Source organism: Schistocerca americana, chromosome 1 (genome assembly GCF_021461395.2).
Source record: "Schistocerca americana isolate TAMUIC-IGC-003095 chromosome 1, iqSchAmer2.1, whole genome shotgun sequence".
NCBI lineage: Eukaryota > Metazoa > Arthropoda > Insecta > Orthoptera > Acrididae > Schistocerca > Schistocerca americana.
This window is the reverse complement of record NC_060119.1, coordinates 951,864,703-951,936,791: the sequence shown is the minus strand read 5'-3', so window position 1 is coordinate 951,936,791 and position 72,089 is coordinate 951,864,703.

Genomic DNA, 72,089 nt, shown 5'->3' with positions numbered 1-72,089 from the left:
TGTGGGGAGCGATCTCCTACACTGGCCGTACACCACTGGTGATCGTCGAGGGGACACTGAATAGTGCACGGTACATCCAAACCGTCATCGAACCCATCGTTCTACCATTCCTAGACCGGCAAGGGAACTTGCTGTTCCAACAGGACAATGCACGTCTGCATGTATCCCGTGCCACCCAACGTGCTCTAGAAGGTGTAAGTCAACTACCCTGGCCAGCAAGATCTCCGGATCTGTCCCCCATTGAGCATGTTTGGGACTGGATGAAGCGTCGTCTCACGCGGTCTGCACGTCCAGCACGAACGCTGGTCCAACTGAGGCGCCAGGTGGAAATGGCATGGCAAGCCGTTCCACAGGACTACATCCAGCATCTCTACGATCGTCTCCATCGGAGAATAGCAGCCTGCATTGCTGCGAAAGGTGGATATACACTGTACTAGTGCCGACATTGTGCATGCTCTGTTGCCTGTGTCTATGTGCCTGTGGTTCTGTCAGTGTGATCATGTGATGTATCTGACCTCAGGAATGTGTCAATAAAGTTTCCCCTTCCTGGGACAATGAATTCACGGTGTTCTTATTTCAATTTCCAGTAGTGTATTTAAGATGTGCTTGTGTGAAAGAAACGACGACCAGACTGTCAATATCACGAAAATCGCTGGATAGGAACGGTAGTAGAAGCTCATCCACATGCTGAAAGGCCTCCATATTGTATTAAAGATATACCGTTTACACCTATGGAGAAGTGCATGTGCACTGTAACTATGTCAAAGACAGTGTTATATTAAGCAGTGCGATAGTGTAAAGTTGAACAACAGCTCTATCAGGGCTACGGACGAAGCAGATGGAACTTTACGATGACGAAATCGTAAATGAAAAACTGAGATATAAAAAGTGTAACACGCCGGTATCACACCATAACAACTAAATGCAAAATTATCTGCATCCCGTACAGGCTGTGTTATCAATCAAAACAATGGGGCACAACTCCACGCCTACAGAAGACAATACTGGACATCGACTTCTGGTCCCCTGCCCCCAAATACTTCAGAATACTCCAGCAGCCGAAGAGAGACGAAACCAGTTGTAGCTTGATTTAGACTGAGTTATTTAACTTTAAATATAATCTGTAAACATCAACACCCGATGATGAAGCAAACGTTCTTGAGACGAGGTGACAAGTGTTAAATGAAAAATAAATAAATATGATATCAAAAGTGAAACTTTCAACCAACGAATGGAAGAATTAATATGGAAACTAATAAACTATATGTTCATGAAAACGGAATAGTGTATCGGCAGTGGAATAGCTGACGCCTTTGAGATACGCATGTCTGTAACATCTACCTCATTCATTAGATTTCCGCCGATTTGTAACGATGCAGTTAAGTTCCGTAGGGTCGACCAAAGCTACTATTTGTTGTGGAAGGAGTGGAACAGCTGCTGTCTGTGTGCTTTCAGTACAGCTGGTGTCTGCAGGATAACATGTGGTTTGGTACATCTAGCGGTGATGTACTCGGATGACGGAGGAAGATATTTATCGATATGAACTATTGCCGATAAAATTTCCACTGGGAAGCTGAAAGAGAGATCGAAATCTGACACCGATGTCATGAACCCCATTTGAAAAATGTCTCTACACAGATATGTCAGTAACTTGGTAAACTTCAGGTCTCAACACCTTTTTACCTTCTTCAACTTTCCTCAATTAAAAGTGATTGAAGCGAAATTGCACATGTTTGACCCATAACAATAAAATTATATTTATGATACATACGTAAAAATGACGAAACTTAATTATTCCTTAAACGGAAAGCAAAGATTCCTTCATCATAGAATGAAGGCTTTCACGGCAGGTGTTGTTATCACTTATAACTTTCTGGCTGAGATGCCGTGGTCCATATCTAAGACTCTACCCTGACGTTTCACCTTCGACTGCGGAAGGCATCCTCCGAGGACAATCGTCGAACTGCATCTCCGCCCGGATGTTTTTAGTAATGAAAGATTCCTTCAGTAATGCTATATCCCAATAAAGTCCATTTTATTTCACTTTGCGAATTCTTCTTGGCGGTTTACTACAGTCACCTCACAAAATTTTAGTAACCACACAATAAATTTTAATATTGCAGTTTTTGTGCCTGTTTCCTAATGTAATTCGTATGAATGAGTGTATGAATGATTTCCTATTGTTGTCTTATTATTGAAATTTAGTGCTGTACGATACTAAATCATTGACCACGCCTTCGTCAATCTTCCAGTTAACCTGTAAATAATATTACTTTCTGTCCTCTAATTTCGATTAGAAAACAATATAGACGAAAGCACTTTTCTTATATGTGTTTACAAAATTTTCTTTTAAACACAGCGTAGGGTGTTCAGTTTGCCTGCAGTCAATACTCTTAGTCAGGAAAGGTATAAGTATTAAGTTCCGATGGCCACGTTACAGACCGGCCGCAGACTAAAACCACTACAGTAAAATATGTATGGTTGAAAAACCTTTTAAAGGAAAATAGAGACTATGGCAGAAGCATATAGACTATCTAGGGACGTCCCTAAGTCATATGAGGGAGGCTGTGCTGTGATAATTCTGTGCATCCAGAATTAAATTATCAGTGGGTTCCATATATCGCTTATGACAAAGAAAGGATGATTTCTCTGAAAAACATATTTCGATAAACTTCTCGTTATTGTCAAATCCCAACTTGTGATCCATGTCACCTACGATTGAAAGTAAATACACTTTTGACAAATACAAACTTTTTCATAGCAAGACTGAGAAAAGAAGGAAAATAAAAAATAAAGAAATTAAAAAAAATCGGAGTAATGTTTTACAATGTGAATGCAGGAGCAAGTACCGAAATTCTCAGGTGTACATAACGAGATCCAATTCTCTGCTTTAAATTTTAAATTGGATATTCACTGGCACACCTGAATATAGCAACACCCAATCCAATGCCTTAAATGAAACTGAATATTCACTGGCACACCTGAACCATTCAGAAGTGAATGTCATCAGTCTCTGTTTACATCTATTAACTCACATCTTCTCTGAGGTAACTCATATTAATTTTATGGGCGTCACAGTCATTCTCATTATTAATGGCTGCAAAATAGTTGCAGCTCGTCACGTAACTGCAAATAGAAACCACTGTTTGGTCTTAACAATTTCTTAAAATACTGAGAAGAAGTATCACCTACGTAGCAGTCAAATGTAGATGAAAATTAGGAATGGCGGGATTCACTCTCTGCTAGAGTCAAATTCAATATGAGTCTACACAAATTTTAGAAGATGTATAAATGCCATTCACATTATTAAGAGTACAAAACAACTGAGTTTGTCGCATTACTACGAACTGAGTCTGCTGCTTAGCCTTGTAAACTACAAATAGTGGACAGATCGCACTGGAATATACACTCTTGCGTAAAGCATTTGGATACATCGTTACATTTGGTGATGTGGCATGTACTGCGGAGTAGAGTTTGTTGTCCCACGCATTAGAAGCATCAAATGGACGTCCCTGCAGCAACTTATCGTAATTTTAAGGTGACAGACCCAGTTTCAGTGTAGTCCCATAGGGACTATTTTTCCACTTACAGTCAAAACAGTATCGCACGAAATCATAGATTACCGATCGACAGAGGTGGCGCATCAAACAGTAGTGTCGAATGAGTTCATCTTTATTACCTAGGTCGATCTACGGAATGAAGAGAGTTTCTGAGTTGTCTCTCAAAATTAACACTGACTTTAAATGTGATGTACTAGGCGAAGCTTCATCTTCACAATCTTCACTAAGAGGAGCACATAGAATTCCTCATCCTCATTGTCTCTAGACGTTTATGTACACAAGGACTTTGTTTGGAAACTGGCACTAGTCACTGGAGGCTAGATAATATTTCTTTTCCCAATAAGAGTACAATAGCTTACCACAAAACCTGAAGCATCGGAACATCAGGGGAAGAGGAGTGGAACAGTGCAGTCGCTTAGTTAGTTTATCGTCCTTGTTTCACAGCGTGATTTGTGACTGAAACCTGAAAAATTTCCCTTTTTTAGTTGCGCACTGTAAACGTACGAGCTAGACGTCTACATCAATTAAAGGCTATACTGTACTGATGAGGGCATGAAACTTCAGAACTTAGCAAATCTGGGAAAGTGCAAATAAATGTAGAAGAGGTTAGTGCAGCTGAGAGGAAACGTCACTGAGTGATTCGTCAGTCCTTGTAACGGTAGGAATATACAAGGTAAATGATTGTTCAAGTAACCCAGTGACGTTAAGTGTCTCTATGCCTCTTTCTATTCCGTACGGAATCATTTAGTGTGTCACAGATTAAGAATTTTAACGTTTATTAACATTTGCTTGCAGAATAATCACAGCTCTCTGTCACAGATTAAGAATTCTAACATGTGCTTGGAAAACAGTCGCAACTCTCTGAAGTTGGTGATAAAACTGGTGTTAGATTAGCTTAGCACTACTAGAAAAAACTTTCAATGCTATTTGCATAAGTACCCTGTCGTGGCTGCTGATGTATATAATGACTGGCTACACACCTCTCCTTCTAGCTGAAAATTATGTAACACGGTGTGTGAATGAATGAATGAATTATATCAAGACATTACACATTGGACAGATTGTTGGACTTGGATTTCTAATGACAAAAAGTAAACTCTCTAGAAATTTACCAACCTGTAGGAAATTCGTCTCATTCCTTTAAAAGAGAATTCACAAAGCCAGGGATAAATCTGTAAAATATTAAGCTATTGTTATTTGATTTTCAGTGGCACGTGGGTTCAGAAATTTGTAGTCACCACTGTGCTGCATACAACTGCTACAATATTGTTACATAATGTGTTCGTAGGAGACAATAGTATTAGTGTGGGGCTGCTGTCTTTGCGGTGAAAGTTATGGCAGATACCAGGAATACCAGCCGTCGAATGGCTTGGATGCACTGTTAACAGAACGCAGAAGAGAATTTCTCGCAGCCAAATATTTGTCAATAAGCGTTAGTTCACTGCCTATCGTGATTGCGCTTTCTCTACATTTTACACAGTGTCCATCATGATTCAATAGTAAATTCGATATTCTTCACTCATTAGGTATTTAACGTTTAGTTTATTAATGCAGAAAGTACGCTAGGGACACGTGTTCTTTGGTGTCACGTTCAGCAATTTTCATCCACGGATGTTCAATGAATGCATATCACCTAACGTATAATGGCTATTAGTACCCTGAATCAATATTTATGCATCTTGGAAGATGTGTCACAATAATATCATGCATAATGGTCCGGAATTATTTCTGCAACGAAGTCCTATCGTTGTAATTACAAGGATTTGGCTTCTGGTGTAGTATTAACGCTTACATATGTGTAGGCAAACTGCAGACAGGACAATGGGTCTAGACGTAGTTTCATTATTGAGTTGATGGTAACGTCTGTCTGAATCCTATGCTGCCATTGATGACTTCCACAGAGAATCTTCTGTCTTCACTACCTGATTTGCTTCTAATATTCATCGTCAGATGATCTGGTTAACCATATGGATATCTGAGATCGGAGTTACATGAATGTCAAATCTATACCATAATGAAAACATGAAGATCATAACGAAGGTTGAGTGAAACATAACGTAAATTTGAAGAAACAGACTAGAAGATCATTTCAAGATTTCAATAGAGAGTCCATACAAAATGTCCATACAGCGTCGAACTATTCAGGACTAGTTCACTCAAAAAGGTATCTTTTGTGGGTAGTGTTCAACGTGAGATTAACACAATAAACAGACACTATAACGCAGCTAGTAAACTGTTTTCGGTGTTGCGTGGCATAAAATGTATAGTTAAGATATACAGATTTAGTATTAGTTATTTAAGCGAGAACACCAATATATGTAAAGATACATGATATATGATACACGGGAAATCAATGGTAAGAAATGTTAAACTCATTCTGATAGACAGCAGCATATTTCTTTAACCCAAGCAGTTGAAGTTCGTCTTATACATTCTCTTTTCTTTGCTGTAGATCCACTTTAAATACACGGAATATACTTTATATTGTTAACAATTAAGTAACATAAATGTAGATATCTTAATTATTGAACTTATGACCATTGGTCAAGTCACACAGCATGATGTAGTGAAATGTTATTAATCACAAAGGAGCCTTTTATGGTGCGTTATAATTAATTCTCACATTCGTTGAAATACTGAGAGAAAAATTACAATATTAATAACTGCTTTAAAATCCATGTTCAAACGTTTCTTTGCGAAACTTCTATGACAGTGACGCAAAGGCTAATTTTAATATACTCCTGGAAGTAATATAACCGTATATCGTGAGAGATATTCCCTTTGAGAGTGTTTATACACATCCTCCTGCAGCGTCATTTCTAAGTTTCCAACTGCTTTCCAGTCCCATTCCGAATAAAATGAGATTTACACAGCTTCGATACTGGATACACGTTCGAGGCAGTAGGCCTAATTTGTTTTACTTCCCTATTTAAATATTTACGAAACCTCGTCAGGTTCTCTGAAAATATGAAGCCGAATGTGAGTCTATTTTCTGCCTCTTGCTCCAGCATATAATGAAGATAAAATAATAACTGTGATTTACACGTGAAGTGTAATTCGTAGATTTCTATCAATTACTCGAGTTCAGGTTGTCATGTACAGGCTGTCCAGAAAAGGACTCCCTGAATTCAAAATTAAATATCTCGAAAACAAAGATCGGTAGAGGAATGCAGTAAACGGTATGTTTACTGCGAAAGCTGTAAGAAGTTTATACAGCAGTTTGAAATAATAGTTACAAAAGCTGCTAACAAATGGCGCTGTAATCGCCATACGTAATGCCTAGTATAAATAGTGATCCGAAGCCCAGAGCGATCAGTTCCACTATTGAAACGTGAAAGGAGGTTAGCGTACCGAAGGAAGAGATTAAAACCATGTACTCCATTGAACAACGCGTTTTTCTGGTGCTACAGTACCACAGGTTAGAAGAGAGTCCTACGGCAACAAGGCGAAGTTTTCAGGGACGATTTAATGTTCCAAAAGGGACAGATGCGAAAACCATTCGTACGCTCTTCGCAAAATTTCTACCAACAGGCAGTGTAACTGATGATCTAGTGGGGCATGTTGGCCGCAAGCAAACCGCTGAAAGTATCGCCACAGTTTCCGGAATTATTCAGCGAAATCCAATGTCATCCGTCCGTAGAATTGCATCTGAGACTGGTTTGAAGCGTTCCAACATACAGAATATACTGAGAAAGAGCCTACACATGTTTCCATTCAAAATTCTAACGCAAGAGGTCATACCCGTAAGAGCTGTGCAACAAAGGGTTGCCTTTGCTAATCAGATGCTCACAATGATTGATAGTGAAGGATTTGATGTTGGCTGCATCTGGTTTACAGATGAAGCGCACTTCCACCTGAATGGATACGTGAATAAGCAAAAATGGCAATTTTGGGGTTGCGAAAAGCCATATTGGTGTGAAGCGAAACCCCTGTATTCTCCTAAAGTTACTGTGTGGGCTGAAGAATCCAGCAGAGGCATTATTGGACCTTTTTTCATTCGAGAAACGGTCACTGGTGCGAGTTACGTTGCAATTTTTGAACAATTTGTCGCCACACAGCAAGCGTTAGAGGATCGACCAGGTACTGAATGGTTTATGCAAGATGGAGCCCGACCACATCGGACAGAACAAGTGTTTCGCTTTCTTCAGGAATACTTCGGGAATCACGTCATTGCTTTGGAATACCCCAAATTTACTGGTGCAGGCATGGATTGGCCTCCATATTCTCCGGATTTGATTCCCTGTGACATTTTTTTGGGGGGCACAGTGAAAGACATGGTCTACCCGAAGCATCCCGCCACGCTGGACGAGCTTGAATCGGCGATCTCTGTGGCATGTGAATCCATTTCGGTTGAGACACTACGAAATGTGATGGCGAATTTCATTCTTCATTTGCGCCACCTCTGTAGTGCCAATGGTGAACACTTTGAAAACATTGAGATGTGATTGTTTGCAAAGATTGTTTTCATACGATTATTTCACTTATGTAGGCTGATATGAGCTGTACAGAGTACAGTGCCATCTGTTAGCAGCTTTTGCAACTATTATTTCAAACTGCTGTATATACTTCTTACAGCTTTCACAATAGACATACCGTTTACTGCATTCCTCTATCGATCTTTGATATCGAAATATTTAATTTGAATTCAGGGAGCCCTGTTCTGGACACCCTGTAGTAGATCAATGGTGAAGACTTAGAGGAGCTGTTACAGTATATAGTCGTATACCAAAACTCTGTACATTTAATTGAAAGATGAATATAATATCTTCATTTTCTTGTGTTAACGTTCCTTTTCACAATATGGACGAAAATGAAGTAAAATTTTAGTTCGAAAATAATAATTATTGTAATATAGACATCAAAATTACGTTGTTTTTACAAAATGTAAATTCTGACGGAGAAAATCGTCACGGAAATAGTTACTTATCGTGCTGAATCGGAGGTAACATGACTACTAGTCATGTTTGTACATCACCCTTCTACACTGCTGAAGACTTGAGGAATTGCTATTGTTATTATTATTCCTTATTCTTTTGTGATTGAGAAGATATTAATCAATTGCCAAAAACACCAAAAAACAAAAAAAGGAAAACTACTGATAATTTTCCAACATTCTTCGTTTACTCACAGTAACTCTTTGTAATATGCGAACTAATTTCCGACTCACAGACGAAATGGGTTCTATCCCTCTTATCAAACTATTGACAAAACTTGCAAGGTCACAACCACGAACACTTTTATAAATTCTTGAGAAATCAACGAAGCTTACTTCTATGTTAAGAAATAACTACAATTTCAAATTCTAATTGATTTCCGTACAAGATCCACATTAAAATTTGAATGGCGTTTTAAATTAATATAATTGTAGTGACGATTCTTTCAAAGTCTTTTTTGATAAAATTATCGGAGCTTCCTTATGTTGTATATTTTAATATTTTTTATTTACTTTGGATTCCGACATTCGCCCACAAGATTTAGAAACTTAGTTCTTGCAATACTTGTGACTATTTCGTTGTTATCGTCTTCATATTGCATTTACTTGAATTATATAACATTTACATTTCAGTGTCTTACGCATCATTGATCCAACTGACCAATTATTACATTTACAAAATAATAAATGGAACTAAAATAAAAATTTGAGAAAAGTGAACTTCCTGAATAGCATCGTTGTGATACTATATAGCGATACAAGAACTGATATATTAGTTAGGAAAAATCAAACATACACGTGTTAACATGATGTGTGTTAATCGTGTGTATCGTACCGTTCAGTTGCCGAATCTCGACCTCAAACATAACTATATACATTCTGAGAGCCATTATATAGCCCATGACAGAGACTTCCTTTAGCCGGTATTAGCCTTCACTCTATTATTCCATGGAACTAAGGAAACATGGCCATCAGCGGTCCTCAGATGGGGCTTACTCTCTATTGTTAATTTCGTTATTCCGTTCGTTAAGCGACGGAGGAACCAAAACTTTTACACAATTTACCTTGAAAAGTTGACCAGAAACATGCGGATACGGAGACTTGTAGACACTGGAGATTTGCGGACACGAGTTTAAGCTACAACAGTTAGTGTCCTTAAGTGTTCGTTCACACTTGTTTAACGTATAACTACGTATGCGCTGCTCAAGTGACTTGAAAGTGCGCTCCCACGTGATTAGTACAGATACATATTTGTGCACTGGTATAGTGTTACACTATTGTCCGTGAAATAGGTGGATGAAATGGGCTCTTCATATTAATTAATATAATGCTGTTAGAGCAATGCCTTAGTCACAAAAGATAAGAGAATCTTGTGTTATCAGTGGAGTAAATGATGGGGAAGCAACAAGAGCCCAAAAACTGTATTGAATTCGATATTCATGAAGATGCTTTAAAAATTGGTGACGGCAGTAGATTTGTTGTAGAAGACGATAAATCAGAGGATGATATACTAATACTGAGTAGAGGTAAAGAAAAAGAAAGATTGAAAATGTGTTCCCGTTTTTTGTGGACGGAACATTAAAATCTGTAGCAAGCACTTTCCACAAACCTACACCACACATGCAGACATAGATGACGCGAGTGAAGAAACAAAAGTTCTTCCTGTTGTATGTGACCTGGTTCCTAATAGGGGGAGAGACACCTATGGTCGGCAGGTGGTCTGATTAAACAGGCAGTTCATCAGTGGTCTGCAAATTGTGCATCTGTAAATCGCAGCATAGTGAAGTTTTGCCTTCAAGTGAAATAAGTGGATTCAAGAGCTCAGTATAACAGACGAATGCCGATGTAACAAGGATTTGTAAAGTCAGAGGTCGCAAAATTCACGCTTAAGCTCTAGATAACGAAGTACTTGAAGTGAGTTTTGTTACTATTTTGTGAATGACTGGCTAAAGAAAGAGGGTACTCCCGTCGCAGTATGGAATTTGTAGTGACCTTCCCTTTATTAATGTATATTTTTATTTGAATTTATTTTATATATGATGTTTAGGAATGAATGATCATCTTGATCTTACTTGGTGGGGGCTTACGCGAACGGAATTGCCTGTAATGATTTACATACACGTGCCCAGCTGCTGCTCGGCATGTTAAACAACTAAGTGAATACAGCGACAAAGTCCAGAAAATTACCTTGCGCTTGTCACTGTTAATGATTTGACATTACTTGAGCACTAGTTTTTGAAATGTTGTTAAAATTAATCTTGTGAAACAACATGTCTGGTAAGGGTTGGTATATGTGACCTCGGTAGTATGAAATCGTTTATGTATGCCCGGTATACAAGGTACACTGTTGTGAGGGACTGCTAATACAGACATTCACGTAACGAAAAATAATTGTTTTGACATAATCGAGCTCCAGAATGGAAAACTCGACTTCGGTTATCAGTTCAGTATTTTTCTTCAAGTTAATTCTTTAATACAACATTCATTGTTATCAGACTTCGTGGAGCAAAATCGATGAAGTCAGATTATTCTATTACGAAAGCAGATATAAATAAATAAATAAATTGAATCGAAATAAAATTATTCCTGAGCACTCTTCTTTTCTGGTATCAATTAAAAGACTAAATATTCTACCGATTTTTATTCCTGTAATATTATTCAAGAAGACAGGTGAAGTCCACAGATTTTTACGTAAATATGACACTATTAGTAGTTGATGGCCGCGATCCAGCAATGATATGCAATGGCGTATGACCCATAGAAAACTCTTCCTGATTTACTCAATAATATTCCATGACAGGAACTTTTCAGAAAGAAACAAAGTGGTTTAATGTATTACTATTTAACTATATTCTGAGATAAAGTACAAAGTGATAAATTTAAAATAGATACGTTTTAGTTTTACAAGCAGTAAGCGTCAGAGATGTTATTACACCACAACTTCCTTCTTGTACAGCGAAGCAAAAGAGAGTTGGTCAATTTTCTCTTTGGCGGCGCTTAATATGTTTATTACGCCAGAGAGGTTGCTGAGTTTATCCAAATTAAACGCTGTCATCTGCTCCTCTTTTTACATTTTATACGTTGTGGACGCACGGCATTGGCTTTCAGTTCAAACAATATTTTCACGACACGACACCGTTTCCTATTTTATCTCCGTGGTACGTATAAAATTTAAACAGGGATGGCACCAATTGCTACGGAAAAAGTCCCCTAAATACGGAATACTGTTAAAGGGTGGCCAAAAAAATAAATAAAATTATTGTAAATTGCTGGAAACGCTCACTCTATAATCAGTTCTTTGGTGGAATTCTTGAAGATCGATTCGGAGCTCACAAGCTGCCTGTACGTAAAACTGGAAATTAATTATGAAGGACACGGGAGGCAGTAGAACGACTTGATGCTGGACAACAGAATAGAGAGAACTATAAAGAAAAAATCATGAAGAGACTTGCGATGTCAGGTACTGCTTGGAACCTATTGCACACTTTCAGGAACTAAACTAAGAATAATTCACAAGTAATATTTTGTAAGCTACGGGTTACGTAGTTTTACACAATGGGGCTCAGTGAGAGTAACGTTTTCTTCCTTCCAACGACATACATTTAGGTCCTGTACCAAACTGCTCTATATTAGCAGCAAATCTTCCATTAATCAGTAGCCTTTGCTATAATGTGTACGTGATCCGATTTAGTGGAGTAGTACTCTGTAATAGGTGGAAGTAGCGCCGTGTACGCTATTTCTGTAACAGAGGCGTACGCTATTTCAGTAAGTCTTCCATTCAGCTTCCCCATAAATAATTTGATACGAGAGTCAGTCGTTTTGGATAACTGACTACAGTTACGTAAATGATGTTAAAAAGTAAGTAGACCATTAATGTTGTTGCCATGTGCCGCCAGACATTCATTCTGTCCACTGAAATCTACGATTTATTCTCCTTTAAAAAGAGTTGCAATTTTCTACGCTATGTACACACTCTCAATTTTTTTTAGTCATCCAATACCAGTACGTTTCTGACAACAATAAAGTCATGAATGGTCATCCTGTGGGCGATGCAGATCCCATTGATGAAGGATTGTCACTAGTGGTCCTCTTTCATTTTGTTGGCGGTCACCTGATTTCATTTTGGTTTCTGTTGGGCATATCCTGAGCAGGATAGCATATTGGATTCTCTCAGTTACAGATACTGTGAGTGAATATCATACGTAAGTAATTCTGTCATGGTTGTCCGTTGAGTGTCGAAGTGTTGTGCAGTGTCATACACTTACCGAAAAAGGTTCAAATGGCTCTCAGCACTATGGGACTTAATTTCTGAGGTCATCAGTCCCCTAGAACTTAGAACTACTTAAACCTAACCAACCTAAGGACATCACACACATCCATGCCCGAGGCAGGATTCGAACCTGCGACCGCAGCGATCATGCGGTTCCAGACAGTAGCGCCTAGAACCGCTCGGTTACCCAGGCCGGCTACCGAAAATGAACGAAGATGAAACACATCTGCTGGCCGGCATTTTCAGTGTGTGTTTCGCGTTTGTGATATTTCCAGATCTGATTACAGTTCTGCGAAAGAAGAGTTTCTCTAGCGTTCCCATTGTGAGGGAAGATTTATCGATAAGCGCGCAAACGGAGGAGTCTGTTTCATATACACATTCCATTTGTTTCGTGCGCTTCCCTACTTTCTACCTCACGTCTTGGGCCAGTTTCACTTCATATTATTATTTTTCGGGTGATTGCAAACTTGGAGAGAGATGAATTCAGAGATTCTTTTTCTAAGGCTTCAGTAGAACGCAAACTGGACTGGCTGCGGTACCTTCAATAGTCACTGAGAGGTCTAAAATCAACTACAAAGCCACATCTTCCTCCAGCGATAAAGCCTCCAGAGCAAAGAACACGCTCACAGTTTTTCCGTCAGTTTCACGATCCATATGTATACCAGGATTTTGTAATCTCTACGTTGTTTTTAAGATATGTATCAGTCTCTTTGTTTCTCTTCCGTTACTCTATTTTCGTGCCTTCGACTGCGCTGAAAAATGAGTCACGAACCGTTACCGGGAATTGATTGTTATTTTGTCCAATTTTCGGAGGTGGAGATTAATGTTTAACGTCCCGTCGACAACGAGGTCATTAGAGACGGAGAGCAAGCTCGGGTGAGGGAAGGATGAGGAAGGAAATCGGCCGTGCCCTTTCAAAGGAACCATCCCGGCATTTGCCTGAAGTGATTTAGGTAAATCACGGAAAACCTAAATCAGGATGGCCGGAGACGGGATTGAACCGTCGTCCTCCCGAATGCGAGTCCAGTGTGCTAACCACTGCGCCACCTCGCTCGGTATTGTCCAATTTTCTGTTCGGTGTGTTGGTTACATTTTATTCTCATTAGAGCCGATATTTTCGGACAAGATCTGCCATTAGCGGACGAAGTTAAACTTAACCATAAGCAAACAGATGGATGTTGGTCGTTCGATATGTTGCGTTTACATGTATGCCTTTTCCAGTATCCCAGTTTAAGGAACAAAAAACATCTTCCTGGACTGCTGAGGATTGTTGCGGTGATATGGAATCTCCTCGACTGGCTCCCCTTGCAAATCTGAATTCTCCACTCTCCTCGTGGATCCTGGTGGAATCTGTACGAATGATTTGTGATGTTACATTCCGCTCTAATGCCAGTTTGCCCTTTGCTTACTTAAAATAGTTTTTTAATCGTGTGGTGAGACTTTAAACATTGCATTCTTCCTGTATGAGACAGTCCATATACTCCGCTGGCATTCTGCACAATATTTTCTAATATTGTCTCTCACTTCTGTGTATTTCGTACACTTTAACTGGTATTATATGCCGAATAGCTTTATTTTCATTATGAAACAATTTATACGAGCCATGTTATGCTGTACAGCTGTGGCGTCTTAGCTAAAAATATGTGATGCTTAAGCAACACATTTCTGTGTAGTTTTCTCTAATCAAATTTTCATTTTACTTTTTCATACACTCTAGAAGACTTTAACAAATATTTTTATTCATGCCGATATTGTTTGTCACGTTTCAGTTATCGTCTGTGCGAAATTCTCTCATTTACTGTATGTGTTACCTTGTACAATTTCTGATTTGCTTTTCAATTTTTCGCTTTCAACATGCCAGATCGTCTGCTCTTTTTATAAATGCTTCTGTTCATTAATTGTTCCTTTGTTTTACAACAGTACATTCTTCAGCTTCCAACACACCAACTACGTTGCTTAATTAAATACGATATTTCTGATAAGAATACTGATATCAAAAGTCAGGCCAAGCTAGGCAACCCGTAACCTTACGTATCACATCTTCTAGTGTCTTATGGGCTGCGCTTGTCTCACAGCTGCGACTGCTACGGTCGCAGGTTCGAATCCTGCCTCGGGCATGGATGTGCGTGATGTCCTTAGGTTAGTTAGGTTTAAGTAGTTCTATGTTCTAGGGGACTGATGACCACAGCAGTTGTGTCCCATAGTGCTCAGAGCCATTTTTTTTTGTCTCACAGCTACGATAAATCATAAACTTCCCACTCTCTATTCTTTAAACAATGGAAATCCCACGAACACTAGAGCTTCAGACGTGTGATTTCCTTATAACGACCCTAAGCCCGCTATTTCAGTCTTAATTATAGTGTTCCCTTATTGTCTGTTATTACGATTGTTCGGTCGCCCATGCTAACCTGCGAGATGTAGTTAAAAAAATGACTGTTCATCGTAAAGTAAAACTTCGGACTTGCTGCTAAAAACAGCAATATTAAAAATTTTAACACTACTTTAGAGTAAACTGAATCCTCTTATTAATGTTAACTGCGTTCATATCTGTCTCAATATTTATTAGGCTATCGAACTGTTTCCGGAGCGTTTAGTGGGCAAACTACAGTAGAGTTTCATTGTATCCAAAAACAACGTATGCGCTTCACTATTACATGTAATTATCGTTCTAATGATTAATGTTTCCCGTAAAAGGACAGTAACAGTATTCACGACTGGGCAAGCAACCTGCACTAACTAGCCCTGAAAATATCAGTTATTCTACTAGGTTAAACCGGGCACAAGGTCATGGACGAACGGATTTTGAAAGGAAGACTGTTCATTCATCTTCGAGTAGTCACTGAATTTATAATGCCTGAAATTTTGTTGTTGCTGTTTTTACCAGACTACAACCAAGAAGAATTGTGATGATTTTCCTTTTAAACATCAATTTACGATATTTAGAAAACAAAACTGACTTTAGCAACTGTCATTGGACCTAAGATGCTTTAATCTTGAGAGTTTTAGTAAATTTAAATAAATTTATGAATCAAGTATGGAAACAATGCGACCTATCAACTTGCGTATCTTTTCTTTCTTACTTTAATAAACAACATAAACAAGAATTGATCGTTGTTACTTTTCTACGCAGTAGGCAGTAAATTTTTAGATAGAATTTAAGTATGTTAATGATAGGTACTTCGAATAAAATAGTAAAATGGTTTAAATTGGCTGTCAGTATATTGAACAAAAAATACTTTTTAACGCAATCTGCACTGCACAACAAAATTAAAGAATCAATCTTTCGAAATTCCGTAGTTATCTCACATTATAAGGCATAAGTAAAATTTTGGTCAAGGGTGCCTACAACCTACCTCCATAAACGTGCAAAACCGTGGCGCCGTGCGACGTCACTCTCAAACTGTGCGACGTTTCCAAAAGCAAAATGTCAACAGATCTGAGAAAATACCACATCTAAGATGTTCGTGTGAGCTTTAAGCTCAGTTAATGACGTCACGTTGGCACCAAATTTCACCACAAATCGTCCCGACGCCACAGTGGACGTAGCAAAAGATGGGGAGATCATCATACCCGACCTTACCCACGTTTCACTCCTTCATTTTGTTTCACACGCTTTGAAGGTCAGAGCGTTGTAATCACGCTGTTTTCCTATGTGTGGACGAGGAAAGAATTTAAGACACAACACTCCTCAGAATGCACACGAAAAGGCTTCAGGAGATGGCCTAAGGGTTGTCCGAGGAACCAGCCCTTAGCATAGATTTCAGCATGTTTCGCAATCGAAGTCGACAGTTTGCAATGTCATGAGAAGCAGGATCATTTTCTTGGCGACATTCGATGTTGTCGCCTCCTCCTGAGCATTTGAACCCTACTCTAAGGACATCGTGGGACTGCAACACCACTGAACATAATCGGATCCCTTTGGTCTGTAGTGTGATTGTACCTTTTGCTCTGGCGTACAAGGTCACTAGGGACAATTCAGAATCATTCGGTGAAATTTGAGAGCGATCCGAAGCAGTATATGGGTTTTATGCTTTCTCAGAGCTTCTGTTTCGTCCCATTCTGTGGACTGATTACGCGGAGGGATCATGCTATATTATCATGTGCTTGAACAAAACGGCAGAGGGTCCCACTAAAACAATCTTGACGACACTCACGCACATTTGTCGAACATTTTAAAAATGTAGCTTTCGGGAACTTCGACACCAGTTCAGTTTAGTTACTGCTCTAGCGCCACAAGGTTAGCTAAACGCACCTAGGGGGTGTATCAGGGGTTACCTACTTCTCAGGCCTTAGAGGCGCTACCTATGTTGAATAGATGACGACGTGTAACTTCGTGGCAGATTAAAACCGTGTTCCGGACCGAGATCCGAACTCGGAACCTTTGCCTTTCGTGGGCAAGTGCCCTACCATCTGAGCTACCCGAGCACGACTCACGCCCAGTCCTCACAGCTTTGCTTCTGCCAGTACCTCGTCCCCTACCTTCCAAGCTCTCCTGTGTACCTTGCAGAATTAGCACTCCTGGAAAAAAAGATATTGCGGGGACATGGCTTAGTCACAGCCTGGGATCACTCTGCAGCGGAGGCAAAGCGAAAGGTCCCGATTTCGAGTCTCAGTGCGGCATACAGATTTAACCTGCCAGGAAGTTTCGTATCAGCGCACACTCCGATGCAGAGTGAAAATCTCATTCAAGATATCGAAGTTTCTGACACGTACCTAACGTTTTCAACAAATGTTCTTGTGGGGCACCGAGAGTGTTACGAACTGACGTTCATAGAGGACCCTGTTCCATTTTACTGACTTATATATCAACTACCACTTCTTCCTCCCCCCCCCCCCCCCCCCAACCACGTCATTACGGTTCTACTCTTAATATGGTGTCAGAGCAAACATTGCAGTCGCACAGTACTCCAAAGGAGTCAGGTCACATTCAGTATGGTTGCAGACCCTCTATATTCTTGGAGTAGTGCTGAGACACCTAGGGGGAGGCAGCAGTGTCGAATGCCGTCTTATGATCTCACACTGCAAACTAGTTTCCGACTGCGAAACGTTTAGACATTAAAGCAGCAAGGGAAGGGGCTGAGTGACCCCTGAGGCCCTTTCGTTTCAATTCTGTGTGGTGGCGGGTCTGAAATCCTTACCTCGGCCATTCATAAGAAAATCGTGAGATTTAACCGGTGTCACAGTTTTGACATCCATCGCAGAAGCGGCAAAAGAAGGAGTGAAAAATAAACGTGCTTATGGGGACTTTCCCATTACCAGACACATTCTCGTAGCCGTCGCTACGTGATGGACAGTGGCGCCTTCTGCACTGCCTATATAATCAGCGCTTCCTCGAGTTCTCTTTGTAGTCGGAGACGAAACGTCAGGGGAGACCACAACGAAGCAGACTGTAAATTTGAAGTGAAGACACTACCGGCCGTGAAAGCCTACATGGTATGACCAAACGGGGAGGATATGTCAGCATCGGTTCGATGATTCGAAGGAATGTGCAAGAAGAAAGCACAACAACTGTTTACCGTCACCTTCCTCTTACCCTGCTGGGACACTTCGACGGTTCCGAAATTTCTGAAGTTGAAGAGGATGCTTCGCTCGGCTCAGGCTCTTGGTATTTGCAACCGAAAGGAATCTGCAATGTTTCGGGAGAGGATCCATCAGACGCGGTGAGCACAGCGGAAACCAGCAGTAAGCTCTTTCATCTCCACTTGGTTATTAGTAATGCAATGCAGTGTGGTGATTGGAATACTATTAACGGTGTAACATTCAAAATAATGGAAGTTAGTACAGAAATATCGGTAAATAGACAGAAGAAGAAGTTCGCTAACTAACATAAGAACATTCCGGTTTCGTTGGGGACAATTATTGAACTGTTATTAACATACCTGGTAAAGATTTGTCAGAAGTTGATATTTCTGAAGGAGGCAATTTTGCTGTGGCAGTTCAATACGTACCCACGGAGGATTTGTGGCAAATATTGAGGCAGGTGTCCGTCAGCTTCCACAGTAGTCCGCTGATGCAATTAGGATGGAAGCAACTAGGATTTTACATACATGTAAGCCACCTAAAAGTAATTTTGCCGCAATCGCGGAGGAAGTCGCTGAGGGGTATCAACGCAGACAAAAACATTATTGTTCTTATTGCAGATAAGGGTAATGCCACCGTCATATTGAAGTTTGAGGACTGTCATGGAAAGATCAAAGATATTTTGGTTCCCTCCAATTATAAAAAAGTTCATAAGGATCCGACTATGAAGATTTTAAAAATGACCAATCGACTGGTGAAAGCGGCATCTTTCTCCTCCGGCGATAAGCAGCTGCTTTGTAGAACAGAAGTGTACCCACCTAGATTCCATGGATTACTAAAGTGCATAAAACTGAGGTTCCTTTGAGGCAAATTGTCATTTCTGCAAGCAGTCCCACCCACGAGTTAACTAGGTACTTTGCCTCATTGCTGCAACCTTATGTTGGTAGGACTGACAGTCATGTTAAAAATTCAGCTCATTCCATTGGCAAGTTAAACGAAATATGCGTGAGCCTGGATTATATCGCCGGTAGTTTCGACATTGTGTCGTTATTTACCATGATACCGGTAAACGAGGCTATCTCACGCTTAGCGGATATTTTTCCTACCAACATTGTGCCATTCTTCCGACACTGCCTCACCACAACCTACTTTCAATGCAATAGTGACTTATGTGAACAGATCGACGGGGTGGCTATGGCCAATCCTCTTAGTTCTGCTATGGCTAACTTTTTTATGGAGACCTTCGAACAGTGGGCGTTTCAGACTGCCAGTGAAAGAACAGTCAAATGGTATCCCTATGTCGAAGACGCTTTGGTACTATGGACACACGGAGCAGAGGAGTTGGATGTCTTCCTGATATATCTAAATAGCATTAATCCAAAAATCCTATTTACTATGGAGACGGAGAGTAGTGAGCAACTGAATGTTCTGGATGTGTCTGTGGTTAAACGACGGGATACAACGTTGGGCCAAAAACTGTATAGAAAGACCGGACATAGTGATCGCTATCTGCAAAAAGATCCAAGCCACCACCCCAGACAAAAAAAGGTGTAATAAAAACCTTGGTGGACAGGGCGTACAAAATTTGTGAACCTCTTTATTTAAAAGATGAGACTCAACAGCTAGGGTTGACTTTTGTGAAGAATGGCTATACGCAGACAATCAGGAGCAACGACGAACAACATCCGCCCAATGGCAAGGTTTTTCTTCCAGTCGTTGGTAAGGTCACAGATCGCATTGGGAAAGTGTTAAGCAAGACTGAGGTGCAAACTATTTTCAGACCTACCAGGAAAATAAAAGAATATTTAAGATAGGCAAAAGGTGCACGACATCCTTTGGCTACACCAGAGGTATATAAAATTCCTTGTATTTGTGGGCAGGTTTATATTGGTACCACAAAGAGAAGAGTTAACACTCGGCTTGTTGAACATAAGAGGAATTCCCAGGTAGGTCACACGGATAAATCAGCCATAGTAGAACAAATTATCAGGAAGGTAATCATGAAATAAAATTCAGCGAGACGAGCCTCGTATCTAAAACATCGCATTATTATGCACCAGTGTGTAGAGAGGCTATCGAGAGAGATTTAAATGAGACGATATGTTGACACAGAAGTGTTAACAATCAACTTCGTCCATAAAATGTGACACTTTAGCGCAAATACTTAATGTTATCCTCAGAGAACCAAAATATGACCTCACTCCAACACTGTTGGCAGGCTGTTCCTCAGAGCTAGTCTGTCTGTGGTGTACTTAGTTCTATAGTGTGCCTATTGGAAATTTTTGGGTACAAGATGTGTTCACAAAACGGAATGGCAAGTGAAGGAGCCTGTCCGTCCACAGAATAGCTTCCTCATTTCCATGGCAGAATTTTATGGTTTTGTAGTAATAAATTTTCACAGCCTAAGGACGAGCTACGACTTCGCAAATTTGTTTCTTTTATATTCTTGATTACATAACAATAAAATACGTGTGCAGTTCATTGTCGAAATATACTTTTACAGTGATATGTTAACATCTCTCTCTCTCTCTCTCTCTCTCTCTCTCTCTCTATATATATATATATATATATATATATATATATATATATATATATATATATATATATTAGTTAACTCAGATGTCAACAACACACTACTTAAATATAAAGTAAGCCAGTTTCATTAAACCTTCAGAAAATAGTTAATGTGTTAAACATTTGACATTAAGCATGTAAGACTTAAAAGTTCGCAAAAGGTTTGAAATTATGTATAAAGTTTGTCGGACGCTATGAGCTCTCATTCTGAAATACTGGAAGAATATATTGTGGGCAATTTGCGCGCCATTACAATGCATCAGCATAAAGGGTATAATAGGCATAAGTTCAGATATTTTTGTTGGTGATTGAGGATGGTGTACTGAACAATATTATATCAATATTTATGTCATTTGCAGACTAATAATTACAGCTACCACAAGTCGTATGTTTTTAGATTGGGTAGTAGCTTCGCGTACGAATAGCACAAGCAAGCCATTAATACTTCTTTTCCCTGGACGGCAGGTCAGGTGTTGAAGAGTGGGCGCCTGTCGCTAAACAGTTCATCTATACTGACAGCAGTAGGTCCCTTAGAGGTGCAGTTGCTACTGTGCGGAAAACATCAGGTCGTAAGCTTCTTGACGTGTTTGTGGGAACACTATTCGAAACAGGGAAAAATCAACCAGCAGACTGATATGTGTACATATTAAGGTACCACCTATGAAATTATCCGCACTTATACCAATCACACTCTGCATAAAAACCGTTTCTAAGCGTAAAACTTACCTTATTTTGTTAAACCTTAATGTAAGGTTGTACATCTAGCTAACGCATTATATCTGTATTTAAAATTTTTGAATTTGGTCAGCAATTAAATGAAATATTAAAAAGCTAATTTTTGTTGCCTATTAGGTAGGCAGTGTTCAACTGGGATTGTGCGCCATACATCGGATTTGCCGTTTAGTAATATAGTTGCCCAGGTGTAGCCCCGAAGAGAGCACACTGATGTGGGTAATGTTCTGAACATAAAATAGATACACCAAGTACAGACTGCAGCTAGCATGTACATGATCATGAATATGGCTCTTGATAATATGCAGGCGGTTTACGTGGGCCAATAGTGGCGAAAAAAAGACAGCCTCATTGAAAAAGTCTCCTTTTAATCTGTTTTTGATCGATCTGGACCTATTGATGAGGGAGCAACTGAATAAGGGACTTTATCGATTGGTACGGTGCGATGCGTGTTATTTGATGCCGTTACAGTTGCGCACAACGGCGTCTGTACACAAGTTGTAGAAACTGCCAACTCAAGCGTAACTCGGTGTTGGCCTGATTGACCCCATTTCAGTCTGCATGAATTATTGGCAATGTAATTGCACCAAGCAAACAATTACGATATTGCTCATGTTGGCTGAAGCCCACAAGGGAGATTGTGTTGTAGGAGAGATGGGTCCAAATAATCTTCCACTGTTGTGACGTCCATTGCAACAACGTGGTCTAACTTACGTTGCAATTCTGGGTGCATGACAGTCGGAGAAACGCGAAATAGTGTGCAAAAGAGACATATATACTGATGTAAACCTGTTTCCAGCGAGGCGTGTTTCTTTCTAGTTAATACTCTTTGGTATTTCGCACTTCGAAGCCAGACATACTCAGACCTCCCCAAATGTACTAGTTCTAACTTGTGTTAGCAGGCATTCCACCGATTTGTTTCTGATTTAGTAAAGGCGCCGGGATTCATTCAATTTCGTTTACTTACAAATCGGAATGTCTCACACTCCAAAGAGAGTGTAGTGTATAGTAAATAACTAGCGAAAACTGTATTCCACGCGGAATTCGAATCGGAATGATTGTGTATAGCCGGATCCGTGCCTTTTGGGACGGTTCACCACTAAATACGCCATCAGAGCACGCCTCCCGTGCCGACTGAAACTTTTAACTCTACACGGACTCTGAGTTCTAAAAATATAAGAGCGAAAGACTGTGTATAGGTCAAAGTTTCAGTTAGCCCTGAAGGCATGCTCTGTTGGAGTATTTAGTGGTTCATCATCCCTAAAAGACGAAAATACGGATACGGTGTCATATACAGGGTGTAAATTTTAAGTTGACAAACCAGAACAACTCGAAAAATAGCTTCACACAAAAAACTGTGTAGAATCCAAAGTTGATTATTTTCGAGGGGGACATCTCATCATGCTAAAATTAGCCCTCCAGCCAACCCCCTGGGGATGGTACAGGAGGCAATTTTAAAGTTTCAAATGGGCACCCCTATTTCTTTTTGCAGAATCTGATTCTACGTAAGATATTACGTACATTTTGTCTTAAACATTTGTTTTGACTCTAGGTAGTTGACGATGTAATTCAAGAAAATCCATGTTCTCATTTTTGGGTGGAAAATGGTCACGGATAAATAAAAAATACAAATGTTGACCCAAAAATTTTCCAAATGGGGAAAATATTAATATTTGGGTCAACATTTGTAAAACTCTAATTCCTCTCCATCAAACCACACCCAATGGGGAGAGAGGGAGAGTTTTAGTTTTAGCGACTCAAAATTTGCGAAGTTAATAAGTATTTTTTGTTTATCCGTAACCATTTTCCACCCAAAAATGAGAACATGGATTTTCTTGAATTACAGCGCCAACTACGAAAAATAAAAATCAATGTTTAAGACAAAATTAGCGTAGTTTTTATGTAGAATCTGATTGTGCAATAAAAAAAATGGCGGTCCCCATTTGAAATTTTAAAGTTGCCTCCTGCTCCACCTCCAGGGGGCTGGGATGGAGGGCTAATTTTAGCACCACCAGATGCCCCCCTCGAAAATAATCAACTTTGAATTTTAGACTTTTTTCTGTATGAAGCATATTTTCCGAGTTATTCTGGTTTGTCAACTTCAAATTTACACCCCGTGTACCTATCAAAATTTACATTTCGTACTACACCTATTTACGTTTATCTTTCTTTAGCAGACGTTGCCCTATTCGTCATTAAAAGTCACGATAACTATGGCACTCAGTCATCAAGAGGAGAGAAAATGACTGTCAATTTTACCGGAAGGCACTAGAATCTCTGTTGCCGAATATACAACGTACCCCACAAAGTGCAAGGGAACTATGTAGTGCAGCGAAATTCAGGCCTAACAGGAAAAAAGGCCAAACTATGAAAGTCTCTAGATCTTCCTACATCCTCTGCAGATTTCCATTCAACCATCCTTGCATCATGATGAATTTCGGAGTGTTAATACATATGAAGAAACGACATACTACTTCATAAGTAAACATATCGAGTACACAGGTAGTTATCAGTTGACACATTTCAAATTATTCTACCTGACTAGATCTCTTGTACATGTTAAAACATCGCTGCTGCCTACAGACTACTAAAGTGTGACGAGCGTTTCCCTCCTGTGCAAAGAATACATCGCAAGTAGGCTACTTTCGGTCTTATGAGATGATGACCAACCGTTACAGACCAAATGTTCATGGGAAACTTTTGCTATGATATCTAATAGCGTCTAAATAGATTCACATTTACTACATGTACCATTAATTTCCTTTGGAATATTTGGAAATTTGTAGTAAGATCTTATGTGACCAACCCGCTGATGTTATCGGTCCCTAAGCTTACACACTACGTAATCTAACATGTACTAACCACGCTAAGGACAACACACACAGCCATGCCCGAGGGAGGACTCGAACTACTGATGTGGTGAGATGCGCGAACCTGATGCAAAACCACTGTAACATTTCCATAGAAGGTGCAGGCGCTAGCGGCGTTAATTTTTGCAGGTTGTACACTCGTAGGGTGTGTTCCAGTAGCATCCTCCACAGGACTTCGTAGAGAGCGCCCTTCGCACGTGCCAGAGTATGGTGCAGATGATAAACGGCAAGGCTGTGTGATGTGGATATTTGCTGTTAGGAAGGCTATGTTCATAGGTATAATGAGGGCTCTGAAGCGCCGGCCGAAGTGGCCATGCGGTTCTAGGCGCTGCAGTCTGGAACCGCGAGACCGCTACGGTCGCAGGTTCGAATCCTGCCTCGGGCATGGATGTGTGTGATGTACTTAGGTTAGTTAGGTTTAAGTAGTTCTAAATTCTAGGGTACTAATGACCTCAGAAGTTGAGTCCCACAGTGCTCAGAGCCATTTGAACCATTTATTGGCTCTGGAGCCAAGAATTCATATGCAAGCAGGAACAACCACTATGTCCGTCTTAGAGTTACAGTGTCTTCAGCTATCGTCAAAGCTTTAGTCTTTCCTCCGTAAACCGTAATTCCCATTGCAAAATTCCGCTTGGTTTTCTTTACAGCTCACTGTACAGATAGAATGACATCGATAAGAGGCTACTGAACAAAAACAGTAAGACGCTACGACACTGTTACAGTTCCTTCTCAACAGTTGCTTCCTTATCCTGTCCTTCGACTCTTATAACTGAAGGCTGGCTCCTGTACCAGTTGTTCATCACCCTTACCTTCCACTATTATATCCATGCTCTTTTCAGAATTCCATGGAACATGTTCCATTTAACATTACCAAAAGCTTCACCTAAAACTGCAAATCCTTTAAACGAAGATTTCCCAATCTTCAGTCAGCCTTCTGAGATAGGTTACAATTTTCATAAATTTCTTGGGAACTCAAACTAATCTTCCCTGGCATCGGTTTCCACTTGTCTTTCAATTCTTGTGTACAGAATTCGTGTCAATATTTTTCAACCATAACTTATTATACTGATGTTTAAGTAATATTAATACTTGTGAGTATCTGCATTCTTTGGAATTGAAGTCATTACGTTCTTGATAAGGATGCTGATAAGTGCCACATATCAAAGTGACGAATCACATTATAGATGATTGACGGTTAATTCTTTCGTACCTTCTCATCGTTGACGTGAAGCACTATAAATTTGTTCATTATGCAGGTAATTATATTTCTAGTGACATGTTCTACATCTACATCTACATCGATACTCCGCAAGCCACCCAACGGTGTGTGGCGGAGGGCACTTTACGTGCCACTGTCATTACCTCCCTTTCCTGTTCCAGTCGCGTATGGTTCGCGGCAAGAACGACTGTCTGAAAGCCTCCGTGCGCGCTCTAATCTCTCTAATTTTACATTCGTGATCTCCTCGGGAAGTATAAGTAGGGGGAAGCAATATATTCGATACCTCATCCAGAAACGCACCCTCTCGAAACCTGGCGAGCAAGCTACACCGCGATGCAGAGCGCCTCTCTTGCAGAGTCTGCCACTTGAGTTTATTAAACATCTCCGTAACGCTATCACGGTTACCAAATAACCCAGTGACGAAACGCGCCGCTCTTCTTTGGATCTTCTCTATCTCCTCCGTCAACCCGACCTGGTACGGATCCCACACTGATGAGCAATACTCAAGTATAGGTCGAACGAGTGTTTTGTAAGCCACCTCCTTTGTTGATGGACTACATTTTCTAAGCACTCTCCCAATGAATCTCAACCTGGTACCCGCCTTACCAACAATTAGTTTTATATGATCATTCCACTTCAAATCGTTCCGTACGCATACTCCCAGATATTTTACAGAAGTAACTGCTACAAAATGTTCAGTGGATCACAGGAATGCCTGTTTTTGCTCAAATGTCTCTTTGAAAGGTACCATTTTCCAGTTATGCACGAACACATTATTCTTGGTCGTGGGAAGCTACGAACCACGTTGACACCCGTAACGCTCGTATACAGACTGGTTAGCCCGGTTCTGACAGTTTGGTTAATCGCCGTTTCGTCGCTCGCGACCAGAATGTGTGTGTGTGTGTGTGTGTGTGTGTGTTTGTCTGTGTGTGTATGTACGTGCGCATAGTTTCGCCACGGACATGTGCACGTTCTCACGGCAAAAGGGGGATGGGGGTCGGGGGGGGGGGGGGAGGGGGTAGGATGCACGAAAATTGAGCTGCTCTCACGGACCGGGGTTTAATTAAATGAAGCAGAAGCGGCAGGTATATCTCTGAAAACCGGCAACATTAAAGGGAACAGGGCTTTTAAATTCTGCTGTAACTACAGGCGGAAATATTAAATCTATTCGGTTCAGTTGTTTCACATGGTAATAAAATTCGCCGAGGTCTGAGTTTTTCAGCAGAGAAAGGTACCCTTACTTCGAATGGCGTACTTCGAACGGTTGAAATACACGTGTCGCCAGGTCCATTTTACTAACTGTGTTCCAAACAGAAAAAAGAGTGAATTCAACTTTAGTGAAGTGCTGTGAACTTTTCTTGTGCCTCAGAATTATTTTAACGCGAAAGCACTTTCTAAATTTGCAACATTGTCATTACCTAATATTGTATCAATTATCTCGTGAAGATGGCATGGTTCCATCATTACGAATAAAATATAGCAGTAAATGTAACTACATCTTGGGCTCAGTAGTGTGGGACAGCGGGTGACTGATGAAGTGCGAATATCCACGGAATATTCGCTACAGGAATATTGGTTCCTTTTCTTATACATGCACGAGCAGTACTTGGTGTCATTATGCGACAGGCCTGAGGATAACGTGATTGAAACGTCGAAACTGGTTGCCTAATAAAACAAATCAAAATAACGGCTGTCAGTGGTAATATTGATTGTTGTGTAACATTCATTTATTTCTTGTTCAGTGTTCAATCGGACAATTTATAGGTAATGTTACGCTTTCTGGCCCTACAGGGGGCAATCTGTCCCGAGCGGCCGCTCTCACGGTCTTTGTTGGGTATCTTGGCCATGGAACCGCTACTAATCGGTCCAATAGCTCCTCGGCCTCATGAGGCTGAGTGCACCTCATACCAGTGCTCCAAAAAAAATTATAATTCCTGGCATCACCGATAATCGAATCTTGTTCCTCCGGATAGCAGTCAGACGTACTGATCACTCACCTCCGAAGGAACACTGAACAATTTACAATTTATGGTATCAGTAATGAGACATCGACCAGTGAACGCAAACGATAATTCTGTAAGTACACAAGTGAAGGTACTTCTTATAAATGCTGCTCTTTTCACAAAAAACTCAGTCATTCAAAATCGATGAAGCACTATCATGTACCATTCGAGTATTGAAGAGCTCGGAGACGCTAGAGAATTATGTTCTAAGCAACGATGTATGATATGTTGCATAACACTATCATACGTGAGATACACCCCACAAATGGTTCGATTTTAACGGCTGAGGAACTCAGCAAGATGTATCCCGCACCTCTGTTAAGCTTTCACAATGTATCTAACTAGTTTTAATATGCTAAAGATTACACCACCTACTGACATTTTTTTAATTTATAGGAGCTTTTATTTAGTCTTATAATGCGATTCATATAGTATGTATGCTGTGCAAAATTCATCGAGGAATCTCTCTAACTTACGAAGCATTAGTAAGTGAAAAACTGATGAAATTTCACACGTAAAAAATTATTTTGTTATGTTTTCGAACTTCCACTGCAATGAGTGTGAATCCTGAATCCTTCCTGGTGATACTGACAAAGTTTTATGAATTTATTGGTAAAAGTATAGACAGTGGAAATTAAAATGTCCTGTGATGCCTCTCCCGCTCCAAGTCGGCCTGTTTGACGTCCTACCCCCCTTATGTACTGTGCCCTCCTTTCGCTCTGTCTACTTTGCAGAAATTAAAGGATCTATCGCTATTCGCTCTATTGACTGCAATAGGTGTGTCAGTGGCAGGTCTAGGCGTCCTCCACTGAGGATACAGTGACCAGGAAGACCTCACGTTGTTACAACCGTCCCTCTAATCAACAAACTCCGTCCACAAGCTGAGTCGGCATCCTCGGCACCGACTGACCAACGTGTCATCCTCTACCAGTGGCGTCATTGGCTGCGGTATGGACGAGAGTGGGATCAGCACACAGCCGTTTCGTGACATGGTGCCGGTAACATTCATGGAGCGATACTAAGGGAATTCGTAACATTTAATGAACTAAAGGTAAGAAACAGCCTCTTAAAGGAGAAAGACATTCACGAATTTACATGGTTTGCAAGTGCTTATCGTAATAAGAAAAAGTCAGCTCCAAGGATGACAGACACTCAAGTATATAGAGGTTAAAATACAAATACAGCCACTACCTTGTAAAATCAAAATTCCAGCTGTGGCCAAAATGGAAAAAGAAATCAGTAAAAAATGAAAGAAAGGATTGATACAATAACAGATGGAAGGCACATCTGTTGCCCAAATCAGGTCAAATATCAAAGACATGCTGATAGTTTTCTTTGACTTTGAAAGATTAGTTCATTATGAATTCGTGCCACAGGGAGACACTGTTAAACGATGGTACTATCTGGACGTGTTGCGACGCCTGGGCGAAAGTGTGAGAAGGAAACTGCTTGAAATGTGGCGACATAATTCATGACTCTTGCATCGCGATATCGCACCCACACATTAATTCCTGTTGGTACGTGACTATTAACTCTGCTGTCTCATCCTCCGTACTCTCCAGATCTGGCCCCTGCGAACTTTTTTTCTGTTTCCGAAATGGAAAACCCCGCTGAAAGGACGAAGGTTTGCAACGGTAGACGAGATAAAACAACATTCGCAGAGGGCCCTTCGCTCGATCCAGCAAGAGGCGTACCAAGACTGCTTGCGGAAGTGGAAGCGGCGTTGAGGGCGGTGTAGCAATTGTGGAGCAGAGTATCTCGAAGGATACCGTGCATAATAGTGAAAGGAAAGCGTAAAAAAATTTTTGAACGATGTTCCAGAATTTTTTTGACAAACCTCGTATAATTTTGTACTTGATAAAGAAGTGATATTGTACCTATCCTTTACTTAACCTATCTTTGGCACAGAAAGGGTTGGTTCAAATGGCTCTGAGCACTATGGGACTCAACTTCTGAGGTCATTAGTCCCCTAGAACTTAGAACTAGTTAAACCTAACTAACCTAAGGACATCACACACATCCATGCCCAAGGCAGGACTCGAACCTGCGACCGTATCGGACTCGCGGTTCCAGACTACAGCGCCAAGAACCGCACGGCCACTTTCGCCGGCGGCACAGAAAGGGGTAAAATATGCTGCTATAAAACTTTTTGATAAATTGCCAAATGAAATAAATTGTCTAACAGACAGCAGTAAAAGTTTCAAAAACAAACTGAAATCATACCTCCTTGACAACTCCTTCTATACCGTAGATGAATTCTTGAATATGAGTAACTGAATCTTAACATATGGTATATGTATTTTGAGCCATTTAAGGGAATGAGATAGATAATAGAAATATTTATGTACGACACTATAATGTAAGAAAAACACTTGTTTCCTGTGCGCATTTCTTGTGCATTTGACACGTTCCACATCACAACGGTTTTTCCTGCTATTGATCAATGGAACACGTAACTAACTAACTAACTATGTCTATAATATCAGTGAGTCACAGATGAAATCGGTCAACAACTGAGTGGACAACTTTGTAGGCATATGAAATGTAATGATCACACAGTTTCAGTCGTAGGTAAAGCCAGTGGCAGTCCGGTACATTGACAGAATGCTAGGGAAATGAGAAAAGTTTACAAAGGAGATTGGGTACATCCTCGAATATTACATAAATGTGCGGGACCCGTACCATGTAGGACTAACAGATGATATTGAACGTACACCAAAGAAGGACAGCACGAATGGACGCAGGTTTGTGTCACCGGCGGGAGAGTGTCACATAGATGTTGGAAAAACTAAACTGGCAGTCCCTTCTACATCTACATGGTTACACTGCAATCAACACTTAAGTGCCTGGCAGAGGATTCATGGAACCATTTTCATACTACTTCTCTACCATTCCACTATCGAAAGGCGCATGGGATAAAGGAACACATAAATCTTTCCGTTCGAGCTCTGATTTCTCTTCTTTTATTATGATGACCGTTTCTCCCTACGTAGGTGGGTGCGAACACAGTATTTTCGCATTCGGAAGAGAAAGTTGGTGATTGAAAGTCCATAAATAGATCTCGCCGCAAAGAAATCCGCCTTTGTTTCAGTGACTGCCACCCCAAACGTCGTATCATATCAGTGACACTCTCACCCCAATGCGCGATAACACGAAACGAGCTGCCCTTCGTTGCACTTTTTCGATGTCCTCCGTCAATCCTACCTGGTAAGGACCACACACCGCGCAGCAATATTCCAGCAGAGGACGTACATGTGTAACGTGGGCTGTCTCTTTAGTGGGTTTGTCACATCTTCTAAGTGTTCTGCCAAGAAAGCGCAGCAGCCTTTGTTACGCTTTCCCAACAATGATATCTACGCTCCCGGAAATTGAAATAAGAACACCGTGAATTCATTGTCCCAGGAAGGGGAAACTTTATTGACACATTCCTGGGGTCAGATACATCACATGATCACACTGACAGAACCACAGGCACATAGACACAGGCAACAGAGCATGCACAATGTCGGCACTAGTACAGTGTATATCCACCTTTCGCAGCAATGCAGGCTGCTTTTCTCCCATGGAGACGATCGTAGAGATGCTGGATGTAGTCCTGTGGAACGGCTTGCCATGTCATTTCCACCTGGCGCCTCAGTTGGACCAGCGTTCGTGCTGGACGTGCAGACCGCGTGAGACGACGCTTCATCCAGTCCCAAACATGCTCAATGGGAGACAGATCCGGAGATCTTGCTGGCCAGGGTAGTTGACTAACACCTTCTAGAGCACGTTGGGTGGCACGGGATACATGCGGACGTGCATTGTCCTATTGGAACAGCAAGTTCCCTTGCCGGTCTAGGAATGGTAGAACGATGGGTTCGATGACGGTTTGGATGTACCGTGCACTATTCAGTGTCCCCTCGACGATCACCAGTGGTGTACGGCCAGTGTAGGAGATCGCTCCCCACACCATGATGCCGGGTGTTGGCCCTGTGTGCCTCGGTCGTATGCAGTCCTGATTGTGGCGCTCACCTGCACGGCGCCAAACACGCATACGACCATCATTGGCACCAAGGCAGAAGCGACTCTCATCGCTGAAGGCGACACGTCTCCAATCGTCCCTCCATTCACGCCTGTCGCGACACCACTGGAGGCGGGCTGCACGATGTTGGGGCGTGAGCGGAAGACGGCCTAACGGTGTGCGGGACCGTAGCCCAGCTTCATGGAGACGGTTGCGAATGGTCCTCGCCGATACCCCAGGAGCAACAGTGTCCCTAATTTGCTGGGAAGTGGCGGTGCGGTCCCCTACGGCACTGCGTAGGATCCTACGGTCTTGGCGTGCATCCGTGCGTCGCTGCGGTCCGGTCCCAGGTCGACGGGCACGTGCACCTTCCGCCGACCACTGGCGACAACATCGATGTACTGTGGAGACCTCACGCCCCACGTGTTGAGCAATTCGGCGGTACGTCCACCCGGCCTCCCGCATGCCCACTATACGCCCTCGCTCAAAGTCCGTCAACTGCACATACGGTTCACGTCCACGCTGTCGCGGCATGCTACCAGTGTTAAAGACTGCGATGGAGCTCCGTATGCCACGGCAAACTGGCTGACACTGACGGCGGCGGTGCACAAATGCTGCGCAGCTAGCGCCATTCGACGGCCAACACCGCGGTTCCTGGTGTGTCCGCTGTGCCGTGCGTGTGATCATTGCTTGTACAGCCCTCTCGCAGTGTCCGGAGCAAGTATGGTGGGTCTGACACACCGGTGTCAATGTGTTCCTTTTTCCATTTCCAGGAGTGTATTTGGTTTTTCCAATTTAAGATGCTCGTAATTGTAGTTCCTAGGCATTTAGTCGAACTGACAGCACCTAGAATTGTGGGATTTATCGTATACCCAAAATTTATCGGATTTCTTTTAGTACCCATGTGGATGACCTCGCACTTTTCTTTGTTTAATACCAATTGCCACTTTTCGCACCATATAGAAACTCTCTCAAGATCTTTTTGTAATTGGAATTGATCGTCTGATGATTTTACTAGACGGTAAATTACAGCTTCATCTGCAAACAATCTAAGGGGGCTGCTCAGATTATCACCTATATCATTTACGTAAATCAGGAACAGCAGAGGTCCTATGACATTACCAAGCGGGACGCCAGATATCACTTCTGTTCTACTCGATGATTTACCGTCTATCACTACGAACTGTGATTTCTCTGAGAGGAAATCACGAATCCAGTCACACAACAGAGACGATACTCCATATGCACGTCATTTGATTAATAGTCGATTGTGAGGAACGGTATCAAAAGTCTTCTGGAAATTTTGGAACATGGAATCTATCTGAGATTCCTAGTCGATAGTACTCATTACTTCATGGGAAGAAAGAGCCAGCTGCGTTGCACAAGAATGATATTTTCTGAGTCCGTGTTGGTTATGTACACAACTGGCCATTAAAATTGCCACACCACGTAGATGTGCTACAGACGCGAAATTTAACCGACAGGAAGAAGATGCTGTGATATGCAAATGATTAGCTTTTCAGAGCATTCACACAAGGTTGACGCCGGTGGCGATACCTACAACGTGCTTACATGATGAAAGTTTCCTACCGATTTCCCATACACAAACAGCAGTTGACCGGCATTGCCTGGTGAAACGTTGTTGTGATGCCTCGTGTAAGGAGGAGAAATGCGTACCACCACGTTTCCGACTTTGATAAAGGCTGTATTGTAGCCTATCGCGATTGCGGTTTATCGTATCGCGACACTGCTTCTCGCGTTGGTCGAGATCCAATGACTGTTAGCAGAATATGGAATCGGTGGGTTCAGGAGGGTAATACGGAACGCCGTCCTGGATCCCAACGGCCTCGTATGACTAGGAGTCGAGATGACAGGCATCTTATCAGCATGACTGTAACGTATCGTGCAACCACGTCTTGATCCCTGAGTCAACAGATGGCGACGTTCGCAAGACAACAACCATCTGTACGAACAGTTCGACGACGTTTGCAGCAGCATCGACTATCAGCTCGGAGACCATGGCTGCGGTTATCCTTGACGCTGCATCACAGACAGGAGCGCGTGCGATGGTGTTCCCAACGACGAACCTGTGTGCACGAATGGCAAAACGTCATTTTTTCGGATGAATCCAGGTTCTGTTTACAGCATCATGATGGTCACATCCGTGTTTGGCGACATCGTGGTGAACGCTCATTGGAAGCGTGTATTCGTCATCGCCTGGGTGATGGTATGGGGTGCCTCGGTCACCTCGTGTTCGCATTGACGGCACTTTGAACAGTGGACGTTACATCTCAAATGTGTTACGACTCGTGGCTCTACGCTTCATTTCCCTGCGAAACCCTACATTTCAGCAGGATAATCCATGACCGCATTTTGGAGGTCCTGTACGGGCCTTTCTAGATACAGAAAATGTTCGAGTGCTGCCCTGGCCAGCACATTCTCCAGATCTCTCACCAATTGAAAACGTCTGGTCAATGGTGGCCGAGCAAATGGCTCGTCACGATACGCCAGTCACTACTCTTGATGTACTGTGGTATCGTGTTGGAGCTGCATGGGCAGCTGTACCTGTACACGCCATCCAAGCTCTGTTTGACTCAATGCCCAGGCGTATCTAGGCCGTTATTGCGGCCAGAGGTGGTTGTTCTGGGTACTGATTTCTTAGGATCTATGCACCCAAATAGCTTGAAAATGTAATGTCAGTTTTAGTATAACATATTTGTCCAGCGAATACCCATTTATAATCTGAATTTCTACTTGGTAGCAATTTTAACGGCCAGTAGTGTATCAATAAGCCATTTTCTTCAAGCTTCAGATAGTTCAAATGGGTCTAAGCACGATGGGACTTAACATCTGAGGTCATCAGTCCACTAGACTTACAACTGCTTAAACCTAACTAACCTAAGGACATCACACACATCCATGCCCGAGGCAGGATTCGAACCTGCGACTGTAGCAGCAGTGAGGTGCCGGACTGAAGCGCCTAGAACCGCTCGGCCACAACCGTCCGCTTTCTCCAAAGTGATTCACAGTGTTCCAGTACAGCATATGCTCCAATATCCTACTGCAAATTGAGGTCAGTGATATGGGTCTGTAATGCAAAGGATTACTCCTATTTCCTTTCTTGGATATTGGTGTGCCCTTCGCTACTTTACAGACTGCAGGAACAGTAGTATATGATTGCTGAGGAATGTGCTGTTGTGTCTGCTTACTCTGAAAGGAACCTGATTGGTATACCCTCTGGACCGGAAGACTTGCCTTTCTTAAGTGATCTGAATCGTTTCGCAACACCTAATATATCTACTTTTATTTCACTCATGCTAACAGCTGTTCTGGTTTCGAGTTCTGCAGTATTTACTTCGTCTTCTTTCGTGAAGGAATTACGGATAACTGTATTTAGTAAATCTGCTTTAGTGGCACCATCATTGGTAACATTTCCATCGCTATCGCGCAGTGGCGGTATTGACTGTTTTTTGCCACTGGTGTACTTTACATACGAGCAGAATCTCTTTGGGTTTTCTACCGTATTTTGAGACATTGTTTCATTGTGGAAACTATTAAAAGCATCTCGCATTGACGTCCGCAATAAAGTTCGAGTTTTCGTGAAACATAGCCACGCGTTTTTCTTAATTTGGCATGCTGTTTCCGTTGTATGAAGATAGTTGTAAGCTATCCCAATAAAGCCTACATACAAAGTTTGGAAAACCGGTTTTAAATGATTACTCTAGGAATATATATACTAAAACCGGCTGTGTATCTTTTCAAAATGGTTCAGATGGCTCTGAGCACTATAGGACTTATCATCTGAGTTCATCAGTCCCCTTGAACTTACAACTACTTAAAACTAACTAACTTAAGAACACCACACACATCCATGCCCTAGGCGGGGCCGGCCGGAGTGGCCGAGCGGTTCTAGGTGCTTCAGTCTTGAAGCGCGCGACCGCTACGGTGGCAGGTTCGAATCCTGCCTCGGGCATGGATGTGTGTGATGTCCTTAGGTTAACTAGGTTTAAATAGTTCTAAGTTCTAGGGGACTGATGACCTCAGAAGTAAACTCCCATAGTGCTCAAAGCCATTTGAACCATTTGAAACCTAGGCAGGATTCGAACCTGCGACTGTAGGAGTCACGAGGTTCCGGACTGAAGCGCTTAGAACCGCTCGGCCACCACGGCCGGCTGTGTATCTGTCCCATAGGTATTGCGGGAGTACACTGAAAGATTAATTACAGCTCGCACGGAAGAATTTAAGGGGCTCTTCTTTCTCTCCGTACATGAATTAAACACAAACAAGCCTGAAAAACTGATACAATGGAACGTAATCTCAGCCTACATTTTACAATGGTTTGCAGGGTATAGATGTAAATTAGATCGTCTGTGAAATACACTGGATTATAGAACAATACCAGAACGTTTTTGTCCGCTGCTCGTGCTCGTGCGGCAGCGTTCTCGGTTCCCGCACCCGGGTTCCCGGGTTCGATTCCCGACGGGGTCAAGGATTTTCTCTGCCTCGTGATGACTGGGTGTTGTGTGATGTCCTTAGTTTGGTTAGGTTTAAGTAGTTCTAAGTTCTAGAGAACAGATGACCATAGCTGTAAAGTCCCATAGTGCTCAGAGCCAATTAAGCCAGAACGTTTATACCTTGGACAACTGATGTCCTCCAGAGGACTTCAGTCCTGGAATGATACTACTGACATCTGAGTCACAGTAGCAGCAGTCGATGTGCATCGCTGCTGCAGTGCGAAGGTAAAGGTATCACGTACATGTCATTCCTGATGCCCTTCATATATGGCAACAACCATCCATTATACATCGGCAGTTTTCCAGTTAATCCTCGTTTCTGTTAGTGTATTATGTGCCACACCGCACAGGGCTATGATTCCTTATGTACTTCAATATTTTCTTTCGTTATTAATTAGCTACAAATTCCCTAGGTAAATTGAACGATTGTTCTCCAGTTTTGAGCTCTGCTGGACTGCGTGGTGTACAACATGGAGCATTTTCAGAGTTTTTTTTAGCTTTCCTTATACGAAGTTGTCCCTGTTTTCCTGAATTTTTCTGTCAGCCCAAATCTCCAATCGTGAATTTCCTGCCCCAATATTCACTTCTCTCTTATATCAGTATGTGCTATTCGTACTTCTTACAGGTATTCTATCGCTGCACCGATCCAGTTTATTGATTCAAGATTTGTTTCATTCTTTTAAAATGCAAATATAATTTTAGCCTGTATCTCTTCATACCCTAATACATTATGGTTTCTCTAAATACTATCAGTATACAAGTTCCTACTTCAGTAAAATTTGGACCTAAAATTTACTTGATTACTTTTCGTTAACGCTTTCGGATTTCTTCAATGCCTGTCTCTCTATTTAAAATAAGTCTCTCAGCCCAATGAAGACACTATGATTTGGTGGTTGCTTTGTAGTGTCTCAGTTTGGTGTATTTTATGATGCACTCTGTGTTATAAACATATTTTGAAAGCCTGAAGGCAGCTTCCGTTTTGTAGCAACGAAGTTAGTAATTAGTCTTTTTACGCCTAAACTCTTTGTTTAGAAATCTGGTTTTTAGAACTTCTTAAGCCCATTTGTTGCCAAATACGAACCTTATTATTTCAAACTATATTTACAGTAGTACTCTTTCTGCAGTTTCTTAAGGAATGCATAATTTTTTTGTGCTGCCTGAATGTCCTCTGGTATTACCGGTAAGTCATTTGCATAACCTAAGAAGTCTGCCCTTACATTGTCTCTCCATAATTTCGATGGTTCTTCAATTTTAAGCTCCTATATGAGTCTCTGCACTCTTGGATTACTCTTTAATATACAACTGAGAGGTAATAGATTGCCTTTACTTTACGTCAATGGTCACCAACGTTTTGTCAATAGATTACCGGTTTCGGTCTATTGTTTCAAGAAAACAATGTCCTAAAACAGATCTGAAGATGATCGTTATAGACCGAAACCAGTAATCTGTTGACAAAAAGTTTGTCACCATAGACGTAAAGTGAAGGAGATTCATTCTGTATTCGGGTCACTGTTTTGTTCGCGACGATGTCGCAACGTGTGGAAAGTAATAGAGTCCATCATCTTGCCTCACTTCTGTTTCAATTTTCAATATTCCGAAATGTCTCTCTAGAATTTTACCACAGGTTTTGTGTCATTTAGAGTATCAATGAATGCAGTGGCTTTGAGGTCAAGACATTGTCCTTACAGAATTCCGAGATGACACTTACGGCCCACTGAGACATATGAATTTTAAAAGTGTGCTAAGCTACACACTAGTTTCTTATTGTGATTATCTTTACGCCTGAGAATCATTTCAGAACTAATATTTCTTCTATGTAAGGAATATTTGGTGTGAAACATGCTTGGAACTAGCCTATTTGGCATTCTAAGGCGTGGTGCACGCTTCAGGAGACTTCGACTACAATGGTTAACATCCGGTCTGTCCCGCTTTTTGCGTAATGGCTGTATCAATGCAGTTTTTCAGTCATCCGGAGTTTCCTGTTTTCTCGTGTTTTGAATGCTCAATGCAATTCCTTTAAAGCTTTTACGATCAACCGATACCAGGAGTTCTTAAACTATCCTATTATATGATTTTTTTAACTGTTCAATTTACGTAGCCACTTCCTCTTCATGGTAAAATGTTAGCTCTACTAATCATAAATGAGTAATATCGTTGTGACAGATACTGTGTTTGAAATCTGAAATCGAAGCATATTTCTCTGAGTTCTGTAGTGCACGCCAATTTGATTTTATCCTCGAGTATCAGTATGGTCAAGTCTAATCATAGATTCCACCCTCATCAACAATGAAACTTTAATACCATAGGTTTAACTTCAATATATATACCTTTCGGTGAATTTTGTTATGCACTATACGTGATGATTCAATTAAGTTACAGAAAGCGATCTTACGTCGTTTCAGCTCAGTCATTCGGCGACGAATCGGAAACGAGCTCGCAACAGTAGCATTAGTTTTGGGCACTTGTGATTACTGCAGGGCAGTCCACAAGTCTACTGGTGCGACTCACTTGTTTCTCTCATGTATATCACTAGCAGACACTATTGATTGTAGTTGTAATGAAAATTCAAGCTGAATAATGATTCATCGAAGAGAGCAAATACCATGCTGCATGTTCGACCCACACGGTAATCCTGCACACGTCCTCACGACCTCTCAAGACAGTGATCAGAGTTAACGAAATACCGAGGACAAGTTCACTAAAATTAAATGGTTAAAATGTGCCTTATTATGAATCCATATATAATCTTAATTAATTAACATAATCGTTCCATATCATTTGCAACAAGTATCTTTATCACTTTCGCCCACAGGCTGAAGCGGAATTCGTTACTGTAGCGTTGCTCTTGGGGGACGAAAATAAAAAGAATTGTCACTTTTTTTTAATGTCGAAAAAGTGAATATTTTATTGGGCCACTTGGCAAGAGAATCAGGATTGATTACACTATTATCATAACATACGTTGAGCATTAAATACCTGAATAAGAGCAGCATATATATATATATATATATATATATATATATATATATATATATATATATATATATATATATTTATCGTTCGGAAGAAACATTATCATTTCTGTGCATTTTAAAATTCGCGATGTAGTCATACCCGGATCAACACCAAGGGACCAGAAGATTTATAGACTTTAAAGGAAATGCAACACTACACAAAAAAGGTCGTTCAGAAATAATAGAAAAACGATAATGTTCCTTCTGCCTCACGCTGCGTTCGGCCCATCAGCGTGACCGTAATTTCTGGTGATGAAGTAAAACAAAATATTTATCCTTCAGGTAAATAAGGAGATGGAAATCATCAAGGTTAATTTACTAAAATAAGCACACTTACCTGTAACACACCTTTTTTTTAATGCTACGTACCTTTTCATATTAAATTACGATAGATGACCATTGGGGTTAAATACTTTATACATAACAGTCAAAATGTCCTCTTGATGCCGTCTGTTCGTAATCAGCTACAAGAAACTACATGTTTTCTGGTTAAGAAAAATAACAGTTAGCGTATTCACTCTATATTGTCACATAAAATATAAAATACAATTGTGGAACGCAGCAAGTCCACGTCCGCCTTTCATAGAATACAAACGGTAAAAAGTGAGGCGCCATTAGCCTCATTTGTCTTGAAACAACATAATTCTTTTTTATACCATTAATCGATACATGTACATCGAGATTTACAGACAACGCGCAAGAACGGCAAAGATAAAGAATAATAGGCTCTGTCGCTGCTATGCGATGGTTCATTTCTTTTACTTTACAATTGTTCGATAACTTTACGCCATCAGGCATTTACTATTGAGCGTATATTAATGTTTGTGAGGCGAAAATTAATAATATTATACTGCCTCCCATGAGGAGGGAAGGAATACCGAAGGTATTACTTTCATCCTCATGCCCATTGGAATATTTGTAATTTTCGGGTGTAACATACAGGTTATTAAATGTTTCATATCACATTCATTCCATAATAAAAGAATTAACGTTTCAATTTGTAATTACTGACGGTGGATCACTGTGAATTTGTTCTGTGTTTCTATCAGTGTTTGCATGGATTCAGTCTTTCTTGATGATTCTTAAAATTAAGGCTATAAGTACACATATTTACAAAATTTATTAAGAAATAGAGTCACACTTCATTTTTCATCGTTGCAAAAGTAATTTGACTATCACGACTGGTACACAACTTTCTGTTTTTACCGTATTCATTATATTGTCATCGTCTTGTCCATTAATTGCCTTCTACGTTGTCACACTTAATGATACATTTATTTCCGTCGCACATACACTATTTATGATAGACTTGAATTGCAGAGTGGCCACTGGTGATTGCTTCGACAAGGAAGTCCATATCTTTCACTTTCAGGGCTCGAGTGTGGCTCTCCGAATTATTTCACATATGAAACAGATAAAATATATTAGAATAGCTTACAAAACTAATTTTATATACATGTGGGATGGGATATAGGAAGGATCGGAACCTTTGACGTATTTTCGTGTGCTTATTTTCATTCGTATCGTGACCTCTCGCTAAAGTTTACATTTCAACAGTGTTCAGAGGTGAACTTGTGACTTATCTCTGTGTACAATCAGTCATTATACTAATTACGCTAGCTTGTCTATCTTAGAGTCTGTCAGATGGTTTATGATACATACAAAAATGTTTTCAGTACTGGATGTGATTGTTTTTGCTACAGAATATAGCGCACAGCAACTGCTGTTGGCGGTTGAACGTTTACATTATTTCGTCACATGGTGGCGGTCCGCCTCTACTGTTGCGAGCAATCTTGAAATTCAGTCTGTGCGCGCGCACATGACCGGAGCTTTCTTGCAGAGCGTTGATTTCGCGTTTGAGATGCCGTGTGTCGCTTTTGTTCGGCGGATCGTGGCTTTGTGCTTTTTAGATTGCTGGAGGGAGCGTCTGCCACGGAAACTGCCTCACATCACTTCCTGTCCACTATCCAATTACGGATTTACAGGTAAGTGGTAGCTACCGCTGCAACTGCATGTGTGGAATGACACTGATTATTACACACTGCACACATCAATGAGTTTTTCACACATATGGTGCAGTAGAATAGTGCCACTGAAAATCGTCGAACTTCAAAACTTCACTTGCACTGTGGTGAGCGTCTGCGTGAACGGTGTTTTAAAAGAAATACTCGCTTCATAACATCACACGGTATTTACATGTTGATTTACATACTAATATTTACAAGAGTTCATTTAAATCGAGAAATAATCTAATTGACCACTTTGTATCAGAACAATTGTTTCTTAATTAGTCTTTTTTTATTTATGCCCACGGTCACAGGTAAGCTATTATAAGTCCTTTCTCTTTGACCAAATTCATTCCAATCTCCTTTACAAATTAATTTCATTCATAGTAATCATTATCACTCTTCCTTATTCATTTTGTAGGCTCAATACATTTTCTTTAATGCTCATCTTATTTATTGACTTGTGAGGGTAGCTTCATTTATGTCACAGTTTCTCTCGTATGTGTTTGTCTTTAAAGGAAGTTCGAGGACGATTTGAAAATAGCAAATCCGCCTCTGGATTTCGTGAAAGAAATACAAACAGTCGAAAAAGAAAAGTGGGAAAAGCGGGCGTCCTCGCGGATCGTCGACAGAATTTAAATTACTCCTCAACCAGGTCGAAAATTTAAATTACATTGCGCATTACAAAAGCAATTTGCGAGTCGTGAACCTACTCATTTTTATTCGTAGTGCCTCGCTTCCCAAGCACATGTGCATCTTTACAAGTTGATCCTGGGGAGTGGATAGGATCAAGGATCTTAAAGGATTTGCACTTAGGAAAGGGGTTCAATAATCACAGAGAAAACAATAAATATTGCAGTACGCACTTAAAATAAAATCTATCACTTCAAGCATGTATATCTAATATATATCTTGCTGCAGCTTGCTTACTACTCTTTGTTCATTTCGTAGACTAAGTCAAGTTTGTGCATTACGCATTTGGGTATTAATTATCATTTGTATAAATAAGCCTCTCACTAGAGTGTTGTTTGCTGCTGTGGCGACCTGTGAAGCTTGGGCGAGATTCTAATTCTCTATTTGCTGCTAGCTTGTGAATTTGCAGTATCGCTAATGCTCAATAGCACCGTGAAGTTGCCATAATACACCATTTTACTCATATGTTCTTTTACTCAGCTTGTTTATAGTCTGGACTCATCTTACTTTGCGATATATAATAACTTCCTATTTATTCCGTCACGCTTTTACTTAAGGTTAACGTCAGGCCTTTTTAGAACAATTGCACTGCGTTATCAATCTGTTCGTGCTTAATCCTAGGTATCTGTTTTTTTCAAAGAGATGTTATTTTATCGCTGGCACAGCACTGTGCTGGAATTTACAAGTTAAATCTACCGACTGTTTTGGGCTAACAGGTGGTGCTTTATTTACTTCACATTTGTAAATAGAGAATAACCTCATGGAATCTAATCTTCTCACACTACTTTCCTCTTTTGTCTGGACGTTAAGTATTTCCTTTCAAAACAGGTCATTAATTTGTCCTCGATTAAATTTCACATACTAATACTAAGCACATATAATCATCATTTTCATATTACTATTTAGCGAGAGAAGTGCATTATTCACTGCTTCCTGCTCATTTTTAAAATACTATTTAGCGAGAGAAGTGCATTATTCGCTCCTTCCTCTTTCCTCATTTTAGTACCTCGGGGCTAATTAATACCTTTCGAGTACATCATTTTTTTTACATACTAACCTATAACTAAAGTTGAAAATCGCCTCTAGGACATGTCCTCCTGTTTACATAAACATTATTCATATAAATACTTGTCTACAACTTATTCTGTATTTTATTTTCCAGACACGTTGTTTTAATACATGAGGTTTCCTTTTAGCACCGGTTAACGTCCGTAGTCAGTTCAGTTCAGTTCTTGTCCCTCATTGGTTAATCCTGATCTCCAACACCTTAGTATTTTCTTGCAGCTTAAATTAACTTAATTCCTGGGGTTATAAAATTTTCTTAAATCATGATGGTGGAACAATCCTTTGATTTTATTCGTGGCAGGGTCAGATAAGAAATAGCTACCAATGTGTGGTTTCTTCATTATCACAAAGGGACCTTCATAAATGAGTTGCCACTTACGATTCTTCTTTAACAACAGGGATGGTTTAAAGTGAGTCCTGACTAATACCTTTTCTCCTTCTTTGAAATCTATAACTCTGTTTACCGTCTTATCAAATGCCTCTTTTCGGAGGTTAGCATACGTTGTCAGTGATATGAGAGCTTGCCTGATTTTTGCGTCTAGGTCCAATTCGTTGTCTTGTAACTTTGGAAGGGGTCTATCCATTCATTCCTTTCTTTTGATCTTGACATTAACTCATGTGGCGTGAATCCGGTCGACAGATGAGGAAGGTGGTTTATAACCTGTTCGAAAGGTGTTGCGAAGTCTACCCACTTAGATTGCTTATTCGGAATGTACGTCCTTATAAATCTGTTAAATTCTTTGAAGATTCTTTCTGTCGGATTCGATTGCTGTCGAAACAGGGATATCAAAATTTGTTTCTTTCCATGGCGAGCAAGAAATGCACGCCACGGGCATGATGTGACATTTGAAGCATTATCGGACAAGATTGATTCTGGAACCCCGAATCGTGGGAAATAATCATTTTCAATGAGACAAATTATTGGATTTGCACAAGAAGATTTCACTGCGTACAGTCTTATGTGCTTAGAAAAATTGTCCAGGATTGCTACTAAGTATTTAGCGCCTCCCCTACCGGTGGGTAGTGGACCTGCCAAATCAATACAAAAAAGCTGGTTTCGCCTTTCAGCAATTTTTGGATTTAGTGGGATTGAAGTGGAAATGTTTAAGGATTTTGCCTTTTGACAGATGACACAGTTTCTAAATAATTTATGGATTCTCTGATGTAGATTCGGAACATAACAGTAAGTCAAGATATTTCTTTTACATTTTTCTGGTCCGTAGTGACCCCATGAAATGTGAGTGTACCACAGAAGATGTTCATTGAAATTTCGAGGGATGCAAACACACCACCTCTCAGATGTTTTTAATGCTACGTACCTTTTGATATTAAATTACAAATGATGACATTTGTGGTTAAATACTTCGTACATAACAGTCAAAATGTCCTCTTGATGCTGTCTGTTCGTAATCAGTTACAAGAAACTACATGTTTTCTGGTTAAAAAAAATAACAGTTAGCGTATTCACTCTATATTGTCACATAAAATATAAAATACAATTGTGGAACGCAGCAAGTCCACGTCCGCCTTTCATAGAATACAAACGGTAAAAAGTGAGGCGCCATAAGCCTCATTTGTCTTGAAACAGCATAATTCTTTTTTATACCATTAATCGATATATGTACATAGAGATTTACAGGCACCGCGCAGGAACGGCAAAGATAAAGAATAATAGGCTCTGTCGCTGCTATGCGATGGCTCATTTCTTTTACTTTACAATTGTTCGATAACTTTAGGCCATCAGGCATTTACTATAGAGCGTATATTAATGTTTGTGAGGCGAAAATTACTAATATTACATTATTCACAAAATTACTACAATGGCCACCGCAATCATGAACGATTATAGCGGATCAAGCAGTCTATACGTCGCTACAGATTCACGAACCCACAAAAAAAAAGCTCTCTCCTTCATCATCAAACAGATGTACAAAAAGAAGCCAAACTGTCAGAGAGCGCATAGCGCTGTTGCATTCTTTTCACTGTAGTATTACCGTAGGCGCTCCGCTCGCGAGCAGCATAAATTGCATTATTTAAAATTGTATCCAAGTCTGTAATAAAATGCACAGTCTACCACTTTTAAAAAAAAATATTACACGAGTGTAAGAAAATGTGATAGAATAATCTAATGCTTCTGAATTTGACTGATTTTTTGGGAAAGTTTTGGCGGAAATCTTTCAGTGACCTCAGGGCAATTTAGAAGTTCTTAAAAATATCTGCATAATTCTCTGAAGCTCTCTTGTTTGTTAAGTTCCAACTGCCTGTCTTCCTTCTTGAGGTAGAGATTTGAAGCTTAGTGCCCATTTAACTTTGTTTTTTAAAAGTCTTGATTTCTTTATTTATTTTTCAGTAATTTAAAAGAAGCCAACTGCCTTGCCGCAGTGGTAACACCGGTTCCCGCCGGATCACCGGAGTTAGCGTTGTCGGGCTGGGCTAGCACTTGGATGGGTGTCCATCCGGTCTGTCCAGCGCTGTGGCACGCGGGGTGCACTCAGCCCTTGTGAGGCAAACTGAGGAGCTAGTTGACGTGGAAGTAGCGGCTCCGGTCACGAAAACTGACAAGGGCCGGGAGAGTGGTATGCTGACCACAGGCCCGTCCATATCCGCATCCAGTGACGCCTGTCGGCTGCGAATGACACGGCGGCCGGTCGGTACCGTTGGGCCTTCATGGCATGTTCGGACGGAGTCTAGATTAGTTTAGTGTTAGTTTAAAAGAATAACGCCCTATGTATGCAGCACACTAGTTTCTATCTATTTTTCTTCGCACCCAGACGCTTTTTGACTTATTTTACGAGGGACTTCCCGTTTGTGTAAGATAAGCATCTAATTCATTATTTGTAAACCAAACAGCTTTCTCTCGTCTGGTCGCTCTATTCTTGAAACACAGCACAGTAACTGCCATTTTCTGCGCGACGAGTCAGTTTTACGGGGTTGACTGTTCTCGTATATTCTTTTCTTTTTCTTTGTGTAACTTTGAAGCTGGTTCTCTAGTTTCCGGGAATTTGTAATGTGAATTTTCTGACTTGTTGCTATTCCATGTCCTGCATGTCGATATATTACTGATTGTTCACAATATTCGATGGAGTTGTCGAACCACTCCTGGCGGAGGAATTTGTACCTCCTGGGGTAATTTTGGGATTAGCAAATCACCCCACCGTAAATGGAATTTTATGGAAATTTGTGGTGAGTTCTGATGGGACCGAACTGCTGAGGTCATCGGTCCCTAAGCTTGCACACTACTTAATCAAACTTTAAACTAACTTATGCTAAGGACGACATACACACCCATGCCCGAGGGAGAACTCGAACCTCCGAAGGGGGGAGAAGCGCGGACCGTGACAAAACTCCCCAGACCGCGCGGCTACCCCGCGGCCGGAATTTTATGCATTTGTTATGTTGTAACCCATTACTTATAATTTAAGGCTGTATCATTATTTCTCAAATTATTGCGATAACTAGTCACCTCTGCCCTATATATTGGATTCTTTTTTTTGCAAAATGTATTGTAAACGTTAACACAATATTGATTCCAAACTTTTCCACTATTATTGAAGACAACACCTAATACTATACCTAACTATACTGAACTCTAATATCGTCTTAAGACTTCTTTATCTCATGTTTATCACTAGCAGACACTATAGCTTACTGAAATGTATTGTGAATGGTAGCAGAATCAAATTTTAATCTCCCGCTTTCCATAACACACTCAGTAGCTCATCAGTGGGTACGGCATGCCGAATGTTTGTGTGCTGTGGTCCGTTCCTCGCTTGTTCTTCGGTTGCTCTGTTGTCTTTATTGTGTTGCTTTTCGATTTTTTATCACAGCCATCTGTACGAAAATGGACAGGGATTGTTTGAAATGGTGACGTACCACCAAAGACATCCCTGAAACAGGGTCGGTAACGTAGTCTATGATGTCATTTTGACTCACAACTCAGAGTCTCCATGATATGGAACTTTCTGTAACGATTAAGTTGATGTCGATTGTTATCAACAACATCGGAACGTAGCGTACAGCCCAAGATATTAGGTTTGGACGAGAACACCGGAAATTTTTCTTCGCCCAGTTACATGCCAATAAGTGGCCCAATGGCCCATCAAAAACTGTGTCAGGCCTCTTGACAGTTCAGATGCCTGATTGCCAGTCTCTGCTTTGTATTTCACTGGAAACAATAGGTGCATCTCACTGCTTGGGCACCATCCTATCATATCTGCCACAGGAGGAAATCTGAATTTGGAACTGCTGTTTTATTATGACCCGTAACACATTAAATTTTGGACTTCATGATGTTCTTCGTTGTTTTCCGTATGTAGCAATCGAATGGACATGGCCCAATTACAAACTGGCACGCCTCAACTGTCAAAGTTACAACTCCCATGAATCGAAGAAATATTCCGCGTTGTACCCTGTTAACTACCGTAGTTGGAGTTATGAGCGGAAGTGTGTGCGCCTGGTTCTAGCACACTAACCTATGATTGGAGTTACAATAGCTTTGTGATACGTTTTTATTGTTTGAATCGGCAGTTTATTATCATAACTGGCTCACCTAATTATTTTGTTTGTCATGTTCCTGCCTCTCTTGCATATCGCATCAATCTGTTCACTATAATTTTGACACTCCTCCAAGAAGACGCTTAGATATCTAGTGATGGACATGCTGCTTGATTCCATGTTCAGGTCTCTTACAGCTTTCCTTTCATTAATATTTACATGGTTTCTTCAGGTGCTACGGAGATTTAAACTGGTCGTCACACGCTTGTAATTCATGAAGGACTGTGTTATTCGTGTCTTCCTGTTTATCTCTAGAATTTATCTTCTCAAAAACCATCACGTCGTCGGAACATGCCACCACACCGTTTCTGTCTTAAAGCTTTACTACTAACGCGTCGACTTTTTAGTGAAAACTTGGTACTGAGAGGGGCGCTGCAATCTGACGCCAACGTCAGTTTAAGTTAGCATTTCAAATATTTTGTAACATAACGTGGTAGTAAACTCAGAAAAATTTCAATGGAAAGTGTTATAGAGTTATCAAAAATACAAACTTATAAACAATTGAAATGCATTCAGAACTTGAATGCCGTCAGGACCAAGTGATTTAAACTTTTTCAATTTCAGGGCTTCACTTCTCCCATCCTCTTCGGAAAATTGAAACGCAAAATGCTGTTCTATCACTATCGTACATTTCCTTACTCTTGTTCCGCAGTTCCCTGTGTTTATCAAATTTATCTTTCTACTGTCGTCTTGACAGAGAGTGACCATCAGTAATTGTGTAGGAGTCTACCAGATTTCTCCTCTATTTTCTTACTTTTTTTTTTTGTCTCGCTGCTAACATTGTTGGATGTTTTATCTTTTGCCAGGTCATTTTGTACGGTGTGGGTCATACAGTAGATTCTGTGTATGGAATCTGTTTCAGCTCTCGATTATGACTGCCGCAGGAGGTCATTAAGATAGTTGATTCAGCCCACTCCACGAGCTCCTCCTTTCTGAAGTGTGGCCTTCCTAGTAGAATATTCTTGCCCTTTTGACTTCTCAGTCTTTGGACCCACTCGTTCCATTGCGCGAGGGTCGGTCAGTAAGTAATGTCCCACATTTCTTTTTTTTTGCTCAGAACGTATTTATTGTAAAGAGTCAGAATTTGGTGACAACATACATCAACATGCCTTACCCATGTACTATTTTGCTACATGCTCTCCATCACGTTCTATGGCCGTACGCGAACTTTTTGGAAGAACATGTATTCCCCGCTGGTGAAAAACTCTTGTCCTGTATGTGCAGCCATATTTTCATTGTATGACTAACACTCTCGTCGTCTTTAAAGTGTGTTCCCCGTAGAGAATCTTCAAGTGGCCAAAAGAGATGCAGATCCGATGGTGGCAGGTCAGTAGAGTGGATGATGCAATGATGTCACGTCCCATTTGGCGATGTGTTCCTGGGTTCTGAGACTGGCCTGTGTGGGAGTGCATTATTGTCTTGGAGCAAGATTTCAACTGAATTCTAGACCGATCGAACACGTCTGAAACGGCTCTTAAGTTTATTCAGACTCTTGGCATCACATCCACGAGAATGACGCCATGACAATTCCAGAAGACTGTCACCATTACTTTTCCGGCAGTGGGGACTGTCTTGATTTTTTTTTTTTTTTTTAGTGGTGAATGCGGATGATGCCATTCCATGGACTGGTTTTTTGTTTCCGGTGCTACCTCGTGCACCCAGCTTTCGTCCCGCGTTACGATCCGTGACTGACAGGCCTTTCCGTCGGTCTCAAAACGTTCCAACAATTCAGATGAAATCTTGTGGTCCGCTGTGAGCATTCGTGGAACCCATCGTGAGCACCTTTTCGAATATCTGACTGTCGCGATCGTTGAAGACGCACTGCCAGTGCTGACAGACAACTAACTGTAGAGCCAATTGCCGATTTGTGATGCGCCGGGCGGCACGAATAGTGGCATCCGCACGATTCAGCATGTCTGAAGCAGTGGCTGTGACAGGGCATCCCGAGTGCGGCTGATCATGGAGCCCTGTTTCTTCATTTCCTGTAACTTTCTTTACGCATCGCCCAACTCTACTCCTATCAACAGCAACATCGCCATACACTGCACACAATCGTTTATGGATGTTCACAATGGTTTCTTTTTCTGCACATAAGAATACAATAACAGCACAATGCTTATAACGTGAGGCAAATGTAGACGCCATTTGGACACTATACTAGGGGTCTACCATCTTACAGAACAGTTCTAAACTTCACCAGCACTAGAACAAACATTGAATATGAAGCATCAACCATAGCGTTTGTCTAAGTATATTAATGGCTTTTACAAAAATGTAGGCTATTACTTATTGAACGACAATTGTACAGTAGTGGTCAAAAGTATCCGAACGACCTGAATTGCATTTCGCCTGACTCGAATGCAACCCACATAGTGCAGCTGTATAGGAGGTCCTCTAATCGCCCCTCGGTACAGTCGTTTGACTATTGAAAATTATTCCAACATGTCACCACTAGAAAACACTGCTCTGTATCGCAATAACTCAAGATGTAAAGTAATGTCAAGGTACTACAAATATCAGAGAACATCTTATCACAGATGAAACGGTTCTTCAGGCTTGTAAGTTCACATTTATTACAATAAATGACATACATGAAATGTTACCACTCCCAATATTACGTCAGACAGGTAATTCACGTACTAAGTTCGTCGTATTCATGATTTCCTCTTAAAAATATTATACCGTACTTATTATTTAACACAAAATGACATTAAAAATTTAAGTTATTCACAAACAGGCAGTTGAGAATATGTATGAACTTCAAATGACACGACGAACCATCTCGTTCTGCATATGGATTCAAACCCCGGCCATGCAGACTAAGCAAAGACTTCGTGACAGACGGAAACTAACAGTCATTCCTGACTAGGCATACAGAGACTGATATACCTCGATTTAGACAGTATCAGTTAGCAAATATCAACTATAAATTAAATAACACAAACATTTTTAACGGACGCGAATTCCTCCCAAGCAACTCTTGTCCCTGTTAACGCACTACGAGAGATGTTAATTACTGCTTTTTCACAAGTAACTTACTTGAAATGCCGTGAGGTAAAGCTTTGTGTTGGACAGGGATTCGAACCCAGAACCTAATTGGATTGTCATCGAAGCACAATCAACTGTGACATATCGGATTTTCTCAGCGGTAGCTAGATGTTTTAACTGAAATGACTCCAACCTGGCACCTATCACTGTTATATTCTTGAGAAAACGAACGTAAAAATGGGACTGCTACACCAGTAGCGACATGTGAGCATGTTTGAACTAGAAATAATATGACGAAGAAGTCAATTCTGACTGGGAATCGAGCCCCATACATATCGTTGGTGACTGCACACAAAGAGACGTCAGCTACCGAATTTTTCTCCACCAGCAGCTCGGAATAACATCCTTGAATTTACAATGATTTCACAAACAGTTCTGTGTCTCACTCGGACTCAAAAACGTCAGATACCGTTAGTGTTGACAACGAATAAAAATACATTATAATAAAAATTATTACCCACCAGCAGTTAGGTGTTCTCATGCTAGAGCTTGATAATACATAATGGAAGCTTTAGTGTCGGGCCACGATTCGAACCCTTTCACACGCAATATGTGGAGATGTTGAGGAATCTGCAGTTTTGAACAAACAACAAATTGCAGTCGAGCTGCTTTGTCACGAAGGGATCAAATTCCGCGTTAAGGGCGGTCTGAGTTGCATTCCCAGATCAGAACCAATTTTATCGACATACAGAAGCTCAAATAAAAGAAGGAATAAATGTCCTGTGACCCTTCATAGCGTTTGATCCGTCACTAGAAATAAATAACTAGTATAAGAAAGGTTACTGTTGATAGAGTTACTACGTGTCGCGACTCCTGACTTTATTGTGGTTCAACCTAACGTCTACTCGGTAGAGATGGAATATCATGTTTCACGTGAATTTCAGACCACAATGCCATTATACCTTATTCACGTGGCGTAGCCAGAAGACAACAGAATCTGTCTCTCCTTATCAAAAATCAGTAGCAGAAGTTCGAATAAAACCCAGACCATATGTATGTTAACCTAGCATCAATCCATGAGACCACCAAATTCCCTTATCTGTCACACCTTGTTCTATCATAACAATGTTGCACCACACTGGATGAGAATTCTGACACACAGACTCCATGTAGTGGTTTGCAGCGTGTTCAGTACATTCGTTTACTTGGTTGACCGAATCGCCATGAACTAGCTGCCTCGGCTACCCAGTGCATATATTCGACTCTATTTTGTAATCACCGAAATAAACTCTCGTAACTGACACCTACACAGAACTGCCAACAGTGCAGGATGCACAAATTTAAACAGGAAGTGTTCCTTTCTCCTGGAGCTACTCTATTGCGCTATCTGTTTTTTAAAAAAGTCGTGCAGTGCAAACGAAAAGCTGTAACTGTCTGTCTCTCAGAAGTCTAGATCCGGCCATATGCATTATCTCACAGCACTGTGCAATGCGCAAGTTCTGGAGGAATTATTGTTGAATTCTGTAGGTGTTGTAGCTCTGTGTCAGCTAGTAGCGTAACGGTAAGCGTCGCGTACTCTTGATAAGACGTCTCGTGTATGGGTGCATTCACTGCTACAATTTTTTAAAGCGCCATGCTGCTGTCTGCTGAAGTTATCGATCTAATGGAACTTTGAACATAATTCCGTTCACTTCTCAACCCAAAACAGTCGCATGAGGAAAAAGGGTTAACTTCCGCGACATTTTGTTCATATCAGGTTTGATAGACGGCCAGGCTGCAGATGCATCTCGAAACTTTTGTATTATGTATGGGGAGAGCGCATCGTGCCAAAATACCTCAGAAAAGTATTTTCTACATTAGCTGTCGTTAAACATGCAGCTTTAATGTCTGTTCATGTGTTGCCAACAATAGCAATAGGTGTCGTTTTTTCTGGTCAAACACGCACACGGTGAGTAAGCCAGTGTTACTTAAGATACGTTCGTGGATGATAAAGAAGGACGGTAGGTGTGTGGTTCGATTGCCGCTCAGACACAAAAATTTGTATCCTTCTTTTAGATTCAAACATCTAGCAGCTGGTAAGAAAAACCGATACGTAACATTTGATTTTACTTAGTTAACAATCCGATTGCGTGCTTGGTTCGTATCTCCGTCACAGAACTACACATCATCTGCTTCATCTTTAAATGCATGAACACTTTGTTCCTTCTGAATGGAGGTATATCACACATCTTTCGTGGTTAGTTAAGAGGGACGAAAGGGTCATTAAAGGAGTCGCGGTTTATTACAAAAACTGTCGTCTTGTTCTTTTTTTTTTCAAGTTTGGATTTAGTTACTGATATTGGCGAAAATTTCTGTAATTCGTGCCTCTTCATGACTAGTCAGCAATATATGATTAGATTAGATTAGATTAATACTTGTTCCATAGATCATGAAGACCACAATTCGTAATGATCTAGAACATGTCATTTTAATGAAAGATTTCTTTACATACCATGATTCAGTTTCCTTGCAACAATTTTTTACTCTCTCTCTCTCTCATTCTGTTTTATTTTTATCTCTCTCCCTCTCTCTCTCTCTCTCTCTGTCTCTCTCTCTCTCTCTCTCTCTCTCTCTCTCTCTCTCCCTCACACACACACACACACACACACACACACACACACACACACACACACAGTCTTTTTTATTTTTATTCGTTTGTTATGCTCGATTATCGGCGAGGCACGAAAACGTTCGTCACTGATTTTCTTAGTTTTGAGTACACTTACGAAAGATATATAAAAACAACTATGAGAGTTACTGATTTATGAAGCTTAGTTTGCAGTCAGTTCTGAGTCCCTAAACCCAGTTACAGAAATGTGAATCAGACGGATTACGTATTCGAGGCCGCAGCAGCCGCGTCTTTGAGACGTCAGCTATGGTCACTTCCCAGTCCACTGTAGGATCACATCGGTTCGTCTCGTCTTCTTCCTGCTGGTAATGTAACTGAGATTTGGCAACAAGGCAAGGTATATTTAGGAACTCTGTGATCGACGAGTTACTTCCTGGTGTGCAAGGAATGAAGCCTCAAAGTTCACTTGATTTTTCCTGTCATTTCCATTGAATAATCTGAGTTATTATTAACGCTTGAGCTGTAACAAAAGATTGTAAATTTACGGTTTTCAGCCTAGGAAGGTCGTTGCAAGTGAAACTCGCATCTAATCTCGTCCTTTAAATAGCGATTTACGAGTTCTAGCCACTACTGATCTCGTAAGAGGAGACACAGACGCATGCCTCATCCCTAGCTCAGTGGAAACGTGTTAACCTGAAACAAAACGTCTGTTATGGTTTGCGATTCCAGTCTTGCTGACTGTAACGTTTTTATCCCTTCTGTGAAAGAGCTACAAGCAGTCAGATCACACATCGATAACGAAATCGCAAGGAAATACTTTCGGCTCATAGTGCAATGGTGAAAAACTTACAATGGTGGCACTACAGGTAACGCCTCTTTCGGCTGCTGACAAACAAATTTTGGGTTTCTAGGAAAACATATCTTTATTTATGAAATGCCACATTTGCATACCACTTGAGTATGACACAGCATACCAGTCAAACGCAGACCCAATAGAAATATAAGTGATTAGTATTTTACTAATTCGTGCCGATAAAGGTACGCTTGTGTACAGATAGATTTATTGAAACAGACTTTCGTCGTAAGGTTATCGTGGGTAGTTTTGATTCATTTCTTATAACACAGTGCACAATTTTCGTACGGTTTCTTTTTGTGTTGTTAAAACATTACTTAACATGAGAGAGAAATTAATCATCAACGATATACGCGAATTCTCTGATGTTATCTATAACAGTCTGACAATGACCATGCGGTTTATTGATTACATGCATGTAGAAAACTTGTTCTGAGTTAAAGCTGTCAAACAAGGTTTTATGAAAAATAAAATGCCACTGCCACACTACAGCTAATGTAGAAAAAACTGTTCTGACGTATTTTGGCACGATGAGCTCTCCCCGTACACAATACAAAAGTTTCGAGATGCATCTGCAGCCTGGCCATCTATCAAACCTGAAATGAACAAAATGTCTCGTAAGTTAGCCCTTTTTCCACAAGCGACTATTTTGGGTTGAGAAGTGAAGGGAATTATGTTCAAAGTTCCATTAGATCGATAACTTCAGCAGACAACAGTATGGCGTTTTAAAAAATTGTAGCAATCAATGCACCCATACACGAGACGTCTCTTATCAAGAGTGCGCGACGCTTACCGTTACGCTACTAGCTGACACAGAGCTACAACACCTACAGAATTCAACAATAATTCCTCCAGAACCTGCGCATTGCACAGTGCTGTGAGATAATGCATATGGCCGGATCTAGACTTCTGAGAGACAGACAGTTACAGCTTTTCGTTTGCACTGCACGACTTTTTTAAAAAACAGATAGCGCAATAGAGTAGCTCCAGGAGAAAGGAACACTTCCTGTTTAAATTTGTGCATCCTACACTGTTGGCAGTTCTGTGTAGGTGTCAGTTACGAGAGTTTATTTCGGTGATTACAAAATAGAGTCGAATGTATGCACTGGGTAGCCGAGGCAGCAAGTTCATGGCGATTCGGTCAACCAAGTAAATGAATGTAATGAACACGCTGCAAACCACTACATGGAGTCTGTGTGTCAGAATTCTCATCCAGTGTGGTGCAACATTGTTATGATAGAACAAGGTGTGGCAGATAAGGAAATTTGGTGGTCTCATGGACTGAAGCTAGGTTCACATACATATGGTCTGGGTTCGATTCGAACTTCTGTTAACGATTTTTGATAAGGAGAGACAGATTCTGTTCTCTTCTGGCTACGCCGAGTGAAGAAGGTATAATGGCATTGTGGTCTGATATTCTTGTTAAACATGATATTCCTTCTCTACCAAGTAGACGTTAGGTTGAACCACAATAAAGTCAGGAGTCGCGACACGTAGAAACTCTATCAACAGTAACCTTTCTTATACTAGTTATTTATTTCTAGTGACGAAACAAACGCTATGTAGGGTCACAGGACACTTATTCCTTCTTTTATTTGAGCTTCTGTATGTCGATAAAATTGGTTCTGAACTGGGAATGCAACTCAGATCGCCCTTAACGCGGAATTTGATCCCTTCGCGACATTACAGCTCGACTGCAATTTGTTGTTTGTTCATAACTGCAGATTCCTCAACATCTCCACATATTGCTCGTAAAAGGGTTCGAATCGTGGCCCGGCACTAAAGGTTTCATTATGAATTATCAAGCTCTAGCATGAGAACACCTATCTGCTGGTGGGTAATAATTTTTATTTTTAATGTATTTTCATTTGTTGTCAACACAAACGGTATCTAACGTTTCTGTGTCCGAGTGAGACACGTGAATGTTTGTGAAATCATTGTAAATTCAAGGATGTTATTCCGAGCTGCTGGTGGAGAAAAATTCGGTAGCTGACGTCTCTTTGTGTGCAGTCAACAGCGATATGTTTGGGGCTCGATTCCCAGTCAGAATTGACTTCTTCGTCATATTATTTCTAGTTCAAACATGCTCACATGTCGCTACTGGTGTAGCAGTCCCATTTTTACGTTCGTTTTCTCAAGAATATAACAGTGATAGGTGCCAGGTTGGAGTCATTTCAGTTAAAACATCTAGCTACCGCTGAGAAAATCCGATATGTCACAGTTGATTGTGCTTCGATGACAATCCAATTAGGTTCTGGGTTCGAATCCCTGTCCAACACAAAGCTTTACCTCACGGCATTTCAAGTAAGTTACTTGTGAAAAAGCAGTAATTAACATCTCTCGTAGTGCGTTAACAGGGACAAGAGTTGCTTGGGAGGAATTCGCGTCCGTTAAAAATGTTTGTGTTATTTAATTTATAGTTGATATTTGCTAACTGATACTGTCTAAATCGAGGTATATCAGTCTCTGTATGCCTAGTCAGGAATGACTGTTAGTTTCCGTCAGTCACGAAGTCTTTGCTTAGTCTGCGTGGCCTGGGTTTGAATCCATATGCAGAACGAGACGGTTCGTCGTGTTATTTGAAGTTCATACATATTCTCAACTGCCTGCTTGTGAATAACTTAAACTTTTAATGTCATTTTGTGTTAAATAATAAGTACGGTATATTATTTTTAAGAGGAAATCATGAATACGACGAACTTAGTACGTGAATTACCTGTCTGACGTAATATAGAGAGTGGTAACATTTCATGTATGTCATTTATTGTAATAAATGTGAACTTACAAGCCTGAAGAACCGTTTGATCTGTGATAAGATGTTCTCTGATATTTGTAGTACCTTGACATTACTTTACATCTTGAGTTATTGCGATACAGAGCAGTGTTTTCTAGTGGTGACATGTGGGAACCATTTTCAATAGTCAAACGACTGTACCGAGGGGCGATTGGAGGACCTGCTAGACAGCTGCGCTATGTGGGTTGCATTCGAATCAGGCGAAATGCAATTCAGGTCGTTCTGATACTTTTGAGCACGACTGTACTTTGGAGCTTCAACGAATTTGCCTGACAAATGGTAGCGCACAGTGAAAGGCTTCTTGTATCGCAGCGACGAGTTCTTAAGGTTTTGTGTCCATGTTGTGATCTATTACAGAAATTACCCTCAGATAGTACCGGTCGTCATTCCTTACGCTGTATAAAGTCTTCAACGTGCTTCGTGCAGTGTCAACTCTGAGTTCATTTCTACACGAGAATATAGTAAAGATTATAACATTGTGGTAAATCACGGTAAGACCTCTTCCAACTTTATAGGTTCTATTGTACCTGTTCGTTAATTATTTTCACAATAAAAAATTGTTGACGCTTTTGTTGTCACTTATTGACGTACTGCGTGTTGGTTACATTGAATACATTGCGGACGTATATATTATTCCTCTTTTTTGACTCTGGTAATGTTTCGGCAGTTTGTGCAGGCGTCGGTCTCGGACACAAGATGCGGAACCTGAAATGCGTACTGAGAAGCAATGGGTAGTCCACCAGCTGCATAAAAAGTGTCACGAAACTTGACACTCGACGAAATATCGGGTAAGACCCTTCTGTCATACACTGCCACGGCGGCGACCAGAGTGGGCCGTATGTCGCCCTCGTGTAAAAACTATTTGCAGACAGAACAAGAAGCTCAAAAGTGTTTCAGATGGAAAAAAGACAAAAGATAGCCAATAGCAATGTTGGGAATATAGCGCATTGTGTGTACATGGCGTAAAGTCTGTACTGGTGTTACTGATTCATCCGATATCACTAGGAACCCCGAAATAAAGCGATATTGCTGGTTGAAATACGTGAAAAGTGGGGCGAGGTGGGGCAATCGAAGTGAGAGACCGACCACATAGCAAAATTCGCCGACACAGAGGTTCTCCGTATGGAGAAAGGCAAATACGACTCCTTTTTTTCAGAGAAGCCATAGGACTCTACAAACATGATCAAAATTTCAACAAATAAGAATTCCCAGAAGCTAAACAGATCCGAGAATCCTGTGCTGCCGCGTTGCATGTAGCATTGAGAAAACCGCAATGATCATGACGAGGGAAGAGCCCTCAGAATTAGTCGCGACGGGGATGCATAATGTCCGATCGCGATCCCCGATCCCGTCCGCACCTCGCAATAGATGGTGACCCTTTGAGAATGACATTCACTCGTGCTGACGGAACATCAGGAAAACTGCTAAATAAATGTCGGACGATGATCCCGAGACGGCAGCCAACAGGTGTTCTAATTATTCACTGAGGCGAAAAATGTCAATGGACACCTCCTAATATCGTGTCGGACCGCCTTTTACCCTGTCCAGGGCAGCATCTCAGCAGCTCGACGTGGCATGATCTCCGCAAGCCGATGGAGGTCCCTTGCAGGAATATTGAGCCACGTCGCTTCTACAGATGTCAATAATTGCGAAAGTGTTGTCGGTGAAGGATTTCATGCATAAACTGACCTCTCGATTATGTCCCATATATGATCGGTGGGATTCCCATGGGGCGATCTGGGTGGCCTCATCATTGTCTCCAATTGACCAGAATTTTCTTCAAACCTATCGCGAACAGTTGTGGCCCGTTTACATGACGCCGTCGTTTGGGAACATGAAGTACACGAATAGCAACAAATGGTCTCTAAGTAGCAGAACATAACCAGGCCCACTTCATTCCATGAAACCACAGCCCACACCATTTTGGAGACACTATCGGCCTGTAAAGTGAATTGTTGACAGCTTGGGTCAATATCTTCGGGGGCTCTGCACCACACTTGAATCGTACCAACTGGAATAGGGACTCATCAGACCAACCCACGGTTTTACCATCGTCTATGGTACAACCGATTTGTTCACGAGCTAGGGGAGGTCCTGCAGGCGGTTATTTCAGGTAGTACATGGTTAGAGGTAAAGCCTAAAATTTGTTATTTTCGACAAACACCTGACACGGTGGACCTCTGAATAAGCATCCCCTAACGATTTCAGAAATTGAATGTTCCAGGCGTCCAGCCCCAGCTACCATTCCGCGTTTAGTCTGTTAATTTCCTTCATGGGGCCATAATCACGTAGGAACCCTTTTAACATGAATCACCTAAGTGACAGGTCCGCCAATGCAGTGCCCTTTTATACCTTATACGTTCGATACTACAACAATCTGAAAATGCGCATATCGGTATCCCATGATTTTAGTTACCCCAGTGTATAGGTCTACACACCAGCCCTCTCTTGATAAGGTCACGTTTATCCCATACGATTTATCGTTTCATACTTAATTCCACTACGACATCCTGTGGTGTTATGCCTGCTTCATCCTGCACTGACCTAAACCGATGCTTAGCGTTCGCGTTTGTGGTATAGTTTGGTGGCTTCCTTTCCCTATCCCTTACTAGCGTCGTTAAAACTGTACACTTACTCATCTGTGGCGTTGCTGACCTGGAAATATATTGAGATACAAACTACCCATGACCGCCAGAGCCTCAACAAGAGTTACGTGATCATTAGAATATCGTGCTTTTCTTGTAGCTGAGGTACTGTTGTTAAATATGACAATGGCTCTCGTCGGTTTTTTAGAGAGTGTAACGACTTTAGATGCATCCTGCATTTCAGGGAATTTTCTACTATTAATGCACGGCTTCTGCAAGCATGAAATGTCTAACTAAATTTGCTGTTACGTTACAAGATTCAAGCACGAATTCCTGACTTCTCATAAAATTTAGCTGGGCTGTTGTTAAATTCCTTTTGACAATGTATGGCCAACGTTGCTGAGAACTAAATTTTGTTTTGCCATGTTATGTAACGAACTGCTTAGAAAGCTCCTAATACCGTATGACACATTTCTTCTTTTGAAAAATTTAAGTTGTGTTCCCTAAATGCTGTTGGTCACTCGGTAGGTTTTTGGATCCAAGCTGAATACAATTAGAAGCATCATGTAGAGGAAAAGTAGTAGTTTTTCCTTTCCGGTGTTTTGTTCTTATTACATATATTATGTTATCAGATTTGATTATTCTTCTGTCTGGCAACCCAGTGTGTGTCTCAAAATCCTTCGTAGATTTGTTGTGGGTTTACATTCTGTCCGGAACCGCGCGACCGCTACGGTCGCAGGTTCGAATCCTGCCTCGGGCATGGATGTGTGTGATGTCCTTAGGATAGTTAGGTTTAAGTAATTCTAAGTTCTAGGGGACTGATGACCTGAGATGTAAAGTCCCATAGTGCTCAGAGCCATTTGAACCATTTGAACATTCTGTCCTTTCGGATGCTTACGTCGACCCGCTTAGTGATTTCACAATTTTCACATTTGTCCTTCCAGGGCTCGTTTCATTCTCAGTTAAATTTGTACAGCGTCTCCTGTCTCAACATTATTGTTAGTAATTCTTGATATTCCATAGTTACGGGATACCGACGTGCAGATGTACGTCACGTCTGTTTTGTTGAACACGATATTTCGTTTTCTGCTTGGCTGTAATGGGGTTAATGTTAGTTTTAGTCTACTTGGACAGTTCATAACTATGTATCTTCCATATAGGTGGCAGCGTTTAACCTATAAATTCGTCTTTAATCTGATATGTGATGCCTCTAAAAAACTGTATCCTGCAGGAATAAGGATTTGGTATTTACTTGCAAGGATCATTCCATAAATTATTTCTATCAAGTTATTCAAGTGACAAAACGGTTAAGTACCATTGTGTTGCCGTCACATGTAGCTGCCAATTTTTCTTAAATATCTCAACACCTTTTTACTAAATGTCTAAGTGTGGTGGAGAAAGGTCGAGAAAAACCAGTTATGAGTTCACAGTTATTTCTCTCGAAGTGTAAAGAGTCTATGTCATTGCCCAACATCACTCCTAAGCAAAAACTTCAGTTAATAAAATAAACAACTACAATTTTCTGCTAACAGAAGGCCAAAATTACAGTGACTGTATCTCCGGCAGAAGATGATTTTTATTGCCCCCGTGCGGTCGTAGAACTCGGAGGTTCGTCCCCTCTGGCGGTGTACTGGTACACAGTGAATATCGTTCCCCTGAATGGACAGCAGTTAACACGTGATTTATTGATGGCGGAATTCCTGCTGCGCCGTCACTATTTTCCTCAGAGACAGGCTCATCAATCGTTCCCTGTCAAACTTTTGTATTGGATTTATCAAACCGCCCGAAGGGGATTTTCTGTCTTTTCTGCAGGGAAAACATTTCATGTTTGGACTGACAACGTAAAATACTCGGCCTACGTTTCTAATTCTCAAGTTTGAGACGGTGCTGTGTGTGATGATTCTACTTCGGTCGTAATAACTCTGCAGCTTGACTGTCACAAGAACAGTCCTGAAAAAAAAATTGATTTACCGTTCATGAAGCCAAGTAACATTGTAATTAGGATAAAGGCGGTCAGCACTATTCACTAACGAAGGCACAGATACGCTCATCAAGAATTACGTTGTCACAAACGTAGTATATGAAAATGCTAGTGACGAACATAACAGTATTAGCGTCGTCACATATACATTTAAGTGAAATGAATGAACCCGGGCGCATTACGTAATAATTTGTTTTCGGACTTTAACTAAAAATGGTTCAAATGGCTCTGAGCACTATGGGACTTAACTGCTGTGGTCATCAGTCCCCTAGAACTTAGAACTACTTAAACCTAACTTACCGAAGGACATCACACACATCCAGGCCCGAGGCATGATTCGAACCTGCGACCGTAGCGGTCGCGCGGTTCCAGACTGTAGCGCCTAGAACCGCTCGGCCACCGCGGCCGGCGGACTTTAACTATTTGCCACGATTTCGCTCTGTGATACTCGGAGTACCACAGCTGGATGCATTCACATTCCTTTCTTGGATACATTACAGTCCGGCTCACAATGGAGACAGTAATATCTCCTGGCATCCAATTTGAGCCTAACAATATTGTCTGTAATGCTGAACGACTTGTAGATCCATTTTCGGACCATGATGTTCCTCATAACTACATATGATGAACCTCTGCAGAATTCAAGAACGGTTCGTTGAATGATACCCGATACTCTGGACGTCATTCACCAGTAAATAGTGCTCATCCCCACCCTACTGCCGTGAATTCTTGGACTCGCACGCATATTTAGTAGACATTTCGCCGACATAAATTTGGGGGTCAGCTTGGATGGAGTGTACCTTAGCAGCCACGTGCTGCAAATTTCGAGCATTTCTGCTACCGAAGGAAATTTACTTTAGCTTGAACTAAGATGACAAAGCGTCATATACTTTTCGCGTACACTGAAGACAGTTCAAATGGCTTTGAGCACTATGTGGCTTAACATCTGAGCTCATCAATCCCCTAAACTACTTAAATCTAACTAACTTAAGGATATCACACACATTCATGTCCGAGGGAGCGCGGTTCCAGACTGAAGCGCCTAGAGCAGCTCGGCCACAGCGGCCATGCACTAAAGATGAAGCTATCATTTTTACCGCTACACTTCTCCAGCCTCCTTACATCAAATTACTTTTATGTGTCAAGAAATTATTTATTTTCCGAAGTCGTCACTTCGAAAATAGCATTTAATATAGATTAAAGAATTCCACGGCGTGTTTTCCCTTTAATGGCCAGTAATGTTTCAAGTACCGAATAAAAGAGGTTTAATATCATTGTGACAGTCCATTATTTGGTACGATAATATTATTGGTACTTGAAGTTACTTGAGATAATAATTTCTATTTCACTTAAAATTTTTGTTTCGTTTATAAGTGATTTCACGAAGTTATCAAACATGTATATTTCGTACCTTATCAGTAGAAAGACACAGTCCCAAAATCTTATGCCTTTCCGAAACATGGTATTTATGTTTTTCTAGATAGCGTTCAAGTTCCTGTTGGTGGCTTTTCACTATTTCCTCTGATATCTGAACACTACTTTCAGTGGTTGTGTACTTTATTTCTCTCTAAATATAGATATCATAGACCTAATGCCATTCAGTTATTATCATATGAGGTGGATAAAATAAAACTGCAACGGAAAGCATTTCGTAAACTTTCAGGTAGACAGTCCATCTTAACTCATCCATACCAGTGTGTTTGACGTAAGTCGGGTTGCCTATCTTAAGGTGCACGACATATTTTCGTAGCCCCTTCAATTTTTCCCATTACGTATTTGTACGTTTTAGGCATGTAAAAGGTATTTTTAGCTCGAAACGTGCAGCAAGCCACCGACACAGGCTTGTGGAAGCAGTGTCATGCTACGGGAGACATTTTCCTGCGCTCACGTAGGATCTGTGGTAGTAATCGAAGACACACTGACAGCTGTGAAACACCTGCATCCCTTCGTGCTTGATGTCTTTCCCGACGACAATCTCAGCAGCAGAATTTTCGGTGTCCCGGGCCAGAACCGTGCTGCGCTTGTTCGAGGATCATTACAGTGAACCCACGTTGATGTCTCGGCGACCAAATTCGCCTGATTTAAATCCTAAGGAATCCATCTGGGTCGCTATCGGACACCATCACTTCGTACTCAGTTACATGATCTGTGCGTAAATGTCTAATGCCGCATACCTCGACAAACCTGGCAACATTATGTCGGACCTCTTACACGCAGAAGCAGTGACGTATTTCGCTCCAAAGCCGGACAAAGAAGCTATTAAGCATGTTTTGGCTCATCAGTGTAAGTACAACTTGATACACACAATAATGTAACAATTTGATTAATATTCCATTGGCAATGTATATTACACAAATAATCCAGCGGTAACATTGGGTGACTCACCCTGCATATTATTGAATGAGGAAGCGTTACATTCACTGGACAGGGTACCATTTAAGAATCTCATGGTGATCATATTGTTCTTTGTCTGATTTATATACATGTAGAGCAAGTCTAGGACAGGTAGGGCACATATTCCTCCATAGCAATACGGGAACATATTGAAGCTAGTATGTGAAAGGCATGCACTGGAAAGTTTTCTTTTAATCAAATATCTATTCTGTATGTAGACTAAATGTTAAAACCGATATTCGCGAAAGATAATCTAGAGAATACACTCCATATACATTTGCTTGCGTGGCTTGTGTTGTTCACACTATCCTATGGGTTACCATTAGCAATAGACGTGCTCTATTTGTATATAAATCAGACAAAGAACAATATGATCGCCAAGAGATTCTTAACTGGTAACCTGTCCAGTGAATGTAACGCTTCCTTATTCAATAATATGCAGGGTGAGTTACCTAACGTTACCGCTGGATATATTTCGTAAATCACATCGAACACTGACGAACCGATTCCACAGACCAAACGTGAGGAGAGGGGCTAGTGTAATTGTTTAACGCAAACCATACAAAAATGCACGGAAGTATGTATTTAGCACAAACCTACGTTTTTTTAAAATGGAACCCCGTTAGTTTTGTTAGCACATCTGAACATGTAAACAAATACGTAATCAGTGCCGTTTGTTGCATTGTAAAATGTTAATTATATCCGGAGATATTGTAACCTAAAGTTGACGCTTGAAACCTCCGACGTTCAGTTGCGTGTTGTAACAAACACGGGCCACGGTCGGCGAGCAGCATCTGCCGGGACATGCTCACGATGACGACCGTGTTTACGAGTGTGGCTGTAGTGCACTGTTGTGGTTTGGTCTAGCTTTCGCAGTGTCCGCATGTAGCGCTTGCTGCTATTGTTATTCTGCATTCGTCTCCGCACGCAGACCAACTGTAGTACACCGTGTTACCAGACGTCTGTGATAGTGTAGTGTTGTAGGCACTGTGACCATGGTGTATTCGAACTCTGAAAAGGCGGAGATGATACTCATCTAAGGCGAGTGTCGACGAAATGCAGCTGAAGCCTGCAGGGTGTATGCGGAACGGTACCCGGACAGTGAGCATCCAACGTGCCGCACATTGCAAAACATCTACCGCCAACTGTGTGCAACAGGTATGGTCGTAGCACGCAAACGGGCCCATAACAGGCCAGTCACAGGAGAAGCGGGTGCAGTTGCTGTGTTGGCTGCTGTTGCTATGAACCCACACATGAGTACACGGGACATTGCGAGAGCCGGTGGACTGAGTCAAAGTAGTGTCATGCGCATACTGCATCGTCACCGCTTTCACCCGTTTCATGTGTCGCTACATCAGCAATTACATGCTGATGACTTCAATCATCGAGTGCAATTCTGTCAATGGGCATCAACAGAGAATGCGTTGCAGTTCTACCTGATTACCGATGACGCGGGTTTCACAAACCACGGGGCAGTGAATCTGCGGAACATGCATTCCAGGTCCGTGGACAATCCTCGCTGGCTCAGACAGGTAGAGCGACAGCGACCGTGGACTGTAAATGTATGGTGCGGAATCATTGGCGACCACCTCATTGGTCCTCACTTCATTGCAGGGGCCCAAACAGCTGCAACATACATCGCGTTTCTACAGAATGATCTGCCAACGTTGCTCGAAAATGTCCCACTGGAAACGCGTCGACGTATGTGGTATCAGCATGATGGTGCACCTGCACATTCCACAATTAACACTAGGCTGACCCTTGACAGGATGTTCGACGGGCGTTTCATAGGACGTGGAGGATGGATAAATTGGCCAGTCGGTTCTCCTGATCTTACACCTCTGAACTTCTTTCTGTGTGGTATGTTAAAGGAGAATGTGTACCGTGATGTGCCTACAACCCCAGAGGATATGAAACAACGTATTGCGGCAGCCTGCGGCGACATTACACCAGACGTACTGCGGCGTGTATGACATTCATTACACCAGAGATTGCAATTGTGTGCAGCAGATTATGGCCACCACATTGAACATCTATAGGCCTGACATGTCGGGACACACTCTATTCCACTCCGTAATTGAAAACGGAAAACACGTGTGTACGTGTACCTCACCCCTCATGATAATGTACATGTGCGTCAGTGAAAAAGACCAATAAAAAGGTGTTAGCATGTGGACGTTACGTGCTGTTCCAGTCTTTTCTGTACCTAAGGTCCATCACCGTTCCCTTTGGATCCCTACGTAATTCGGTGCTCTCCGATACACACGATCGAACAGCGGAGGAGTGGTACTCAAGCGTCAACTTTAGGTTACAATATCTCCGAATGTAATTAACATTTTACAATACAACAAACGACACTGATTACGTATTTGTTTATATGTTTAGATGTGCTATCAAAACTAAACGGGGTTCCATTTAAAAAGACGTAGGTTTGTGTTAAAAAACATACTTCCGTGCATTTTTTTATGGTTTGTATTAACTAATTACACTAGCCCCTCTCCTCATGTTCGGTCTATGGAATCGATTCGTCCGTATTTGATGTGGTTTACGAAATATATCCAGCGGTAATGTTAGGTGACTCACCCTGTATATTAATCAGAGACAGTTCTAGAGGCAAATATCTGCGGGTTGTGTGGATATAACGAATTCTTGAAAACCATTGTCTCGTCAGAGAGTAACTAACATTACTTTCAGTTTGTTACCTAAACTTACCTGACTTTTCGTGGTCGCTGCTGACCACACAATTAAATTCTTATTTTCAATCGTAGACCAATAATGCTCTAATTATTCCTCAGCTCTCGCTGTCGACTGATTCACATATTCAGAGCTCTTCAAAGAACACTTGGCTTATAGTTTCAACGCAAGAGTTGCACTCTTAAATTGCAGATGTATTCGGTGGCCCCACAGAAGTTTGGACTTATTGTATTAGTACAGCAGCCAATCATTAATTGCCAGATACAACCAACAGGCTCTGAACCATACGTATTACATACATCAATAAAATATGCAAGTTAAGATTTTTCGGGAAACACATGTCTGATAATATGAACACGCAGTTTAGCGTTGTGAGTTTACCTACAGACTACACATACGATAGTGTACATTTTAATGGAAAGTGACGTTAATAACTCCCTCACGTATGTTGTGTGAAGATGAACTGGTACTGGTTGGAGGAATTTTGGTGTACATTTAAAATAAATTTGTAATGGACGTAATGGGCTTGTTACTTCGTCGACTGCTTATCACCAGGAGTGCACTGAGCTGATGCGACAAAACTCATGGGATAATGATAAGCATATATACAAATAGCGGCAGTATCGCGTACACTAAGTATAAGCGGGCAGTGCATTCACGGGTCCGTCATTAGTACTCAGCTGAATCATGTGGAAAGGAGAAATATCCTGGCGGATGAAAACTGTGTGCCGGACCGAGACTCGAACTCGGGACATTTGCCTTTCGCGGGCAAGTGCTCTACCAACTGAGCTACCCAATTGCGACTCACGCCCCGTCCTTACAGCTTTACTTCTGCCAGTACCTCGTCTCCTACCTTCCAAACTTTACAGAAGGTCTTCTGTGAACCTTGCAGAACTGGCAGAAGTAAAGCTGTGAGGAGGAGGCGTGAGCCGTAATTGGGTAGCTCAGTTGGTAGAGCACTTCCCCACGAAAGGCAAAGGTGCTGAGTTCGAGTCTCGGTCCGGCGCACAGTTTTAATCCGCCAGGATGTTTCATATCAGCGCACATTCCGCTGCAGAGTGAAAATTTCATTATGTGAAAAGGTGTCGTACGTGATTATGACTGCACAACGGGAATTAAAAGACTTAGAACGCCGAATGGTAGATGGAGACCGACATTCCACTACGGATATCCGTAGCAAACTTAGTACTCCAAGAGTGTGCCGAGTATACCAGATTTCAGGCATTTACTCTCACCACTGACAGTGCAGCGGCCGACGGTCTTCAGTTTAGACCGAGAGCAGCGGCGTTTGCCTAGAGGTGACAAAGCTAGCAGACAAGCAACACTGCCTCAAATAACCTGAGAAATCGATGTGGGACGTACGACGAAAGTACCCGCTGGAAACTTGGCGTTAATTGGCTATGGCAGCAGATAACCGACGCGAGTGTCTCTGCTAACTGCACGACGTCGCCTGCAATACCTCTCTGATGCTCGTCACCATGTTGGTTGGACCGTAGACAACTGGAAAATCGTAGGCTGGTCAGATGAGTCACGAATTAAGTAGGTAAGTGCTGATGCTAAGGTTCGAGTTTGGCGTGGATCACACAATGCCATGGACCCAAGTTGTCAACCAACACTGTGCGAGCTGCTGGTGGCTCCATAATGGTGTGGGCGGTGTCTACATAGAATAGACCGGGTCCTCTAGTCCAACTGAACCTATTATTGACTGGAAACGGTTATGGTCTGCTGCTTGGATACCATCTGTACCCATTCATACATTTCATATTCCCAAACAACGACGGAATTTCTATGAGTGACGATGCATCACGTCACCAAGCCACAATTGTTCGGGACTGGTTTGAAGAACATTCTGAACAATTCGAGCAAATGATTTGTCAGAGACATTGTCCAACATGGGACGAAATAGAGAGGTCAGTTAGTGGACAAAATGCAACAAGGGCAACACTTTCGCCATTATGGACGGCTGTGGAGCTGGCATGGCTCTAAATTCCTGCCACGGGCTTTCTAAGACTCGTGGGGTCCATGCTACGTCAAGCTTCTGCCCTACGCCGGGAAAGAGGATGTCTGACACGATATTAGAAGTATCTCATGACTCTTGCCTCCTCATTGTATAGGATGTGTGTTGAAGATAGCGTGAGTTTTGTTTTATTTCGCTGTGGCTGAGCATTCTGAATCACAATATCCTCAAAAATCCGTCATTATTGAATCATAGTAGTAGATTTTTATGAGACTATAATTATTAACATAGAAATTTGCTGCAGTAATTAAGGTATTGGAGTAGTGTTTGGGATGAGTAAGGTCAAGCGATTCATAACTTTTATCCGTGTTTTGCCTAAATCGTACGAGGTGAAAGTCCCAATGGTTACTTTGAAATGGACACGACCGACGACTTTCTCCATCCCACATCATTTGGACTTTGGCTCACTCTCCAGTCACCTCGTCGTTAACGGATTGTTAAAAAACTAATCATCTTTTCTTCCCACGACTCAGTTGTCGAATGAAATCGGTTTGTAAGACTACTGCAATCAGCAGCTTTACACCAATCTCCTCAAATAACCTGAGAAATCGATGTGGACGCACGACGAAAGTACCCGCTGGAAACTTGGCGTTAATTGGCTATGGCAGCAGATAACCGACGCGAGTGTCTCTGCTAACTGCACGACGTCGCCTGCAATACCTCTCTGATGCTCGTCACCATGTTGGTTGGACCGTAGACAACTGGAAAATCGTTGCCTGGTCAGATGAGTCACGAATTAAGTAGGTAAGTGCTGATGCTAAGGTTCGAGTTTGGCGTGGATCACACAATGCCATGGACCCAAGTTGTCAACCAACACTGTGCGAGCTGCTGGTGGCTCCATAATGGTATGGGCGGTGTCTACATAGAATCGGTTTGTAAGACTACTGCAATCAGAAGCTTTACACCAATTTCCTCGAATAATAGAGCTCATGTCACAGTTTATAACTCGACGTAGTACGGCCTGTCGTGATCGTGATGAGCCTTAATTTGAAAGACCATTTCCGTCGAATGAGTGGGGGGGTATTGAAAAGTACTGCAACGTATGTGCACTACATTTTTGTGACCTTTTTAAGTTACTTATATACGAGATGTCTCAAAAATATCTGAAGGTTTGTTTATTTTAGATGAATTTTATTTCTCTGTGTCAATATTATCGCCTTCATGTTAGTCCCACTTAAACCTTACAGAACTGTACCAGTATGTTAGTTTCCCAGTCCCCGAAACGCTTGTGGAACTCGATCCGTGTGGTAGCTTTAACCCCTCTCGCTAGAAGGAAAGCACTCCGTTTTCAGGCCACAAGTGGCAAATCGGGACCATCCGATCGCCGTGTCATTCTCAGGTGTGGGTGCAGATAGGAGGGGCGTGTGGTCAGTACAAGGCTCTCCCGGTCGTTATGATGGTTTTATTTGACCCGAGGCGCTACTATTCGGTCGCGTAGCTCCTCAATCGGCATCTCGAGGCTGAGTGCACCCCGAAAAATGGCAACAGCGGAAGGCGGCCCAGATGGTCATGCAGCCAAGTGCCGGCCACCTCCGACAGCCCTTAACTTCGGTGATCTGACGGGAACCGGTGTATCCACTGCGGCAAGGCCTCTCAGTGATGGGCTTTTAATGTCATCTAAGCTTGCAGAACGACAGCCAATTAATATTTACCTTATTTGTGAAGGTCACATAAAGATACTTCAGGCTAAAATAGTGGCTGGGTAGCTTTGTCTTAAATTTCACGAAAAAGCTTCAGCGTGCATAAGCATTTGCATTATCGAGAAGAAAATACCTTAAATGATTTCTCCCCTAACACGTGTATTTGTTTACAATTGCTTCAGGCAACGGCGTTAGAGTTGTAGCATTCGTTTTCGATCGTTCGTCCTTATGGAAACTACACCACGCCATTCAAATCGAAGAATGCACTGAGTATCTTCACATTTATATGCACTTTTGGGCCGTTTTTGGTCTTGGTCATCCTGAGTACCTCCAAATCAGACGAGGGTGCTTCAATGTAGACGTTATAAACGTAAAGCAACGTATCAGCAGTGACACCTTTCAGTAGTTCCCCACAGTTGTAGACTTCGCCTAGAGACATCTCTGATTGTGACTCGAAGATCGTTCATAATCTGTCTTCTGCCTTTTGAAATAGTTCGTCGGTTGATGTGCTGGGGCGTCCAGTGGGCGTTCGTCTTCTTCAACGGCTTCACAGCCTTCTTCGAAATACTCAAAACACTCATAAATCATTGTTTTGCTCATAACTGAGTCACCAAAAGAAATATGTAATAATTATAAATATCTGATGCACTTTATTCCTATGGTATGGAAAATCTTAATAGGAATTGTGTGAAGCGTTCTCACACACATAATTGAAAATTCTGCCGAATTACAAGTAATTTCTTTGACAGCTGACAACAGACTAAATATTCGGACTGGCTATCACTACAGGTTCTGTTCAGACGTATTTACCAATACAGCAACGAAAAAAATCGAGCAAACCGTGGTAATATAACACGGGAAACTCCAAAATTCTCGTTACTTTTAAAAAATCTTTAACATCTAATCGGATTTCGTTTTCTACTCTTGGGCGTCCGGCGTTGAAGCCGATACATGTTTTGTATATGCACAAAAGCAATATACACAACGTTAAACTCCTGCTAAACTAATAAACGTTCAGATGGGCTAAGAATCAATATTTTGTTTAAAGACAATATACAGGTTTTGAGGCAAAACCGGCTCGTAGGAAGGAAATGCTATGGTATTTTGTGCTCTACTGGGGTAATGTGTACATTCGTTTTCTTTCTCGCAGTGAGTTTTAATAACCGTGGCAGACAAATTGTTTCATTCTACTTATGAATGTGGTGTTATCTTTGTTTTTCGCCCACGACGCTAGAAGAAATTAGGAAAGGTATGCTCATGGCTTAACGACTGTACAGTTATGAATCGATCGCATCGATTCACGTACGAAAACTGCGCGAAATACTGACGTTGGAAACTTCACAGACCCAACTGCTAGATAGCCCCCATTCATCCTAAAATATTTACCCATTCATTTTAAGTGACTTCAAATCTCAATCAACAATAACAATAAGCGAGGCTCAACATTACAGAGGAAATGGAATGAGAAGGGAGGCGGGAATGGATAGAGATTGTTGGAAAGAGGTGATGGAGAGAGAGAGGGGGGGGGGGGGGGGGGAAAGATTTGGACAAATGTAAACGTAGGCTTCCGCGGCCATGGTCACAGTCAATAAAATTCTTGTGGGTTTGAGGCCGCATTGTCATCTGTAAAATTCCGACGTTTTCGCGACTGTTGCAAGTCGCCTTCCTCAGCCCTGAGAAGGGCGCCTTGCAACAGTCGCCGAAACATCGGAATTTTACAGATGACAATGCGGCCTCAAACCCAGAAGAATTTTACTGACGATGATTTGGACAGACGAACAGGGGTGGAGGTGATGCACAGAAAGAGGGGGGGGGGGGGCGGGGGAACGGACATAGAAGGAGCCAGTGGCAGCAAGCGGGAATTGACTGAAATCATTAGAAATTGAATTTGTGTCGGACAGGGATTCGTATCCGGGGCTCCTACTTACTAGGCAGGTTCTCTGACCACTGAGCCGTTCGAACACACTGGTCACTGCAACTGCACCGACAACCCTAACACTCCCCCCGT